Raw genomic sequence first — 72,089 nt, forward strand, 5'->3', positions numbered from 1 at the left:
GCAGCTCCGGTATCGAGCTGGAATGGTATCACTTTGCTGTTAATGTCCAAATCTACAAAAAGTTTATTGTCCTGCTGACGACAAGAGCGACTGTCTCATGCAACGTGAACTGACACTGGTACATAATCACTTGCGACTGGACGGGATTTCCGGCGATGTCGACGCACACTATTTGTGGGACGAACACAGTCATTGTCAGAAAGAGTGGCACTGGGCAGAGTGGAATGAACTACATGAATTTCCATGGGCGAAGTTTCACGAGCCTGAGTATCCTTGGTTCGGTTCCGATTCCGGCGTGAAGCAAAGAGCCTGGAATGGTTGTGAGTGTCCGATCTGAGATTTTTCTGGCAAACACTCTGAACATGTCCTTTTTTATTACAGAAGAAGCAAATAGCCTGGCATGACGGGCAATTCTCACGCGAATGTCTAGTAGCACACAGCGGGCATGATTTTAGCCCTGCATTTGCTTGCCTGCACGGCACACGTGGCTGAGAGCCTGACGGCAGTTGCGCGGCAAGGCGCGAGGGCTGTTTACCGTTCTGTGCAGCTCGCCCAGCGGGCCGGTTAACCTGACACACGGGTGGCGAAAATTCAAATGATCCCTGAGCAAAGTCAAATGTGTCCTGCCGATCCAATATGTCTGTCACTTGTTGAAGGGAGGGATTAACTAGTTTCAAAATCTGTTCCCTTATACGAACATCAGAAACGTTCTGTGCAATTTCATCACGTACCATAGTATGTGAATAAGGGAGTCCACATTGACACTCAAAAGCACAATCCCTAGTAAGGCCTTGCAAAGTGGCAACCCACTCCCGATTAGTTTGACCTGCCGTACGTTTTGTACGAAAGAAGGTATACCTTTTCGCAACGACATTGACTGATTCTTTGAAATATGCATCTAATGCAGACAAAATTTCATCGTAGGACAGAGTTGCTACGTCGCGTTGGGGAAATAATTTGACTATCACATGGTACGTTTGTACCACGACGGAGAAAAGGAGAAAAGGTTGCCGCTCGTTACCTTGAATTCTGTAGGCAGAGAGATGGAATCCAAATTGGCGTGACCACTCCGTCCAGCTTTCCAGTGCAGCATCAAAAGGACGAAAAGTTGGTGCAACTGCGTGTTGTGGCTGTGTGAGCGGTGGAGCGGCGGCTGCCGCATCGTTTTGCATTGCACGTTGACCCTGGACGAGCTGTCCAAGGGCATCCAGTAATGCCTGCGTCTGCTGATTCTGTAAGCGATAAAATTCGGACAGTACATCTGGAGATTGTGGCGAAGCCATTACACAAGTAAATCAGGGCAATATCGATAAGAGCGCGGGGGCCTCGTCGCCAAATGTTGTGGGTTGGGAGGAGAGCCAACACAGTATTCATAGAGGAAGCCGAAAGGCACGCGTTTTAGCTCACGCAGGCTGACGTGAGGTCTGGAACAGGACAAGAAAATTAGACTTTAGAAAAAACGGACGTAGCTGGTGGAATACTTAACTTTTAATCCATAAATGGTGAAAGTCGCTCTTGACTGTACATTAATCGCAAGATCAATAGCAACTGATAATGGCGCCTTGCTAGGTCGTAGCAAATGACGTAGCTGAAGGCTATGCTAACTATCGTCTCGGCAAATGAGAGCGTATTTTGTCAGTGAACCATCGTTAGCAAAGTCGGTTGTACAACTGGGGCGAGTGCTAGGAAGTCTCTCTAGACCTGCCGTGTGGCGGCGCTCGGTCTGCAATCACTGATAGTGGTGACACGCGGGTGCGACGTATACTAACGGACCGCGGCCGATTTAAAGCCTACCACCTAGCAAATGTGGTGTCTGGCGGTGACACCACAGATGTACTTCATTGGGGACATGTTGAAAATGTGTTCCCCGACCGGGACTCGAACCCGCGATCTCCTGCTTACATGGTAGACGCTCTATCCATCTGAGCCACCAAGGGCACAGAGGATAATGCGCCTACAGCGACTTATCCCTTGCACACTCCCCGTGAGACCCACATTCCCAACATGTCCATACCACTACATTCGTAGTGGTCTTAATAGATGTTTGCCCATCATACTCATTACTCGTGGCAGATTAATCTACCAAGTCCCGTACGAGTTTTATTACCTTTGATGTCTTAGTATACACTCTCTGTGGAGTTTTCGTTATGATCTTCTCTGAAAACACTTGATAATCCCGTCTTAGGTCTTCTTGTATGATTTGTCTCTTGGCATGTTATCTGTTTGCGCGAATAGCAGAAGCTAATGCTGTGTTTGTAATTAGACTAATGCCATTTGATTTTAACATGAATTAACGAGGTATAAGGTTATTAATATTTCCTGTCCTAATCATGTTTTCTATTCCTGGGCGAAAACGACGTTGGTGTTACTAATATGGTGATGCCATTGATCGGCAGCCATTCCTGCAGCCTTAAACACACACTGCATGGTCAATAAAGGAACCTATCTCTTTTTCAGAAATTGATTTTCGAAGTCCGAATGCCGGCCGGGGTGGCCGAGCGGTTCTAGGCGCTACAGTCTGGAACCGCGCGACCGCTACGGTCGGTGTGTGATGTCCTTAGGTTAGTTAGGTTTAAGTAGTTCTAAGTTATAGGGGACTGATGACCTTAGGAGTTAAGTCCCACAGTGTTCAGAGCCATTTTTTTGAAGTCCGAATCTTTTGAACAAGCACCGCTCTTCTACACTAATACTAGCGTTGAAACACCTGCATTACCTTCCAGCGTCATGCATTACGATTATAAATTGTGCAGATACAAAGCAAATTCGTTTCCATCATTGAGATAATTCCATCCAATTACCCACCCAAGGAGTTGGAGGAATTATACAAATAAACACTGCGGGGTTGCCCATGCGTTTAATGCGCTGGGTCTCCATACACAATCAACAATGAAACATTCGCAACCACACTCACGATTCCTAAGGCGTTGTGTGCAAATGAAAAATATATGTTTTCCTTCAATGTAGAAACGTGTGTACTGAACAGAATGTTTTGTCGGGTGAGAGGAGGTCGCTGATCACCGCTCGTATATTGCATTTTATGTGTATCTTGTGCCATGTGTGTTACTGTGAGATGATGTAGTTTCAAGGGTTTCACACTGTTTTCCATATCTTGACATATATACATTCAAAAAATCAGGAAGTATGCCAAAGCCATCAGTGATCAAAAGTAAAAAAGGTAATTGTACCCGGTTTTTGAAAAATCATTTAGTGTGAACGTGAGTTAAGCCATGAGCGGAAATTGTAATGTTAATTTTTAAAGATGAGTGACTGAGTTGCTAGCTTGTACACTAGGCTGTTGTTGTTGTTGTTGTTGTGGTCTGCAGTCCAGTTCAGAGACTGATTTGATGCAGCTCTCCATGCTATTCTATCCTGTGTAAGCTGCTTCATCTCCGCGTGACTACTGCAACCTACGTCCTGTCCCAGACGTGTCCTGCTAACCAGTCCCTTCTTTTAGTCAGATTGTGCTACAATTTCCTTTCTCTCCGATTCTTTTCAGTACCTCCTTATTAGTTACGTGATCGATCCATATTGTCTTCAGCATTCTTCTGCACCACCACATTTCGAAAGCTTCTATTCTCTTCTTGTCTAAACTATGTATCGTCCACGTTTCACTTCCGTACATGGCTCCACTTCATACAAATACTTTCAGAAAAGACTTCCTGACACTTAAATCTATACTCGATTGTTAACTAACTTCTCGTCTTCAGAAACGCTTTCCTTAACATTGCCAGTCTACATTTTATATCCTCTCTACTTCGACCATTATCAGTTATTTTGCTCGCCAAATAGCAAAACTACTACTATAAGTGTCTCATTTCCTAATCTAACGCGAGCGGGGTGGCGCAGTGGTTAGACACTGGACTCGCATTCGGGAGGACGACGGTTCAATCCCGCGTCCGGCCATCCTGATTTAGGTTTTCCGTGATTTCCCTAAATCACTCCAGGCAAATGCCGGGATGGTTCCTCTGAAAGGGCACGGCCGACTTCCTTCCCAATCCTTCCCTAATCCGATGAGACCGATGACCACGCTGTCTGGTCTCCTTCCCCAAACCAACCAACCATCCTAATCTAATTCCCTCAACATCACCTGACTTCATTCGACTACATTCCATTATCCTCGTTTTGCTTTTAATGATGTTCATCTTACACCATCCTTTCAGGACACTGTCGATTCCGTTCAACTGCTCTTCCAGGTCCTTTGCTGTCTCTGATAGAACTGCAGTGTCATCGGCAAACCTCAAAGATTTTATTTCTTTTCCATAGATTTATTCCTACTCTTTTGTTTCCTTTACCGCTTGCTCAATATACAGATTGAATAACATCGGGGGGGCCCCTCTACTCTTATAATTGCCATCTGGTTTCTGTACATATTGTAAATAGCCTCTCGCTTCCTGTATTTTACCCCTGCCATCTTCAGAATTTGAAAGAGAGTATTCCAGTCAACATTGTCAAAAGCTTTCTCTAAGTCTACCAATGCTAGAAATGTAGGTTTGCCTTTCCTTAATCTATCTTCTAACATATCATAGGGTCAGTGATGCCTCGCGTGTTCCAACATTTCTACAGAATCCAAACTGATCTTCCCCAAGTTCGGCTTCTACCAGGCTTTCCATTCATCTGTAAAGAATTTCTTATAGTGTTTTGCAGCCATGACTTATTAAACTGATATTTCGGTAATTTTCACACCTGTCGACACCTGATTTCTTTGAGATTGGAATTATTATATTCTTCTTGAAGTCTGAGGGTATTTCGCTTGTGTCATATATCTTACTCACCAGATGGTAGACTTTTGTCATGGTTGGCTCTCCCAAGGCTATCAGTAGCTCTAATGGAATGTTGTCTGTTCCTGGGGCTTTTTTTCTCTCACTTAGGTCTTTCAGTGCTCTGTCAAATTCTACACGCAGTATCATATCTCCCACCTCATCTTCATCTACGTCCTCTTCCATTTCCATAATATTGCCCTCATGTACATCGCTCTTGTATAGACCCTCTATATACTCCTTCCGTATTTCTGCTTTCCCGTCTTTTCGTAGAGCTGGTTTTCCATCTGAGCTTCTGATATTCATACAGGTGGTTCTCTTTGCTCCGAAGGTCTCTTTAACTTCCCCTAATGCTCTCTCTGAAACTCCCTACAGCCTCTGGTTCTTTGAGTTGATCCAGGTCCCATGTCCTTAAATTCCTACATTTTTGCAGTTTGTTCAGTTTTAATCTACAGTTCATAACCAATAAACTGTGATCAGAGTCCACATCTGCCCCTGCAAATGTCTTACAATTTAAAACTTTGTTCCTAAATCTCTGTCCTACCATTATATAATCTATCTGAAATCTTCCCGTGTCTCCAGGCCTTTTCAACGTATAGAACCTTCTTTCACGAATCAAATGTTAGTTATTATTAAGTTATGCTCTGCGCAAAATTCTACCAGGCGGCTTCCTCTTTCATTCCTTACCCCCAGTCCATATTCACCTACTTCTTTTCCTTCTCTTCGTTTCCCTGCTATCGAATTCCAGTTCCCCATGACTAAATTTTCGTCCCTAACTATCTGAATAATTTTTTATCGTATCATTCATTTCTCCAATCTCTTCATTATCTGTGAAGCTAGTTGGCATATGAAATTGTGCTACTGTGGTAGCATGGGCTTCGTGTCTATCTTGGCTACAATAATGTGTTCACTATGATGATCGTAGTAGCTTATCCGCGGTCCTATTTCTTATTTATCATTAAACCTACTCCTGCATTACCCTTATAACTTAACTAATTTCCTCTATATCTAACTTTAACCTATCTATTTCCCTTTTCAAATTTTCTAACATGCGTGCCCGAATAATGGCTCTGACATTCCACGATCCGATCCGTAAAACGCCAGTTTTCTTTCTCCTAATAACGATGTCCTCCTGAGTAGTCCCCGCCCGGAGATCCAATGAGGGGCTATTTTACCTCCGGAAAATTTTACCCAAGGAGACACCATCATCATTTAACCACACAGTAAGGCTGCATTCCCTCGGGAAAAATTACCGTTGTAATTTCACTTGCTAACAGCCGTTCATAGTACCGGCACAGCAAGGCTGTTTTCGTTAATGTTACAAGACCAGATCAATCAGTCATCTAGACAGTCACTCCTGCAACTACTGAAAAGGCTACTGCCCCTCCTCAGGAACCACAAGTTTGTCTGCCCTCTCAACAGATACCCTTCCGTTGTCGTTGCACCTACGGTACGACAATCTGTATCGCTGAGGCACACAAGTCTCTTCACCAACGGCAGTGTCCATGGTTCATAGGTGGGAGGTACACTAAACTCATCTGACATATTTAATAAATGAAATTCGCATTTTTAAACCAGCAAAAGTGTGAGTATGTGTTGGTTAATCAGATTGGTAACGAAGATAATACACACATCAATAAAAGTTTTGCATCACCCAGTTCCCATAACTCCTGAAGATAGACATTGACTCTGGATATTGTATCACAGACACAGTCCCTTTGACTGTTCAGAGATATCAAAATGTTTCAAATGGCTCTGAGCGCTATGCGACTTAACTTCTGAGGTCATCAGTGGCCTAGAACTTAGAACTAGTTAAACCTAACTAACCTAAGGACATCACACACAGCCATGCCCGAGGCAGGATTCGAACCTGCGACCGTAGCGGTCGCTCTTCTCCAGACTGCAGCGCATAGAACCGCACAGCCACTCCGGCCGGCAGAGATATCACTAAACCTGCCCAAAGATGTAAACAACTATGTATGAACATCGCCTATTAGACGGAGGGGGTCCGACAACCAATCAGTTCCAGTCATTCCACGAGGAAGGAGGTACAAGGCTCGTGTTTTCTGTAATTCATCCATGCCTATATGGTCAATACCGCGGTTTGATCGCGTCCGCATTTTTACTTTGTGCCAGGAAGGGCTCTCAACAAGGGAAGTGTCCAGGCATCTCGGAATTAACCATAGCGATGTTGTTCGGACATGTAGGAGGTACAGAGAGGCAGGAACTATCGATGACATGTCTCGCTCAGGCCGCCCAAGGGTTACGACAGCAATGGATAACCGCTACATACGGATTATGGCTCGGAGGAACCCTGACAGCAACGCCACCACGTTGAATAATGCTTTTCCTGCAGCCACAGGACGTCGTGTTACGACTCCAATTGTGCGCAATAGGCTGCATGATGCGCAACTTCACTCCCGATGCCCATGGCGAGGTCCATCTTTGCAACCACGACATCATACAAAGCGGTACAGATGGGCTCAACAACATGCCGAATGGACCGCTCAGGACTGGCATCACGTTCTCGTCACCAATGAGAGTTGCAAATGCCTTCAGTCAGATAATCATCGGAGACGTTTTTGGAGGCAACCCGGTCAGGCTGAACGCCTTAGAAACTCTGTCCAACGAGTGCAGCAATGTGGAGGTTCCCGCTGTTTTGGGGTGGCATTATGTGGGGCCGACGTACGCCGCTGGTGGTCACGGAAGGCTCCGTAACGGCTTTACGATACGCGAATGCCATTCTCCGACCAATAGTGCAACCATATTTGCAGCATATTGGCAAGGCACTCATTTTCATGGACGACAGTTCGTGCCCCCATCGTGCACGATAACTTCGTTCACGACTAGAGTGTCCAGCACGTTCTCCAAACGTGAACCCTATCGAACATGCCTGGGATACATTGAAAATGGCTTTTTATGCACGACGTGACCCATCAACCACTCTGATGGATCTACGCTGAATCGCCGTTGAGGAGTAGGACAATCTGGACCAACAGCGCCTTGATGAACTTGTGGATAGTACGCCGCGAAGTATAGAGGCATGCATCAATGCAAGAGGACGTGCTACTGGATATCAGAGCTCCCTTTGTGTACAGCAATCTGGACCACCACCTCTGAAGATCTCGCTGTGTGGTGGTACAACATGCAATGTTTGGTTTTCATGAGCAATAGAAAGGATGGAAATGATGTTTATGTTGATCCCTATTCCAATTTTCTGTACAGCTTCCGGAACCAAGGTGATGCAAAACTTTTTAAGTTTTTTTTTATGTGTGTGAATGATGGTGCGTAACCTTGGAAAAATCCTATACTTTTCCACACCAAGAGTGCCAAAAATGAGCCCACTGTCACGTCTGGACATATTCCTTTGATGAACTTGTGCTATAACAAGATCTGACTGTAGCTGCATCTGTAGAAATTTTAAAGAGAATGGAAAGAGTTGAGATTACACGACCGTTTTTCCGCACTGACCCGTAATTGATGGAAAACCCAAAAGAAAGAATCAGATCAAATCGGAATATATTCATTTCCATTGATAAATTAAATATGAATCAGTGTAAGTGACCGCCAGTAATTGACTTTGCAGATAACAATTTCCTATGTTGAACTGGTTGTACATCTCAATGAGAAACCTCTATGAAAGCATCCTGGACTTGACAGTGGGTGAGATAATGCACTATTGGTCATAAGACACGGCAGGGAGACGACACCAAAAGAATTCGCGGAAGGCACGGCCGAATATGTAAAAACCCCTGGCGGTCACACTAAACAGAGCTCTGAGGAAAGGCGGTTTGGCGCCGAACACACTAAAAATCAGTATGCCGTCTGTACTTCTAAATTGTGTGTGTGTGGGGGGGGGGGGGGGCAACAGAGACTGTTTTTAGCATACTGCGTGTGGTCTGGGGATGTGTGTTGTTTTGGCAGTGTCCTGGATGAACTCCTGCTGTGGACAGTTCTGCAGGAAGTCGGCATCGCCGAAGCACACAGGCCGTTAAGATAAAACCTCGGAGAGTGGAACTGGCAAAGTAATAGTTTAGGACGCCTTTGAAGATTGTGAAACAGCACCATCGCATGAGGTCTCAAAGTGTGCAACGAAATGTAAAAACGGCTAAAATTGGTTAACCTTAGCAGTTTGGAAGTGGGCTTAAGAAACACAACTATGCTTACAGAGGTCCTCCCTTATCGGGCTGCTCACGAACGTAGACAGAGAGCGGGAGAGAGCAGGACACAGTTTTGTAACGCCAAATGTAACGAATTTTCTAGCCGGTTAACCACCTGAAATGAGAGTAATGGAGGGAAACCCGCACCTTTTAAGACAGCTTTTTACTGGTCAGCACTCGCAATGTTCATCATTTACGAACTTTCAGAATGCCAATCAAAACCACGTGAGACCAGAAAAAGCAGAGAACGAAGTCTTCCCTGTCGGAAGCTGACCGCAAGAAACTATCCTTCAGCTATGGACCATCTCAGGCAGACCTTATTTCAGAAGCGAGAGGCTCTCATCCGGCAAAGCTGAATTTAGATGCAAGTTGTTGGTACGGTACCAATTACTGATTCTGCAGCCAACTCAGGTCACGAGTTTGGTGAGATCCAGTCACAATTACGAGGCAATCTGTAGGGGAAGTCGAGCCATTCTAACGGTGTTCAGTAGTTTCAGTCTTCCCTTTGAAGACTTCTACATCTACATCTACATCCATACCCCGCAAGCCATCTGACGGTTTGTGGCGGAGGGCACCTTGAGTACCTTTATCGGTTCTCCCTTCTATTCCAGTCTCGTATTGTTCATGGAAAGAAGGATTGTCGGTATGCTTCTGTGTGGGCTCTAATCTCTCTGATTTTATCCTCATGGTCTCTTCGCGAGATATACGTAGGAGGGAGCAATATACTGCTTGACTCTTCGGTGAAGGTATGTTCTCGAAACTTTAACAAAAGCTCGTACCGAGCTACTGAGCGTCTCTCCTGCAGAGTCTTCCACTGGAGTTCATCTATCATCTCCGTAACGCATTCGCGATTACTAAATGATCCTGTAACGAAGCGCGCTGCTCTGCGTTGGATCTTCTCTATCTCTTCTATCAACCCTATCTGGTACGGATCCCACACTGCTGAGCAGTATTCAAGCAGTGGGCGAACAAGCGTACTGTAACCTAATTCCTTTGTTTTCGGATTGCATTTCCTTAGGATTCTTCCAATGAATCTCAGTCTGGCATCTGCTTTATCCACGGTCAACTTTATATGATCATTCCATTTTAAATCACTCCTAATGCGTACTCCCTGCACCATGCGTCAATTCGCTGCAGATCCTCCTGCATTTCTGTACAATTTTCCATTGTTACAACCCCTCGACACACCACAGCATCATCTGCAAAAAGCCTCAGTGAACCTCTGATGTCATCCACAAGGTCATTTATGTACATTGTGAATAGCAACGGTCCTATGACACTCCCCTGCGGCACACGTGAAATCACTCTTACTTCGGAAGACTTCTCTCCATTGAGAATGACATGCTGTGTTCTGTTATCTAGGAACTCACATCTACCTGTGAACCCGTGTCTATGGCCCTCTGAGTCTCGTGGACGAATAGCGCGAGCTGGGTTTCACACGACCGTCTGTTTCGAAACCCATGCTAATTCCTACAGAGTAGATTTCTGGTCTCCAGAAAAATCATTATACTCGAACATAATACGTGTTCCAAAATTCTACAACTGATCGACGTTAGAGGTATAGGTCTATAGTTCTGCACATCTGTTCGACGTCCCTTCTTGAAAACGGGGATGACCTGGGCCCTTTTCCAATCCTTTGGAACGCTACGCTCTTCTAGAGACCTACGATACACCGCTGCAAGAAGGGGGGCAAGTTCCTTCGCGTACTCTGTGTAAAATCGAACTGGTATCCCATCAGGTCCAGCGGTCTTTCCTCTTTTGAGCGATTTTAATTGTTTCTCTATCCCTCTGTCGTCTATTTCGATATCTACCATTTTGTCATCTGTGCGACAATCTAGAGAAGGAACTACAGTGCAATCTTCTTCTGTGGAACAGCTTTGGAAAAAGACATTTAGTATTTCGGCCTTTAGTCTGTCGTCCTCTGGTTCAGTACCATTTTGGTCACAGAGTATCTGGACATTTTGTTTTGATCCACCTACCGCTTTGACATAAGACCAAAATCTCTTAGGACTTTCTGCCAAGTCAGTACATAGAATTTTACTTTCGAATTCATTGAGCGCCTCTCGCATAGCCCTCCACACACTACATTTCGCTTCGCGTAATTTTTGTTTGTCTGCAAGGCTATGTTTATGTTTGCTGTGAAGTTCCCTTTGCTTCCGCAGCAGTTTTCTAACTCGGTTGTTGTACCACGGTGGCTCTTTTCCATCTCTTACGATCTTGCTTGGCACATACTCATCTAACACATATTGTACGATGGTTTTGAACTTTGTCCACTGATCCTCAACACTATCTGTACTTGAGACAAAACTTTTGTGTTGAGCCATCAGGTACTCTGTAATCTGCTTTTTGTCACTTTTGCTAAACAGAAAAATCTTCCTACCTTTTTTAATATATCTATTTACGGCTGAACTCATCGATGCAGTAACCGCTTTATGATCGCTGATTCCCTGTTCTGCGTTAACTGATTCAAATAATTCGGGTCTCTTTGTCACGAGATGGTCTAATATGTTATCGCCACGAGTCGGTTCTCTGTCTAACTGCTCAAAGTAGTTTTCAGATAAAGCACTTTAAAAAATTTCACTGGATTCTTTGTCCCTGCCACCCGTTATGAACGTTTGAGTCTCCCAGTCTATATCCGGAAAATTAAAATCTCCACCCAGAACTATAACATGGTGGGGAAATCTACTCTAAATATTTTCCAAATTATCCTTCACGTGCTCAGCCACAACAGCTGCTGAGCCAGGGGGCCTATAGAGACATCCAGTTACCTTGTCTGAGCGTGCTTTGCTTCCAGTTAGATGTTCACTATGCATTGAGTTACGACAATAGATGGTAACTCATACCTTCATCTCTCTCTGTGTCTTTGCACCAACCTTCAGCAATCACGGTATGGCTTCCGTGAATGTTATTGTTTCATTCAGATATGCGTTCATTTGAACCACATTCCTGGTCCCATGTCCAGGTTTGCCCGTGCGTTAACTTGTTGCTATCAATGATTATCAATTTCTTTTGCGTTGTCATGTAATAAACTGAGTTAGTTGAGATCCTTTTTCAATTTCCTAGACAACGAATTCGTTGATTGTTCTTTAAGTGTATCAGCGATTTAATTATGTCAGATACCCAGGAACATTTTAATATATCCAATTAGGGGGATCATATTATTAAACCACTATCATTAAACCACCATCAAATAAACTGAAACCGACCATTTACAATTAGTTTACTACATGAAAATTTCCGGAAGAGCTGGGAGATGCCTAGTGGGTGCTATAATGCGGAACGGAAGTCTCGAATACAAACCAAGAGACATTGGCCAGACTATATTTACATCCACACAGATATTCCGCAAGCCACATGCGGTGCCTGGCGGCGGGTACACTGTACCATTACTTGTCATTTCCTCTCCTGTTCCACTCGCAAACAGAGCAAGGTAAAAGTGACCATCTATGTGCCCCGTATGGGCCCTAATCTCTCGTGTCTTATCATCGTGATCCTTACGAGCAACGTATGTTGGCAGCAGTAGAATCATTCCGCACCCAGCTTCAAATGCCGGTTCTCTGAATTTTCTCAATAGTATTTCTCGAAAAGAACGTCACCTCCCCTCAAAAGCCGGCTGTGGTGGCCGAGCTGTTCTAGGCGCTACAGTCTTGAACCGCGCGACCGCTACGGTCGCAGGTTCGAATCCTGCCTCGGGCATGGATGTGTGTGATGTCCTAATGTTAGTTAGGTTTAAGTAGTTCTAAGTTCTAGGGGACTGATGACCTCAGCAGTTAAGTCCCATAGTGCTCAGAGCCATTTGAACTCCCCTCAAGCGATTCTCATTTGAGTTCCCGAAGCATTTCAGTAACACTTGCGTGTTGTTCGAACCTATCGGTAACAAATGTTGCAGCCCACCTCTGAATTGTTTCGATGTCCATAAGGATCCCCGACACTCGAGTATTCAAAAATAGGTCGCACTAGTATCCTATATGCGGTCTCGTTTACAGATGAACCACGTTTTCCTAAAATTCTCCCAATAAACCGAAGACTACAATTCGCCTTCCCTACCACAGTCCTTACATGCTCGTTCCATTACATATCGCTTTGCAACGTTACGCGCAGATATTACACTACGTGACTGTGTCAAGCATTACACTATTAATACTGTGCCCGAACATTTTAGGTTTATTTTTCCCACTCATCCCCATTAACTTACATTTTCCCTCATTTAGAGCTAGCTGCCACTCATCACAACTATAAATATTCTCTAAGTCATCTTGTAGCTTTCTACAGTCACTCAACTTCCACACCTTACCGTACACCACAGCATCATCAGCAAACAACCGCAGATTGCTGCCACCGTGTCCGTCAGATCATTTATGTGTACCGAAAACAACTGCTGTCCTGTCACAGTTCCCTGTGGCACTCCTGACGATACCGTTGTCTCTGGTGAACTCTCGCCGTCGACAACATAGTGGGTTCTATTAATTAATAAGTCTTCGAGCCAGTCACATATTCGTGTATTATTCCACATTCTCATATTTTCGCTAACAGTCTGCAATTGGGCACCGTGTTAAATGCCTTCCGGATATCTAGAAATATGGAATTTGCCTATTGCCCTCCTTCCACTGTTCGCACTATATCGTGTGAGAGTATGGCAAGTTTCTAAAATTATGATGATTCCTAGATATAAGCTCCTGAATCCCCAGAAAGTTTATTATATTCGAACTGAGAATGTGTTCATGGATTCTGCAGAAAACCGAAGCTACGGATATTGGTCTGTAATTTTGCGGGTCCATTCTTTTGCCTTCCTTAGACACAAATGCAAGTTAAGTAAGAGACCACTGTCGTAGAGTACTCATTGTAAAACCGAACTGTGATTCCATGCGGACCTGGTGACTTATTTGCTTTAAACTCTTTCAGTTGTCTCTCTACGCCAGGTACTTATTACTTACGTCGTCCGTACGGGATCTGTCGGCTAGTCAAATGACGGTGCGTTTGTACGATTCTCCCGTGTGAACGGTTTCTTGAAAGCGAGATTTAAGACTCCGGTTGGCCATCCTCAGCCGCCGCAACAAACTGGTCAACAGGGACTGAATGAAAGCCTTAGACCCGCTTAGCGATTTTACGTAGGTCCAGAATTTCCTCGGGTTCTCTGCCAGATCTTTTGCTAAGGTGTGACGCGTAGATCTTTTCACGAGCGCACGAATCTCTACTAATCCTCCCTTGTCCTCATTTGTGCGTTCTCTTTTGACGAGACGGTGCAGCCTCTGCTTCCTCGGCGTCCTCAGAGTTTCGTTATTAAATCATGATGCGTCTTTTCCAGGCTGCCATCAATCTGCTGAAACTTTCCCCATAATTGCTCTACATTCATCTTACTGGAATTCAGTGACTGTCCACTGTCTAAGTGAGATGTCTGCCTAGCAGAAACCCTCTCCCAGCCATCTTGACGGATTTATTAACTTTTTGCCAGAGTTACTGCTACAGTTGATCTGGATCCACCTTCCACCGTTACACAGAGAGTGATGGTTGGGACTTCAGTTCCACCAATGGTGAAAAACTGAATTGTACCTTTTCGATGCGGCAAGAGGAGTCTGCATTGTCTGCTTTCCGTGACACATGATTCACGATAATATCGATTACAGCATGATATTGCTCCCCAAAGGTCGAAGGTACCCTCCTTTCTCCTCATAACTTCATCTTGGCGTCAAAGCACATTCTCCACTCGTAGACAGAAGCAATTTTAATACCACTTTACAATGTAGGAAGAAATGTACATGCCTCAATAGTTATGTAGCATTTTCGTCACCCGTTGCTGAGGCACACCTCGGCTCCGATGGTCAGCTGCCACCTCGTCCGAATAATAGAATCCAGACGCTTCTTAGTCGCTTTCAGTGTGGAGTCGGGGGATATCATTCCACTTATGATAACCTGGCTCTACTGGAAGCGGCTACACAGCACGATATCCCGCCCGTGCATCACTTAATAGATGTATTACTAGCCATCGAGAAGACCTACGATTCAAGTTGGAGGCAAAATTACATCTACAGAGACTCCGTGCATGGTGAGCGGTGTCGGCTCCCTTTCCTTTTGCAAACTACCGTCCTCGATGCATGAGTCTGTGGCCGCATTATACAGTGCTCCGCTTATCTGGGGTGCCTGGTGGTAAGGTCGTGATCGGGGAGTGGTGAAGTGGGACCGGTGGTGCTTCGGAGGGGCCGGTGGTGCTTGGGAGCTGACGTCCTCCTCTCTGTAAGAAGGGAGTCACGTGGCTCGAATGTGTGATGAGGCACATTGACTTTTGGCATACGGATGTCTGTGAGTACACAACTGCTTTCTAGGGTAAGGCCTTTTCTTAGGGTAGAGCTCAGTCAAGTTCTCCTGGATTGGTTAATTTGCCACGTTGTAATGTATTTGGTAGCTGGTTCGTGTCCACGGAATTAAGCTCCCTTGTTGCTTATTCACTTATTGTGGATTTTGGACCTGAGAATCTCACTTCTTGTCTGAAAGGGTAGATCGACTCTTTACAAGTCAATGTGATTGTTCCGCCCATGTAAGAGTCTCACTGCCGCACCTGTCTTATTCCCCATGCCTTTGAAAATTGTAGAGGAACTGAGTGGAGCTACAAATTTCTGGTTGTTTGGGTTTCTTATCCCACACTCAGCAGTACTTCTGGAATTATATAACAGGAAGGGAAACATGTGTCGTTCTGCTAGGTACCAGCTAATATGGGGAAACGAGCAAACAAGCAAACCAGTCAAGGAGTCCCACAGGAGAAAAAACTGCAGAGAGTTACACAAGCGTATGAGGAAGAGTGGCAGGAAGCGAAGGACAATAAAATGTAGTCGGCGAAATCATCTATCCGACAGTGACGTGCCTCACACCGCTCACTCCGACGAGATTAAGTGTACCTGACGCTCTTACAATTAGGCATTGTCATTCTCCGGTGACAGGACCTCCATTTCTGTGACACTTGTAGTTTGCAAATGACTGTTCGTCATGTTTTAACTCAGTGTATTCTGTATTGTGATGAGAGCTCAGAATGGTTTTAGGTGGGAATCTGTCCAGTACTTTAGCCGAAGACGAGACGTTGTGCCCTGTAAAGCTTGTAAAATGTTGTGTAGTATCTGAGCTCCAAATTAAACTTTCAAGCTGGAAATTTTAGTGTGTTGCAGAGTGGCTATCAGCCAGCGACTGCTAGCTGTTTTTTACTACTTTACTTTTTACTACTTTAGTCCTTTACAATTAATTTCACTTCCTTATCGCCTATTTCAGATATGAGAAAATGTATGATTTTCGTACTTTCGTGTGTGTGGGGTGGCGGAAAGTGGGGGAGTGTGTACGGGTTCGAGTCTTTAGGGCATTTTCGTATTTTGTTTTGAATTTTTATTATTCTGTCACTTTTATCTACACTCGTCTGATAAAATTTTAGCACGGATGCTAAAGATCTTGCTGCCATGCGTGCACACCAAAATGCCATCATCGTCATCATTATCAAAATCATCATCATCATCACCACCACCATCATCAACAGCATCGTCATAATCATTATCCCTGCTCCTGACACAATTACAACGTAATCGTTAAGTTTTTCTTTTCTTCTCTTTTAATTTCCTGTCATAATTTCGCTTTCTTTTCTTTCCTTAGCTTTTGCAGCATGATAGTCAAATATAGTTATCTTTTTCTTAATTTGGTGCTTAATTTGTAACATAAATAGTGATGAAGGCTAATATTCATTTTTATCGAATTTAAGTTAATATGCCATTTAGTATTCCTAAATGGCAAGCCTGATGATATACAAGCAAATATATCACGCAAACGCAACTTGTAAGTTTACGCTTTCCGCATAGTTTCGATAGATATCATGCAAATTATCTGTAAAATGTATAAGTCTCTAATTAACCAGTGTTGTACTCAGGCCTATTTTCGTCCCATTACACAATATTTGAAGCCTCTGGTTGCACCTACAGGGCACTTAACACCATACATAATTGTCATATTTAATGACTGTATATAGATCTGCAATCCTGATCTTCTGTATATAGTCAAGTACCTAATTTGTGGCATAAAACTGATTTCACTGGTACACATCTCGCTGTGAGTTGCAGGTTTCACTTCCTTAGTTTAACTGAAAGGCCATATTAATGAAGTAAGGAAGTTAGACAACTTCAAACTGGAGATATAAAGACTACAGCAACAGATTTCGTGATTTTCATTTCCTTCTTCGACACATTTACGTCCTCTGGCGCCATCTCTTGATACCATTAACACAATTGTCATTTCTCTAGCAACGTTATCTTCAGGACTCGACGCTGCAGCAATGTTATGTACGCGCCCTCAGGCAACTTTCCTCTCTTTCTCTGCTTTAAGGAGCCCCGTTTAATTCCTCACTTTTGTTGCTCGTCCTCAAGATTTTATCACGACAGCTTAAATTAATTTAGCCGCAAGATGAATGAGCGTAACCTCCGCTACTACTAAAGTCTTCTAATCCGACATAAATTAGATTTAAATAATTAAATCTGAAATGTTGGTCGACTGTGAGGGGACGAGATTAATAAACAAGATCTGTATCTCCGACGGGCATGAAGAAAATACCGTTCAGAGTTCTACAAGGGCAACGGAGATTGCCCTGGAGTAAGTAATGGCTCTGTTCCCCTAGGCAATGTTACGTCCGCGGGTAATATGCGTGATCCCCTCTGATGTAAATTAAGAGAGTGCCCCAGACTTAAAATGTATTTTAATAGCTGTGCTCTTCTGCCTTTTTCTTCATACTCTAAGCGAGTTATACTTCCCACACAGGTGTTAATATATTCATCCACAGCACAGAGAAGTTTAAAATTTTCAAACTTTGCGAATATTACTTTTAACCAGTATATCTCCCATGAATAAACTACAATATTAAAAACTACGCAGATTGCTATTATATTCTTACTTTCTTTGTTAGGGATACACACTTACATATAGAACATTTTCGTTGTCAGTCTCTTCATATATTCTGTTTATTCCGTTTTAGTGAGAAAATATCAAAGATGATGGACATGTAGTTCATCCGAAGAATTACGGGAAAGGAAATCGGCTTTGGGCTTTTTGAAGGAACTGTCCCAGTATCCACTAGAGGAAAGATCAATAACCACTTTTCAGCGGCCGGCTGCGCTAGACCTCTCGGTTGAGGATCCACGGCACGAACAGCCCGATCGAAGTGGTCCCACGGATTCTCCATCTGGTTTAAAAGTGGTTAGTTTGGGAGCCAAGGGAGCACGGTAAATTCATCCTTGTGCTCTTCGAACTACGCTCGCACACTGCGAACTTTATGACAAGTTGTATTGTTGTGCCGAGGAGAAACCAAATTCATGTACGGGTATAGATGGTCCCCAAGGATAAATGAATAATTGTGTTGATCCATTGAGCCTTCCAGAATTACGAGGTCACCCAGGGAATGCCTAGAACATTCACCAGACTGTAATGTCCCCTCCTCGGGCCTCGACACTTCAGACGATTGATGCAGAGCCTTACGCGTCATGGTCGTCAGACCGATGGAGCGAAAAATATGACTGAACTGAGCACTCAGTGGACGCACAGTTGTGGTATTGCCGTGCAAGTTACAGCCTTCGTGGACAACGAACAGTAGGCACCTCCTACGGAGGCCTATACAACGCAACGTTCACTGAATGGTGCGTGATGAGACACTGTAGGTAACCCCTTGGTTCATCAGGGAGGTTAACTGTTTAGCAGTTGTGCGAGTATTCGCCAGTACACATCACCATAGCCGTCGTTCACCTCTATCATCTACGGCCCTTGGTGCACCATTGTTGCCTCGGTGCTGAGATTGTATAGTGCAATTCTACCACGGTATTCTTTAACCACGGTGGTACACGAACTTAGCAATCCTTCCACCTTTGCCCCGAAAGTCAGTGATCATGTCGCTTTGGACCTGAGGTGAATCACTCCGCTTCCGCATTACGACAATAGCTACACTGTTTCTCGCGTCCCCTTCGACATGCTTTACTTACCCTCCACTGCTAATGCCGCCACCTGTCGTCTGTGAGTGGCTATTGTACATCGACGTCGAACATACGCGGTGGTCAGAGTTTTGTAACTGTACAGTGTACATTGATCGTCGCATAAGACATAACACCACTTTCATACCCTGAACAATTCAAAATAATCAAATGTTTCACTGCTCGTGGTCGGGTTTCACAGTCACGTATAATTTTTCAAAGGACAGAAATTTGCGGCAATTTATGTGAAGACGTTAACATTGTCAGAAGTCTTATTTCTGACAGTGATTTGTATACATATAGAATGATTTTACTCTTACATGTGCTCAAGTCCGATCTTTTGCAGTACCGCTTGAAAATGATGCAAAAATTGAAATTGCAATTGTGAAATAAATAATTTCTACGTGAACGGGGAACAAGATGTCCTATAAAAAAATGTCGAAATGAGGCTTTCTGAAAACAAAATTATCTTATTGTCTGTTTAGTTCTCATAACTCTTGTTATCTAATCCAACAGCAATAGAGAACTTTTTAAATCTCGTTCAGGAACAAGAGTGGCTGGATGTTTATAGTGCCGATAACATATATGATAAATATAATGCTTTCCCTAACATATTTCGCTTGCTCTTTGAGAACGTTCTAAACAGGATACTAGCAGTAAAAGGCAGCCTGGATGGGTGACTAGTGGAATAATGATATGTAGAAGAAAGTGGGAATTACATCAAAATGTTAGAAAAAGTCACAATCAAGCTACAGTAGCCCATTACAAACAGTACTGTAATTTTTTTAAATGTTATTAGGAAGGCAAAGAGTATGCTTAATTCAAATAGAGTAGCTAATTCACAGAATAAAATTAAAACCATATGGTCACTTGTGAAAGAAGCAGCACAAGGTAGACGATATATAGTCTGTTCATAGTAAAAATATAATATAGTCAGATAAATGTACAGATTTAACAACCCTTTTCTGAGAATTGCTGGTGAATTAAGTAAAAACTTAGTTTCTACAGGAAATCATATAACTCTCTTGGAAAATGTCTGTCCGATATTGATGTCTGAAATACTCCTCTGAGATACTGATAAAAGGGAGATTGAGTCAATAATTAAATCCCTGAAGACTAGACACTCTCATGGATATGATGGAGTGCCTAGCAGCATATTAAGGAGGCACGTTGATGAAAAACACACACTATTTCTAAAATGCACCAAATCCACAGTTTTGGAGATATGGCAATGAAATTCTGTACCACGCTGTACATGAAAGTAACTCATTTACATATAAAATCCTTTGATCATATATATTCAAATATTTTTTAATGAAATTTAAAGTTTTATTTTCAAAAAATAATGTATGTTCCTTTTTCTCACAAAGTATTCAAGAGATTTCTACAAAAATTTCTCTGTTTCATCTCTTTATATGTTGTAAACATCTCTCATGAGGTTTTTGGAATAGGTCAAATAGGAGAATCTTATAAATTTTTCAATTGTTATTCCATAAGTACAATTTTAAATCCATGCAAAATTCCAAGCACTTTGCCCCATATCTCAGCTTGCAATCAGAATTTCAAAATTTTCTCTTGGTTTACAGAAATATGTGTACAAAATTTCATAATTCTGCCATTCATAGAATATGAGGAAAAAGTGCATAAACTTTAAATAACAAACTTTTCAGGAAACGCAATTTAAAGTTCAACCTAACTTTTTCCTTTTTTCATTTCTTCAGAAGGCACTACTTTTGTACTCTGAGTCGTCTTTCCTTTCAAGGCTTTCCTTCTGGTTTCGTGTTATCTGTCTTCTTTCCTTTACCAGGTCTTCAACTGACTTTTCAGCGGCAGAGACGCGCTGTAAATCTATTTTTCTCAGGATGTCTTGAGTAAAATTTCCTGTCTTGAAGCCCATTCTTTCTAATACCTTCATCCTCGCGACGTTCCCATAATTAAATACAATTACTGCATCATACGTTGCAATTCCGACAACTGTAGCAGATGCAAATGTGTTTTTAGGGCATCGTTTCCATATGAGTGAATTTAGAGACACATTTGGATTTTGAGTTTTGCCATCAATACACTTTTTGATAAGTGCAGGATCGCCCAAAGATGATCTATAAAACCAAATAGTATTTATCACGGCCTTCTAGCTGTATCCCGCACACTTTTGGTTGAAACTAATACACAGAATCGTTGTTCACTGATCTGGTATTGAAGTGCTGCTTCAAATCGTGGGCGTGGTAGGAAGGTCACGTCACGTTTTTAATTAATTTTCAGGCACTTCGGATGCGATTTCAACAGTGAAACTTTGGGATCTTATTGTCCATGAGTTGTACTAACAAATAAAAATTAATCGAAAATTGACATTTTTGGTCAATTTCATCAACGTCCCCCTTAAAGTACTATACTGAAGATGTTAGCCCTGTACGTAGCCATATTTATAATTTTTCCTTTAACAATGGTCAGTTTCGTGAACGATTAAAGTACTCAGTAGTAAAGCAGCTTTATAAAAAGAGAGAAAGGGGTAATGCAGACAAGTTTAGACCTTTTTATATGCCATCAGTGTTTCGTAAAGTTATTTTAAAGGCTTTGTGTGTAAGGATAATTGATCATTTTAATAGTATATCACATAATTTGCTATCAAATGTACAGTTCAGCTTTAGAAGTGGTTTAACAACTGAAAATGCTATACTCTCTTTTCTCTGTGAAGTGCTGGATGGATTAAACAAAAAGTTTCGCATGCTAGGCATATTTTTTGATTTAACGAAGGCGTTTGACTGTGTTGATCATAAAATATTGCTCCAGAAGTTGGACCATTATGAAATATGGGGGGTAGTTCACAGTTGGTTAACCTCTTACTTTAACAACAGGTAGCAAACGGTCATTTTTCACAGTGCTGAGAATGGCTGTGATGTGGGGGCTGAGCGGGGTCTGAGTAGGGCACGGTCAAAGGAAGGGAGGGGGGGGGGAGGTGCCACAGGGATAAGTGTTGCGTCACTCCTGTTCCTTATTTATATAAATGACTTGTCTCTAGTGTTATAGGTAATTCTAAAAATTTCTGTTTGCTGATGACACTAGCTTCGTAGTAAATGATGTTCTGCGCAACATTGGCTCTGTTTCAAATAGTGTAGTTCCTGAGATAAGTTCATGGCCTGCAGAAAATAAAATGAGGCTAAATCACAGTAATACTCAATTTTCACAGTTTCTAACACACAATTCAACAAAAGCCGAGGTTTTAATTTCACGGAATGGGCATATGATTAGTGAAATTGAACATTTCAGAGTTCTAGGTGTTCAGGTAGATAGTAAACTGCCGTGAAAAGCCCACGTTCAGGATCTTGTTCAAGGACTTAATGCTGCCATTTTTACTATTCAAACGGTATCTGAAGTAAGAGATCGTTCGACACAAAAATTAGTCTTCTTTGCTTATTTTCATTCGCTTATGTCACGTGGTATATTTTTGGGTAACTTCCCATTCTCAAAGGATATTTTTGGCTCAGAAACAGGAAATTCGGGAAATAAGTGGTGTAAATTCGCGAACCTCTTGTCGATCGCTGTTCACTAGTCTAGGTATTCTGACATTGGTCTCTCATTATATGTATTCTTTACTATCATTTCTTGTTAACAATATCAGTTTATTCCCAAGAATTTGTGGCTTTCACACAGTTAATTCTAGACAGAAAACCAATCTGCATTTGGATCGCACTTCCTTGATTCTTGTGCGGGAAGGTGTGCAATATACTGCTGCATTCATCATTTTCAATAAGCTTCCACAAGAATTCAAATAATTTAGCTCTTTCAAATCGAAACTGAAGAGTTTCCTCATAGGTCACTCCTTCCATCCTGTCAAGGAGTTCCTTGAAAAATTAAGCTGAGCCCTATGTTATAGTGTTGCTTCCGTTTACTTAAGCTTATGGCTTGTCTTTTTTGGGTTCATAAATATTTTATTTTATCTGTTATTACTTTTATGTTGTAATTTCATGTACTGACACGTTCCATAACATTGCAGATTGACTCCTCAATTTGGTCCTAAAGAACTAGACGAGTAAAAAATAAATAAAAAAAATACCGAATCAGTTATGGTTTCTTGAAATGGAACAATATTACCTTTTGCGGCATTCAAAAGCTCTTAAAATATGTGTACATTTATATCACGTTAGAAAATGTTGGCAATGAAATGTTTGGCAAAAATACCAGAGAAAGTTACTGAAGGTAACAGATAAAGTGCCCAGCGTGGGCTATTGTGTTGCAAATGCTGTCAATGGGGCTATAAACACAGGGTGCTTCATTACATGTCAGCAAGAAAAGTAGGGTTCTCATACTAGGCTCCATCGTTATAAATAAAAGAGAAACATACATCTTCCAGTAAGTCGGTTGATGTAAAAGTTAAAGAGGATTAAAGTACAAACCAAACTACGTTCCCCATTGCGTAATATCATTTACCGAACACCTCATTGCCATGTCTTGAAGTGTTAACGAAGCAGAAAGATTGCTACCAGTTACGCGAACCATTCTATACACGAGGTGCGAGAATAAAGTAATGAGACTGATCTGAAAAAAATGTTTCTTACCGTTTTAGTCAAGTTTAGTGTTGTCTCCTTCAAAGTAGTTCCCTTCTGATTGCACACACTATTTCCAGCGCTTCTGCCATTGATGGGAACATTTGTGGTGCTCATCACAGCTTTTTGGACATTTCGTGTTATTTGAAAATGGTGTCCCTTGACCCCCGTTTTGACTCTTGGAAATAGAAAAAAGTTGCACGGAACGGTATCTGGTGAATAAGGTCGCTGTGGTAGTACTGAAATTTGTTTTGAGGTTAAGAATTGCTATACTGACAGAGCAATATGGGACGGCGCATTATCGTGATGCAGAATCCAATTATCAGCTTTGTTGGCACGGACACGAAGAACTCTTTTATGAAGTCTTTCTAAAATTTCTTTGTAGTAATATTGTTTAAATGTTTGTCCAGGAGGCACCCACTGTTTATGAACAATTCCCTTGGAATCAATGAAGCGCACAAGCATTCATTTCACTTTTGACTTTGACATGCGAGCTTTTTTGGTCTGGGTGATCCCTTTGAGCACCACTGCGAACTTCGGCGTTTTGTCTCAGAGTCGTACTGAAGAACCCAACTTTCATCACCAGTGATAACACGGCTCAACAATTCTGGATTTAACGTTAAAAGAAATGGCATACCGTTGGGCAATACTATGCGGTTCCATTTCCGCGAAGAGAGACGCAAACACATGTTAACTAATTACAGCACAACTCAGGAGTGAGCAGTTCCATCGATGTGCCGCTTGGACTAGAAGCCGCTTATAGACCAAGGTCAAAATTGTGCCTACGCAAGCCTGCTGGGTTGCCACATCTTGCAAAGAAAATCTGTCTCATTACTTTACTGTCGCACCTCGTATACACCTAAAAATGGAAACATAGAGAAAGAGAGGGGGGGAGAGGGAGGGGGAAGGGGAGGTTCGGGCACCTGCTAAACTGGTGTCAAAAGTATATGAACTGAGTGGACAAACATACTGCAACAACAAAAACAAAATATGGTACAGAAAACCCGTTGGCAATTAAAACAGCTTCCATTCGTCTTGTAATGGATAAATACCGGTCCTGTATGGTTTTCAAGGGAATATTAGACGGTTCTTCCATCAAAACAGAAGCAAGTTCAGGTAATGATGGTGGGGGTGGATAACGATCATGCACCCTTCTCTTCAAAGCAGATCACAAACGCTCGACGATATTGAGATGTGGTGACTGTGGTGGCGAGGAGAGATGTGACAACTCACCCTCGTGCTCACAAAACCAGTCCTGGACGATGCGTGATTTGTGGACAGGGACGCTGTCGTTTTGCAACAAAGTATTACCATTGGGGAACAAACATTGTATCTTGGAATGGATCTGATCAGCCAAAATGGTCACATAATCCTTTACAAGAATGCAGCGTTGAAGAGTAAACATGCAGTCATGAAATACCACGATATGGCGCCCAAGTCAATACCGAACCCCCGCCATGTATTACTCGTGGAATGTGAAGTTTGAAACAGTGTGCAACAAGACTCACCTGACCAAATGCATTTCTTTCATTGCCCCATAGTCCAGGTTTTATGACTTCGGTATCATATTAAGAATATTTGCGTCATTGATATGTGGTTTTGGAATTCCAACTCGTCATGCAGTTCGCTGCTTTTGGACTTTCCTTCGTGTTGTTTTGATGCTGACGCGATTCACGAATGTGACATTTAGTTCTCCAGTGACTGTTGCAGCGGTCGTTCTCTTATTTTTCGCCACAATCCTCTTCAATGACCGTCTGTTACAATCACTCAACACACACTTTCGTCCGCGTTGTAACTTCCCTGCATGCAGTACAAATCTTCGATGCCGTGCTTCTTGAAATATCAAACATTTCGTCTACCTTGGTTACGAAAGCATCCACTATACAAGCACCAACAATTTGCCAACGCTAGAATTCACTTGGCTCCAACATAATGCTCTCATAACTACACATAACGCTCTTCTGAGCACGACTGACACTCGCAGCGTATTGAGCACATTACATTGGTGCCGTTCGTGATCAAATACAACAGCACAGCATAATCCTTAGCTAGCATCTGCATTTATGTTCAATCGTGCATTTCTTGTGGTGCTTCCATAACGTACTTCAACCCCTGTAATTCAGACAGTAAATGTAAAATGTACGCATTTAACATCATTCACGATACACTCAGAATACCTCAAAACTCACGATAGGTCTGCAGCCACCATGTTGAGTGAAAAAACAATATGTTTGTTTGCAATGCACGACCTATGGCATTGGAAGGTAAGTAATTAGCTAAAACCTAATCTTCTCAAATACAGTCAACAATTCTTATATTCAAAGCTAAAGTCTCGTAATGCACACTGAAAAGAATATCATGTTATATCTGAAGAAAATAGTATATGCACACTTCAGTGTCCAACATTTGTAAACCCAGGTTCCAGGGACAATGTACGAGGTTTCTAAGTCGTCTTCGAGCACGCCCATAGTATCATTCAGACTGATACAAAGAAGTCTGACGATAAAGCCAAATTACAAAACATTTTCTTCGTGTTTCATCGTATACGAAATAGCACTCTGGTGTACATTTTGACCGAGAAACTCTCGTCTGCTCATGGTACCTTCGAATACGGTCCACTAGTATGCTGTCTGTCGACTGAAACACAAAATGAAATTAATGTCCTCTCTGCTTCATAGTGGATGTACCTGTATCTTTCCGGAAACGACACCCAGTCTTTCACCCATTAGAGTTGCTCCAGTATCCGGGACAGCCTGTGTTAAGTTTGGGAACAAAGGAGATTTCCAGGTACACTCATTTTCAGATAAAACAAAACACCCTGAATGATTAGAGATAGGACGTTCATATTCACAGGACATGTACATCAATATGCTCTGCAGAAACGACTAGCGTTTGAACCACGTCGGTCCTTGGGTTCAAGGTCAACATCGATATCATGGCGTAACACCACTTACCGTTAAAATATGCCTACGGCTCTCGTTGTCGCTATAAACCGAATGTAATGAATAAATGTGACTTGAGAAGACGTGCAGGATGCCTCACAGACGTATGCGCGTACCGTCACGTCAAATCAGTGAGTTTGAAAGAGGGCGCATTATCGGAATGAGAGAACATGTTGCATCCGTCTGGGAAAATTCTGCTCGGAAGGCCGTAGAACAGGACGAGACAGGTCAGGTCGGACCACCCATACCATTCCCTGAGATGATTAATACCTGATCCGGATGGCATTGCAGGACAGATCTGCGTTCTCCTCGGCTCTGGCGCAACAGTGGAACAGTTTAACATACTGTACACTACCAGGGGTGGCAATCCGTCACCGTTTATTATGGCATGGGTAACGTGCGCTTCGTCCACTTCTGCGTCTACCTTTGGCGAATGTGCAGAAACCTGCTAGATGGCGATAGTGTATGGAAATACGTCACTGGGGACGAGAATGGCATCGGATAGTGTTTCCGGACGAATCCAGGTTCTGTTTGTTTGAAAATAGTGTTCGACGTCACAGTGACTGCATTCACACAAGACATGTAGTACCAACGTAAGGCCTTATGGTAGGAGTGTTCCTGGGTGCAACCACAAAATCACAGGTGGTGTGTGTCCATGGCACTGTCACCTACGTGGATGACATCCCGCGATCCGTAGCAATACCCTTTCTGCACAACACCCCAGACGCCATTTCTCAGCAAGACAATGCACAACCTCATGTCGCTGCACGAATACGTACCTTCTTTGTCTTGCAGGTTGTCAGCTTTTCACTATAGCCCGCTAGATCGCCAGACTTGTCACGAATCGAAAATGTGTGGGATATGGTGAAAAGGCAGGAGCAGTGCTCAGACCCGATGCCAGCCACCACAGATGAACTTTCGAACAAAGTGAATGGCTACCACAGGACGCTATTCGCGCTTTATACGCGTCGATGCCATCATGCATGGAACAAGTAATCCGGGCCCTTGGCGGACCTAGGTAACAGGACATATGCTGCACCGAGTTCACTGAAGTGCTAATCATTTCTGCTGAACATACTAATGTACATGTGCTGTGGATAAGAACGTCCTATCTCTAGTCGTTCAAGGTGTTCTGTTTTTTCTGAACATGAGCATAGATTTGGAGCTGTGAACGTGTTCTGTGACACGTGCTTGGATGGCTGAGTCTATAAGAGAATTGCCCGACAAATTTTAGGGATCTAAACTCAAATTGTAGGCAACATACTACGTAGCCGAGATTCTAAACTTACGCTAGTGGAATCAGCCCAGAGGTCTCATCCGTGGTATTTGACCAATGTCTTGGTTAAATTCCAAAATTCCAAAACCTTTCCTCACTGTGTTGGAGTGAGGGCACATGACACGGTCGATGGAGGTCTGTTTAACGGATGGGGACATCAACACCATTGAACATCTTGGTATTACTAGCAGGTACGAGGAACGGTTTTCAACTCAACTTTCTCGCTGTCGCTGTGATGATGTTACTTTATCAGGAACTCGCCATAATTTTCTATATGACAACTACAGTTAAAATGTATAGGTAAAACTTCCCGGATTTAGGTGGCTCGACCCCTGGCGGAGATTCTAGATATCGATGACATTCACATTTCTTTACCCAGCAGGGCCTCGAGGAAACCGCTCTAGCATCGCTGTATAAATCCAAAGTCAAGAAATGTCTGTACCTTGCTGAGACGAGGAAAGGAGAACTGACAGTGCCGTTATACTTTAATGGTTTTCCTTTCTTTACTGTGTCATAAGATCTTTCAGGGCGTCTACTTTCATTTTCACTAGTCTGTTTATGTGGCTGACAGTTTCATTAACGGATAAACATGACCTGTGACGGTAGTATGTTCATTTGATACTGTGGTTTACTGTAACAATGAAATTTAACGTTCTTCGACTTTTCACGACGGCGGTGTAGTTGCAACGTTGTAGGTCCACTTCCATAAAACACAGTTAAGTCGCAAATTCTGGCACGGGAGTTCTTTAGCGACAGTATTATCTGCAAGAACGCTCAAGAAGTTAAATTCGTGCTTCCATTTTGAGAATCGAAAGAGCTAAACTATAAAGTAACGCTGAAAAATTTCAGCGAATTAGCCTTCAGTACAAAATTTAAAAAAAATGTCTTTCATGGAAATGATGAAGCTATCATTCAGGTTGCTTTCAAAATGTTTACCATGCACCTCCAAATACAATTTACCGTATAAATCGAAAACAATGCCGTCAATTATATTGATTTACTCATTTTCAAATCCAATGGCAAACATACCTTCAGCATCTTAGAAAAACCAAAGTGTAAAGACAATATAATCCATGTGAAACCACGTCATCTCATAAGATACTACAAAGCGTTCTTTCTTTCGATTGCACAAAGATTTTCACGGCTGCCGTTATTATGAAACGAGAGTATAAAGAAAGTTATTCTGAAGCACTCTGTCAGAACTAACGGGCACAACAGTTCCATAGTCACAAGTATGTATAACAACCTTAAACGTGTGCTGGCGTAAGCTGGCGCCAGCACTCTGACTGGCAAAGAGGCTGCGAGAAGATTGATAGTGGGCACCGGAGCAAGCGAGCCTATCAGGAGAGAGGCAAAAGGCCTAAGACAAACTCACAGGAAACGCGCCTCCAACACCCTCTTGACCGTCAGTATTTAGATCGCCGCCTCGGACCGAAGGGCCCAGTCAGTCATCCAGTGACTCACCAAGTCGAGTCATCTGTTGCAGCCCAGTCACATGCAGTCGCAGACTGTTACAGTCGCAACCAGAGTCTGTCTCAGGCAGCATGTAGCAACCAGAGTAGTGTGCATAGCGGGACTTGAACATTTGTACTTCACCAGCAGTGAGGCTAACGTGGACTACTACAGAAGAGCTTGTACCACAAAATCTGTACTATCTTAAGTAGCTTCCTGCTTATGTTAATAAAGAACCAAGAAGGTGAGTTACAGAAATAGTATACTGGGCACCAAACATCCTCTCCTTGCTTCCCATGGTACAAGCCAACAGAGACAATGAGATGACACAAAAAGCGGTGCATGGTTCATATCTCAAGAAGTATGGTTCATGGTGCACAGTACCAGTTGCAGGCAGTTCCAGAGGAAATAAAAATTTCATTTCCAGTACTTCATATCATTATTCCCCGAATTAAAAAATTAATAATGCTGTCATAATCTACTCATCAAGACTTTTAATTTTACATTAAAGATTTAACACAGTGTACCAAGTATTACAGTTACAAACGGTGTAGCCGCGCAGAGTGGCCGCGCGGCTCGAGGCGCCATGTTACGGATTGTGGGGCCCCTCCCACCAGAGGTTCGAGTCCTCCCTTGGGCATGTGTGTGTATGTGTGTGTGTGTGTGTGTGTATGTGTGCGTGTGTGTTGTTCTTGGCGTAAGTTAGTTTACGTAGTGTGTAAGTTTAGGAACCGATGACCTCAGCAGTTTGGTCCCTTAGGATTTCACACACATTTGAACGTTTTAACAAACGCTGTAAATATTTTGAGCCAGTATAACTCATGGCGTACCACTTACCCAGATTAAATTCATCAGATATTTGAGAATGAGTGCACTTAACAATGTCCAACAAACTTTATACAGAATTTGAAACAGCAACGAATATTTTTCTCGTTGACATTCGCCACAAAATTATGAAAAGAAAAATGCTTATTGCTGTTACATTTTAGCTGTTCATGCAGTAAACCTTCAGCATATGGCACGACGTTTTAATTCATTACTTCCTTACTGCTAGTTCCATTCACAACACATTACGCAGACAGTATCCGTATACGCCACTGAACTTACCTGTAAAATGATATCATTGTACGACTCATAGTTCAAGATATATGACGTCAGAAACTTTGAGCTTCATTTGAAACTAGCTTTTGCTTACAAAGGAGTGCAAATTACCAGTACTATTCCCATAGAGTGTTTGATAATTAGAGCACTCAGCGACTCCCGACATACTTCAAACGTAATTTAAAATCTTTGCTAAACGACAAATATTTAGCACATTAACTCATTTGCAATGTAAGCAGACGTATTTAGATGTTTTACACATGAGCGTTCGACTCTTTAAGGAATAGAGGATTTATTGCTATATGCTCAATAATAAATTTAAATACGTGAGCATGACATATCATGGCATACCATCTGCGCAAATTTAAAGAGTTTTACGTAAAATATAATTAAAAGTTTCCTTCAAAACAGAAAACACTTTAGCGTAGAGAGTGATCTCTTCTCTTTCTCCCAGCTTTCCTCACCAGCTCGGTAGCATAGCAAATATTCATCTTAGACCATTCCCATTTTAGCACAAGCCAATCATGAGCTGGAGCGTGGCATTCCAAGCTGGGAGGCTGCCCCTTGCTCTGCATACACAGATTTGACCAACCCGAGACTTTAAAGTTAATTGGGAATAAAGGAAAAAAGATCCAGCTTCGCAGCCTCTTTCCCACGCATTTACACATTGTCTTTTGCAAAAAGCATGATCTGGATGGAACCACAGCCCTCCATACAAAGATCGTTATCTCAACTGTTGCGTCCATTTTGAACTTTCCAAAGAACGGCCATAAACTCGCTAACAGCCTCGTGCCTTCGCAAATGAGTTTTTCATCTGAGTCTGGACGTCTGGGTGCCAGTGACCTGTCCCATGGAAATTTGCAGAAACACACAGTTGTCTCATCGGCTTCCTGCCTAACAAGGGCCCATCCTCTGCTTTATTGGCAATCTTCAATGCTCTGCTCATTGCAGCGGCGACTCTTCAGCGCTAGTCAGCCTAACTGGACGCGGCCGCCGACCGACCGGTGCCATCCAACATGTCTGCACAATGAGACTGCGGAACTTGGAAGTCTGTAAATTTTTTTACCTAGGATCCGCAGAAAAAACGCTCCCCTCGGCCCTCAGCCACCATACGCTTTTACTGCAGTCATTTAAATCAGCAGCCTCTTCCTTTGATCACAGGTTACCACTATTCCTTCACTAGAGCACACAAGCAAGAGCATTAACTACTGCCAACAATTTCATCACATGAATGAAGTCAGATCGTATCCAGGTATCGCAACCAAGTAATAAAGATCATCTCCTCTAAGAATATTACGTGACATGACACTTTATCAGAAGTGAGAGTGCTCTGCAATATCTCACAACTTCCCAGTTCCTCTCAAATTTATTCTTGGGGATTGTTCACATTTTCAAAAATTAGTGTGACACGGAACAGAATAAATTGTGACACTGTAGTTGGGTCATTATCAAAGACATAAACATAAATAAATCTTTGTTCACCATAAACCCCAGCACAATGTTATACCCTGTCTTTAATATATTCAATCAGGGCTCATACATACACTCGCAGCTGCATGCCTACAAAATTAAAGTGAGAAATAACAATGTGATGGGCATACCATAGGGTCATATTCTTGTAGACCCAGACTTAAATGACAATTACTAAACGGTTACAGGGTCATGCAGACATTTATCTACTCGTTGTTGTTGTTGTGGTCTTCAGTCCTGAGACTGGTTTGATGCAGCTCTCCATGCTACTCTATCCTGTGCAAGCTTCTTCATCTCCCATTACCTACTGCAACCTACATCCTTCTGAATCTGCTTAGTGTATTGATCTCTTGGTCTCCCTCTACGATTTTTACCCTCCACGCTGCCCTCCAAAGCTAAATTTGTGATCCCTTGATGCCTCAAAACATGCCTTACCAACCGATCCCTTCTTCTAGTCAAGTTGTGCCACAAACTTCTATTCTCCCCAATCCTATTCAACACCTCCTCATTAGTTATGTGATCTACCCATCTAATCTTCAGCATTCTTCTGTAGCACCACATTTAGAAAGCTTATATTCTCTTCTTGTCCAAACCGGTTATCGTCCATGTTTCACTTCCATACATGGCTACACTCCATACAAATACTTTCAGAATTTATCTACTCATTCATCCTGAAATTGGGGCCAGAGAGGGTTATTTCCCTAACCAGAATATAATAATGTTGTCTTGAGGATTCTCTGCCCCATGGAAAATTACTGCCACTACTCAATTATACACATGGCTGCATTCATTCCTTGATAGAACATCGATCACAAACGCTCTTACAATCACCCTACATAAAAGATTCCTAGGTTTCATTTTGCATGTCCTTTCTGTGCATCTTATTTCTCTAAAATGTGTCAGTCTGTCCCTTAAGTACAAAGATATAAGTGTCAACACAACAAAACAACATATGATTGACATAAAACAAGTAAATTTTTAAACAAAACGAAAATGTACTACATGAGTTCATTAAAGAAAAAATAAAACTTGTTAGTAAAACATAGCAAATACGTGTAACCTTGTAAAAATGAAAAGAGCAATGCACATATAAAACATATGTAAAAGATACATAAAACAAAGAAAACGAAGCTTCCTGCAGCTCCCTTCTCCATTTAGGGGGTCCGTTTTCTTTTTTTAATTTACAATTGTCACATGAAAACACTGCACTACACCTGTCATGTAACAGGTTAGATGTGGCAGCTATATGGGATGAGTTTGCCAAGATGTGTTACCCCTTTTTCTTGGCATGCACAGTACAGGCAGCACCCCCAGTGTGGCAGGACCTTGTCTGTGGCAGCAATCAGTGGCGTCTCGATTACCGACCGTCTTGGATGATGTGGTAGTTGGCAATGCATTGTCCCAGTCGAAGACGTTCATGGGATGACCTGAGCCGCATGTGGACACAGGTTTGAGGTGAATCACCTCTCGCCATCGCCATCTATTGTGTCTCGAGACATGTACAGTAAGTACCTCCATTCAGCACTTCGTAGGCAGCCTCGTCATGGTGGCATGCGCTCGCCCTTCTGTTGAGCAGTAGGTCCCTTGGGACCTTGGAGTCGGAAGCGGCAGCGAAAGTGCTTGTATGCCACCAGGGCACCAGCCCTTTATTGACAGCTCGTGGCACAAAGGGGCTTGTCCGCATCTGCCTCCATTCACGTAGCCCGATGTCGATGTCGACCAGCTGCCCTGCGGTCGCTATGTGAGCCACCGCCACCTGGAGGGAGCTGTGTCACCTCCATCTCACAGGGCTGTCGGACGACCTTGACTGTCCTGTCTGCTTGGCGCCCTGTCTGCCCAGCTGCTATGGCCGCTCCAGTGTCAGCGACCTCTCCAACTGTCGCCATCAACTCAACTAGCATAGTCTGCACAATGCTTACGTGGGGACTTAGTGCTGTGTTTTTACAAATATGTTTACAGCATAAATACAGACAGAATTATAATGAAATTGTAAAGGATTGCTTTACATGATTACTCCAAGAATAAAAAAAAAATGAAATGGTTTACAGAGCTCTTTTGACAAAAATACAATCTTATTCTGTTGTATAAATATTATTTGATTTCATTTGAGCAATAATTTTAAATGATTAATTTTCTGTGTCTAAATCTTTATAATCTTAAGTAATGGTGAGGTATTCTTTGACAAAAATGTAATCTTATTCTTTTTCACAGACACTGAATATTATTACAGCAATAATTTTAAATGAATAATTTTCTGTGTCTAAATTTTTGTAATCTTAAGTAGTGGTGAGGGGTTCTTCGATAAAAATATAATATTATTCCATTTCACAAACATTGGATATTATTACAGAAATAATTTTAAATGATTGATTTTCTGTGTCTAAATCTTTATAAAATTAAGTAGTGATGAGGTACTGTGTGATAGTGTAGTGTTAATTTCCCACAATCTTTCAAGCACTCGAAGTACTAAGCCGGCTTAGACTACACATCCACCTCAGTCATTCTCATTATATCTAAGTCTACTACGTATTCAAGCAACCCAATTACTATAAAAGTTATGCAAACTACAATACTCCCATTTTGTTGTCGTTAAGGTGTCACTAACGCTGGTGTATGGCGTGAATCTCGATGAGTGCCAACGTCATCGGTCTGCTCGCTGTTCTATGAGGAAAAACAACCACTGCAAGATTCTCTTTTTGATGAAACTGACACAAATTTTCTCAGGTTGGTGTACAAATTTTCCACTCCAGCTCATAAAACAAACATAAAAAGCACAAGGTATCATCGATATTTGACTGCAAAGCTACATTTCCTTAGTTCTTCTCTTTCTCACAAATTGATGGTGTGCCTCGCTCACTCTGCAACAACCTACCAAAGTAACTAGCACATTCCGTGCTCACGCCACATAGTACAAACTATCACCCAAGGTCTACCACTCGGGCACTTGCGAACTAATCGAGAAAGCCCACACGAATACCATCACACAATAGTGCGGAAAACCACATTCGGAAACCACAAGCGAATAATCACAGTAAACAACAATCGCATAAGAGCGATAGCTCATCTGTGTAACCATACTCGAATAAAATGTCCCATTCGCGAGAAACATGGCACCAAAGGCGACATCCACGGACAAAAACCAACACAAATATATCGCGCCACTGGCGATGACAATAATCAGCCCACAGTGAAGACACATTGCATTGGGCAATGGTCACAAACCACGGCGAAACACGCAAGAAAGTCAACACACCTCTCGCGTGGACAGCACACAACCATCCTGCAAAATACCTCCATGGGTCTCGCAACCTAACCTCTACGATGCCCCTCTCACACACTATACCACGAATTATACATCGGATCGTACAAGGGCGTTTACTGCAATGCACACACAATAAACAGAAGAAATATGATTGTAGCTGAACTCCAAGATGTTACGAGAATTACGTCCCCAATAATCGTGCACTTGTTTCGGACTCGAAGACATAAAATTACACCGTTGTTGTGACACCTGATTCTGTTGTTCCATGCAAACTGCAAAACTGCTATGTGAACATATTAACTCGCGCGAAATAGGACTAAAATAAACAACGAAGTTTCCGTCGTGAAATCGGCACATTTCTACTCTCAGCAACTGTAGTTAGTCAGCTCTGGGATGACCATCTGTACATCTATAAACTTGATACATGTTACGAAGAAATACTTGTACAGTGAGATTCTAACAATGCCTAAGTCTTACGACTAACAGTAATGAGAGAAGTTCCTGTGCTAATTACCATGGTGGACTTACAAAAAAAATCTAAAGAAATGATTGTTGTCTTTGACACTATTATAACTAAACAAAAGTGACCGATGACCTCAGCAGTTTGGTCCCATAGTCCCTACCATAAATAAAAAAATAAAAAAAACTCATGCTACCATGCTTATGTTCGGCTGCCACCGACCATTAAACTATCTGTGACTTTGACCAACGTTTCTTCAAGATCGTCGTATCTACGCGTAATACCATTGATGAGGCTGGGTCCGAGGTCTGTTGCAGATGCATTTTGTGCCTCTTCTGCCGATTTCACTAGTTATTGACACTGGTTGACATTTCCTCGCGCTCCTCATCCTAGGTATGGTTTCCTCGACTTGACGTCCATTCCGTTTCCTCCGTCATTGATACGAGCACATCTTCCATTATCACTGAAACCCAATCCATTGTTTCGCCATCCGTTGTTTTGTGGTCCGTAGCCTTCATTCCTCCTTCCATTCCACACTCTGTTGCGTAGTACATAATTATTGCGGTTCTCACTCCAGTCTCTTCGTTGTTCAAATTCATTACTCCCGAAATTTCCCGACCGTGAATGATTTCCGTAAGGCGTTCCATTTCATGCATTTCCATTCCAGTTATTATAACTGTTATGTTGTGGACGCGACATAGGGCCTGCGACGTACCTGTCATAGAGTTTCCTCTGTGTTCTATGACGTTCTCTGCTCGGAATGCGTACACTAATTCGTAAAGAGTATTATGGAAAGTATTGAGCTCCACATTACACCTGCCAGCTAATACTTGTGGAGATGCTGACGGAAGTTTGGTGCAACAGTAACGTATGGTTTCACTGGTAGAGCATGGTACGTCAAGATACTGGATCTTGTCAATCATTGCATCAAGGAACTTGACTGGGCTTTTGTAGCCTGAACTCTCGAAATATTTGCCAACAATCATATCGTACTTTATGCGCTCTTGCGTCTCCTTGGACGAATAGGTATCTAGGAAGTTGTCCTTGAACTCTTAGTAATTTCTACACGCCGGTGATATTCCACGTTTTCTAAGCAACTGCCCCTTGCAAGTGACCGCAAATAAAGTCTAATTTGTATTTTAGAGGCCAATTTGGAGGTAAAGAGGGGTCAAATTGTGATATCCAAGTGCGTTTGTGAGTAAAGCTACCCTCATCTTGGAAAATTTCGAATTTTTGGACTTCTAAGAAGTTTTGAAAATCAAATGGCGTTTCGTCGACACCTTCCGTCTTGAGGAAAATATCAGTCCTTTGGATGTCCTTGTTCGACGTCCCCTCATTTTTGCTGCCTCCACAGCTTCGAGAAAATGTAACGTTCATCAAACCATGTCCTCTGCTCGCTGCTAACGGTATGCAGCTATCCGTCTCGTCCTATTTTGTTTCTGGTTCTGTTGCGTTCGCATTTGGCCGCATTTGAATTTGTTTCCAGCGCCCCATCCAAACTCTGCTCCATGCTCGTGTTGATAGCTTCCTGTTGAGATTTGAACGAGACAAGAGTCCGACCCTCTTCAGTCTCGCTCACTGGAGTCGCAGTTGTTACGTACGAACCAGTCCCTAATTTGCGGAGCTCACATTCTAATTTATCGGTGGCCGCTGTCGCATGAAGGTCCGTGGCTTGATTTTCGTGTCGATGCGCCGCTCCGCGTCATTTTGACGCTTTTCCACGCTTTCGACCTTCTTATTCAAATTGATCACCGCCTCTCGTCCTTGCTGTTCTGTGCGTTCACTCGTTTTCGATGCTTCAGCTGTTACTTGTCTTGCGAAACTTGCTACTGTCTTGGCGCTCTCTGCAGTCTTCTTAGCATCATGTGCAATCTTTAAACCTTTCATTGCTTTGGTGTTTAATTTATGTAGGTTTTCCCTGACTTGATTCACCCATAACTTGTGTTCCTCTCGCATCTGATTTACCTGAGCACCGATATTTTTTATCTTCGTTTTCGTCTCATTATTATCTCTTTCTAACTCATTAATTTTCTCCTCCATTCCTATTACTCCATTACTCTTTTCCTCCATTCCTTTTAGTCTATCAAGTTTCTTCTCCAATCCCATTTAAAATGCCACCAGGTTGAAGTCCTCTTCCTTTTCTTCAGTATAGTGATCGACCGAACTCATACATGATTTATGCGGTGTTGTATCTGCATCATTGCGTTCTGATAGCTCACTGTCTTCACTGTCTTCTCTATTCGGGTTTCTAATAATCATGTCTGCTTCAATACGTTGTGGTACGCTCACATATTTTATCACACGCGATCTGACACTATGTGTCCCCTCAAGAAAAGCCATGTCGCTTTCGTCTCCCTGATTTCCTTGTTGCACGACATCGTTGTTGCTAGCACCGTTCAACAGCAACGCCTCCCTACGTTCAAACTGTGCCTCGACCGTTTCATTGTGCTCTTCCTCCGTGACGTACACTTTATTTTCCCGCTCCCAGTCTACTTGTCTCCGTGCCTTACTTCTCGTTATCATACAAATTCTCTATCCACAACAAACTTTAATTATTCGTGCAACACGTAGAAAACCGCATTATATAACTCTCAAGATATACGTAGTACAATATAATGACGTCAAAACAAATTTGGCAACGCAGTATGCAATCCGAGTCTAAGACAATTGATATTCAAAATCAAAAACAACCAAATACAAAAAAGTACAATCGTAGACACCAGATAATTAATACGACAACGCCGTTAGCAACGACGGGAAAACGATCGACATGTGATACAGAAGTCACTGACACAAATACACTGTAAATAAAACAAATAAACACATAAACAACACAATCAGAGAATTAAGTATCTACAACATACTAATGAACCATATTTTTCTTTTTTTTATTTCATCATGATGTGGACCTGTTTGGCAAGGACGCTAAATGACATCGTCACCTAGATCCTGGCAGCGGTTCACCAGTTGCAAACTTAAAATTTTCAATTGTAATCAGAACACTGGGAGGAGTTGTGGTCTAAGTAACAATAGATTAACATCACAAGACAAAAATGTGGCTAAAGAAAAGGCACACAAACATTTTTATTTGACAAACGCTTTCACTAATATGCGGTCTATGGTGAACAAAATGATCAGCTGGGCATCGACACACGACACTAACCAGAACACTAATCGTTTTCCTGACATCATACACGCGAATCCGCCGTATGGCCCAAAAACTACGCTACAATCAAGCATCTACACTCTACTATTCCATAAAGAAAAAGATTATTCCAAAGAAGAGGGTGCTGAGAAGCATATATTTGAGCCAATTTACAATCCCGCTGGTCAGGGCGGCACACCACGATGCGCTCGGTTACTGGGGTCATGGACGTCAGCAATCTGTTATTAATGGCGCGCTCCCGAAAAAATACAGGTACGTGGTCTCGCGTTTGGCTAATGCGGAACACAGGAACTTCCCTATGAGCCTCTGAAACCCCAGTGGATTGCAGTGTGCAAGTGGACCCGTTTGCTGGTCAGCCAAACCAATTTGACTCCGTGACACGACTATGTGTGGCGGGATATGTCAGAAGTTTAGACGGCCGACTCAAATAAATACACTCACTCATCACTCGTTGTGTGTGATGCTAGCAGCATTTCGTCTGACGGTTCAGATGGTGACTGGCACAGGCTGTAAGTGGCACACCAGCAAAGGACACAAGTCTCACTGTTTAGGTAAAGACTTGCAGCTTTTTAGTAGCGAAGCACCAGTACAAGAGTGATCTCTTCTCTTTCTCTCAGTTTTCCTCGCCAGCTCAGTAGCTTAGCACATATACATCTTAGACTACACCCACTTTAGCACAAGCCAATCACGAGCTGGAGCGTGGCATTACAAGCTGAGAGACTGCCCCTTGTGCCTTCACAAATATGTTTTGTAACAGAGTCACACCTTATCAGAAGTGAGAGTGCCCTGCAGTCTCTCAGGTGTTCTGGCAATGAATCGTAGTCTTTGGTTTGCTCTACCCACAACATTATCTACGCGATCGTTCCAATTGTGGTTATTTGCAGTTGTAATCCCTAAGTATTTAGTTGTATTTACAGCCCTCAGATTTGAATGACTTACCGCGTAATCGAAATTTAGCGGATTCCTTTTAGTACTCATGTGAGGAACTTCACACTTTTCTTTATTCAGTATCAACTGCCACTTTTCGCGCCATACAGATATCTTATGTAAATCATTTTTGAATTCGTTTTGGTCGGCTGATGACTTTACAACACGGCAAATGAAAGCATCATCTGCAAACAATCTAAGACGGCTACTCAGATTGTCTCCCGTGCCGTTAATCTAATCAGGAACAATAGAGGGCCTATAACACTTACCTCGGGATTGCCGGATATTGCTTCTGCATTACTCGATGACTTTCCCTCTGTTACAACGAACTGTGACCTTTCTGATAGGAAATCACGAATCCAGTCCCACAACTGCGGTGTTATTCCATAGGCACGCAGTTTGGTTGTCGAAAGCCTTCTGGAAATCTAAAAATATTGAATCAATTAGACATCCCCTGTCGATAGCACTCATTACTTCATGAGTATAAAGAGCTAGTTGTGTTTCGCAAGAACGATATCTTCTGAATCCCTTCTGACTATGTGTCAATAAATAGTTTTCTTCGAGGTACTTCACGATGTTAGAATACAGAATACGTTCCAAATCCCTGCTACAAATCGTTAGAAGTGAAAAGCCAAGTTAATTAATTTAAACAAATCCGCTTCAGTTGTACTAATGGTTATTCAAACGACGATCGGTATCGGGATGTTAAAATACCGTCTCCAGGTTATAAAACTATAACATACAATGGAGGGGTGGGAAGAAATACAATGCATCATGTGTAAAAATTAGTTATGAACAGATTCACTCACCTCTCAAGCTAGTGTTGTCATAATTATTTCCAGTTAAATAGTATAGTTTATAGGCAAACTGAGGGGGTGGCTATGGGCTCCCTTTTAGCGAGCATAGTCGCCAAAATTTTCGTTAGCCATATAGAGAATCAGTTCTTCTTCAGAAGGTTCTGTGTTACCGGCGCTTTGTTGGCGATTTATTTCTCTTGTACAATGGTCCCAGTGAACACGTTCAACAATATAAATCTACTTCAAACAAATTCTTCAGGGTATCAGACCGCATCGTCATAATTTAAAATGCGCCAACGTTTCGGCCAGCGTTGCAGCTAGCCTTCATCAGGGCCTTACGTTAACTGCTAAATGAACACACTTGGTTCCTTAAATAGCTGCACGAGAAAACCGTGTCGTTACTTGATTGGCTGTGAAAGGAGGAGGAGGAGGGTGAAAGGTATGCTTTATTGGTGTTTCCTTTATTATCTGTCATTGGCTGAAATAGCTGTTTTCTATTGGTCTTTATATTAATCCACCCCATTGGAGGAGACGGACGAATAGCGAACAGGTGATGGCTGTGACGTCATACTGTTTCCATGCTGTCCAGAAGCCGGCTGCGGCGTGCCATTGCTTTGTGTGCTCGCGACCACTACTGCGGCTCTCCGCGTGTCCGGATGGGCCGCCACGGCTCTGCCGCCGCTCCATAGCCCTGCTATTGCAGGCAGCCAAGACCTCGGAAGCTTGTACCGTCCTCTCTATTCATGTTGGCGGGTCTTTTGGCTATTTCTATCGCCTCTCTAATCTTTCTTTTGAAAGTGAGAGGCTGTTTCGCCAAGACGCGGGCTTCTTGAAAAAATATTGGTTCCCCGCACTCGTCTCGGTGTTCCGCCACTGCTGACTTAGTGTGTTGTTTCAGGTGGATATATCTTTCATGTTCCGAGAGCCTTGTGCTAATTGGACGTCCCGTCTCACCTATGTAGACTAATCCACACGCACAACCAATTTCATACACGCTAGGTCAACTGCATCCTTGGTAGAACCGAGCGTGTCTGATATTTTGTTTCTGCTTCGGAAAATTGGTTTGATGCTGGCTTTTCGTAGAATTTTGCCAATACGTTCGGTGACCCCTTGTACATATGGTAACACAGCAATGGTCTGTGCCTCCTTCTCCTCTTCCCTATTAGTCTTCTCCCTTGTCGACATGGTGCTGTCTATCATCTGCTTCCCATAGCCATTAGTTCCGAAGATGGACCTGAGGCTTTCAAGTTCTGTCTTCAGATGTTCTTCGTCGCTTATCCTGTACGCTCTCTTCGTCAGCGTGTGCAGGGCGGACTTCTTCTGCGTGGGGTGATGGTGGGAGGAGGCGTGAAGGTACCTGTCCGTATTGGTTGGTTTCCGGTACACTTTGTGGCCAAGTTTACCATCAGGTTTTCGATAAACTTCCACGTCGAGAAAAGGCACCACCCCATTCTTCTCTGTTTCCATTGTAAACCGAATTTTCCTATGCTGTTGGTTAAGGTGCTTGTGGAAGTTCTGTAACTCCTCTTCTCCGTGGGGCCAGATGACGAAAGTATCATCGACATAGCGAAGCCAACAATTTGGACGTAATGGTGCGGACTGGAGGGCTGTTTCCTCAAATGCCTCCATGAAAATTTCTGCTGCGATAGGCGATAGGGGTGAGCCCATAGCTACACCGTCAGTTTGTTCATAAAATTAACCTCTCCACCTGAAATAGGTGGTCGTCAGACAGTGGCGCACAAGCTCACATATATCAGGTGCCACGCGTTCTTCTAGGATGTTCACAGTATCTGACACTGGGACATTCGTGAATAGGGATTTGACGTCGAAACTAACCATCAGATCTTGGTCCGTAACACGCATTTCCTTTAGGAGAGACACGAAGTGAGCGGAATCCTTAACGTAGGACTCGGTTTGATGCACTAGGTGTCGGAGCCTAGGTGCCAGTTCTTTTGCTAGGTAGTAGGTCGGCGAATTTATACTGTTTACTATGGGCCTTAAGGGGAAGTCGGTTTTGCGTACCTTCGGTACACCATATATCCTTGGTGCCTGTGTCACTTGCGGGATGAATCTTCTGGCCTTGTCGAAGTTGATTCTAGAGTGCTTGAGCAGTGCCTGCGTCGTTTTGATTACCTTGGCCGTCGGATCTCCCTGAAGTTTCTTGTAGATAGGTTCTGCGAGAATATCTTCCATTCGTTTGTTGTAATCAGTTGTGTCCAAGACTACAGTGGCGTTGCCCTTATCTGCCTGTACCACTACTAAGTGGGGGTTGTCCCTGAGTTCCTTGATGGCATGGTATTCCTCAGCGTTGATGTTTTGCTTCGGTGGCTTTACTTTATTCAGAACTCTGACCGTTTCCTGCCGGATCTTCTCCGCCTCGGCCTGTGGCACATGACGTACTGAAGCCTCTACGGATTCTATGATATCTTCTTTTGGAACTCGCTTAGGTGCGACTGCGAAATTCATCCCCTTGGCCAGAATTGCTGTGGTTGCTTCGCTCAAGGGGTGGCTGGAGAGGTTGACCACTGTCCGTCGCCTGTCCAGCGTCAATGTTTCGTCCGTGGCTTTCTGTTGTAGTTTGTCGTACTTTCTCATCTGGCGGTTAGTAATACTATTGCTGGTCCTTGATGCTTGCTGAAAGGTTAACCTGTCGACTTTATCCCAGTCTTCCATCTGAAGTTTTCCGGCCCCACGCAGAAGAAGTCCGCCCTGCACACGCTAACGAAGAGAGCGTACTGGATAAGCGACGAAGAACATCTGAAGACAGAACTTGAACGCCTCAGGTCCATCTTCGGAACTAATGGCTATGGGAAGCATATGATAGACAGCACCATGTCGACAAGGTTGGCTCTGAGCACTATGGGACTCACATGTCGACAAGGGAGAAGACTAATAGGGAAGAGGAGAAGGAGGCACAGAGCATTGCTGTGTTACCATATGTACAAGGGGTCACCGAACGTATTGGCAAAATTCTACGAAAAGCCGACATCAAACCAATTTTCCGAAGCAGAAACAAAATATCAGACATCCTCGGTTCTACCAAGGATGCAGTTGACAAACTACACACAGCTGGCGTGTATGAAATTGGTTGTGCGTGTGGATTAGTCTACATAGGTGAGACGGGACGTCCGATTAGCATAAGGCTCTCGGAACATGAAAGATATATCCGCCTGAAACAACACACTAAGTCAGCAGTGGTGGAACACCGAGACGAGTGCGGGAAACCAATATTTTTTCAAGAAGCCCGCGTCTTGGCGAAACAGCCTCTCACTTTCAAAAGAAAGATTAGAGAGGCGACAGAAATAGCCAAAAGACCCGCCAACATGAATAGAGAGGACGGGTACAAGCTTCCGAGGTCTTGGCTGCCTGCAATATCGGGTCTACGGAGCGGCAGCAGAGCCGTGGCGGCCCATGCAGACACGCGGAGAGCCGCAGTAGTGGTCGCGAGCACACAAAGCAATGGCACGCCGCAGCCGGCTTCTGGACAGCATGGAAACAGTGTGACGTCACAGCCATCGCCTGTTCGCTATTCGTCCGTCTCCTCCAATGGGGTGGATTAATATAAAGACCAATAGAAAACAGCTATTTCAGCCAATGACAGATAATAAAGGAAACACCAATAAAGCATACGTTTCACCCCTCCTCCTCCTCCTTTCACAGTCAATCAAGTAACGACACGGTTTTCTCGTGCAGCTATTTAAGGAACCAAGTGTGTTCATTTAGCAGTTAACGGAAGGCCCTGATGAAGGCTAGCTGCAACGCTGGCCGAAACGTTGGCGCATTTTAAATTATGACGATGCGGTCTGATACCCTGAAGAATTTTATTGAAGAAGACAACGGCCGCGGAGGCCTACGCTTACAATATAAATCTAAGTAACATACAGCCTAATATACAATTTACACTCGAACATCGCGACAACTTTCCTTACCGTATGTAGATCAACTTGTTACCTTACAAGACAGTAAAGCTATGTACGGTATTTACGGGAAGGAAACAACTACTAGTAGTGTTATTCACAGTCCATCGAAGAACCACCCAGAAAATGTAAGACGGCGGCATTACAGGCTATATTGCAGTGAGCCAACCAAGTACTGCTCAGCACGCAAGTATATGAAAAACAACTGAAACTTATTAGATACATACTACATACTAATAGATATTCTATCCATATAGTAGAAATTCTGAGCCAACAGACAGTGTTAATGGCATAAAAATAATAATCACGGGATCACTCTCACACCACGTTTGTCGTAAAATACCTTACATAGAAACTATTCCTGACAAACTGGGCAAATGGGCCTACAGTACATACGGTGCGAAACGTGAAGTCACAAATAACACACGCACACTGTCAAGTGTCTATCACATTACTCGTAATAACTGCCAAGGCCTTTATCATCGACAAACAGGACGTGCTTTCACAATTCGATTCAAAGAATACTAGAATTTAAGTAATTCGAGATCTGCGTCAACTAATCACCTGAAAGAACACAAGCATTCTATCCCTGACGTAAGTAATAAATGAAGTCTCCTTCATCTACACCCGAAAGGTAAGTCCTTAATTTACTGGAAGAAATTGAAATTTTACGCATTTTGAACCAGAATGTATACACTAAATCAGCAAATCACGTTCTATTGAATAACGGAGAGTTTTTTAAATCATATGTCATAGGTTCAGACCTATTTCTCTAAACTTCCAGTCGTTTATTAATTGTTAAGCCTTAATCATCTTTGCACATTCGTATTATTTTGTCTAATAAAGGGCACTCAGCCCGATGATATCGATTTGTCATTTAGCCGCTCACATCACTACTTACATTGTAGGTCTTATGATAGTTTTATATTTTTTATATATTTCATTTTATGTCACTTGAGCTCATAATGCGTCCTACACATGTGATGAGTCACTTGGTAGAGTTTATCTTACAATTACTTTTTATCACGAGTTTTACTGTCTTATCCTCCGTTCACTTTTTGGCTTATGTGTCATTGCGTTATTACCCAATGGGATTCATATTTTTACAAGCCGGTTAGGTTTAGGCTTATTTTTCTCCCATTCGTTTACTTGTTTCACCTGTTAAACACCTTCCCATTTCATTACGTTTTCTACAATGTAAGGCACTCAGCCAGATTATGTTCTTTTGTTATTTCACTGCTTACATTACTGCACTCTTATTTTAGATTTGTGATGGTTTTTATAGAAGGTGGTCCATTGATAGTGACCGGACCAAATATCTCACGAAATAAGCATCAAATGGTGGTATCACGTGATGTTTGCTTCGTGATACATCACCCTATTAAAAAGGACCGTTTACCAGTTGCGGTAAATGTCGAAATCGTGTTGATGTATGGCTATTGTGATCAAAATGCCCAACAGGCGTGAGCTATGTATGCTGCTCGGTATCCTGGACGACATCATCCAAGTGTCCCGACCGTTCGCCGGATAGTTACGTTATTTAAGGAAACAGGAAATGTTCAGTCACATGCGAAACGTCAACCACGATCTGCAACAAATGATGATCCCCAAGTAGTGTAGGGAAGCAGCCTACTCACGCTGTAGTAAATTCACATCAGTTTCCGTTGTGTGCCAGCCAGTCTGCTGTAACTAGCTCTGACGTCATAAATGTTGCGCAATACCTTAAAAATCAAGCAAATGAACTAAAACTTTTCTAGCATGTCAGAAATAATACTAAATTAATGTGTGTTAAATATCAGTTCGATAACTTCAGCCATTTCCGAGATTTGGACGTTTTTCTGGAAAAATCATTGGCGCAACAGAACAGAGCTAGAGACTTCAAAATTTATATTTAGATTCATCTTTCATAATGATTTAATAAAAACAGTACTTTGGATTTCACATATTAAGATTTTAGTGGAAATTCATGATTTTCTGGTTTTCGTCTCAAAACTGAAGGAAGCAAGATAGATTAAGTAGGCTAGTAAATAAGGCTAGGATGTTTAGATTTAAATAGGTTGGAGGTCCGCTATGATTATGAAAATGTGTAAAGTTTCTTTTTAATACCTATAGAATTATAGCGATAGCGGATCTCAAAAGGGACAGTTCAGAGCTCATCTGCTGCGTGCAGTGCAATTAAATTAATTCTCTCGCCTAAAGTATTTAACTTAGCCACGTCAAAATTTTATTATCAATACTTACCTGCGTGCTGAATGCACGTTTAAATTAAGAGCTTCCTCGGCCATCAGCAAAAGAAGCTATAAATTATTATGTAACTTGAAGTGGTGCGTTACTAGCCCAGCGGCTAGTCGGGATAGTGGATTTGATCAGGCGTTCCCTCAGCCGTCCGCACCGCGGCTTTATATATAAGAACACTGCGCGGGGAAGCAAGGCCCCAGTTCTCTCCAGACGCTGAATGACACGCCATCTGTGTCGGTAGTCGCGTCGCATCAGTGTATCTGCTACAAACAGCCTCGGGTGCCGTATTAAGTTACTAGAGATATGCGGAACCATGAAAACATTTCATGTGAAGTGTTAATTCTGGAATGATTTTCATTATCTAGCTTCAGTTTGCGTATTGTCGTAATTTTTCACGTGCCGTCGCGGGACAGACATTCTACCAAATATTTAGCGTGGCGTTTGATGAAATATTTTCATCAAATTTTGGCGAGCATTCTTTTTTTACATTTAATTCGGACATTTATAGTTGCATCAGCGCATTAGACTCTGAACTGCTCTGTTAGTTAGGTTGTAGGGATACTTGTGGTTTTTATCAGTGAATTTCAGAATATACTCAACTATTTTGGAAAACCGTTTTTGATTCGAAATCCCGGACAATCTCCTAATTCCTCAGAGCTATAAGCTGCAGCTATAAGAACATTCTCAGGTAAAGTGGGCACTAGGATATCTATTTACTGGCTCCAAGTTTTATTAAATCACTTTCTGGGGGTCACGGAGTAAATAGAGAGCCAGTGTTGAGAACGGCAAAAGACAGCAATAACAACATTCTAAAAGCTAGAAACTGATTCAACACGCAAGCGTTTATACAGCAATAGATTAATTATTATTACAAACTCATTCCGCCGCCCCACATATGGTGCATCGGCCGGGAAGTCAACTAAGTGAAAGTGATTTTTAACTATTCGGATTCGCGAGTGAAATGCGACACGCAACTGAGTATAAAACAGTGAATGTGTTACGTGTGCATGTGGACGACGCAATTGGATTAACAACACATCTGGATTGACGGAGCTGGCACTGAGTCTAGCGGTGCTGCCGGCATCGCGAGAAGCCAGTCTCGCCGCACCGCAGTCGTCCGCTGGAGTAGCCGGCGCAGAGCCTGCAATTGCAGGCCACGCAAACACACTGCAGCCGTCGGAGAGCCGTCTGCAGTTCAACGTGCCACGTCGCATCAGGAATCCTGGTACGCCGAGCCGGCAACGCCATACGTCGTGCAGAAGGAACTAAGTTAAGTGGAAAGCTGTTAAAAATTTTACTAACCTGCACTAAAAGACTGTCGGCGATGGAACCGCCAAAAGAAACTGAAGTTAAACTTATATCAGAACCCATGTCTGTTGAAGTAACTGTAAATCCAGACAACGGTTCAAGTGTAAATATGCATGAAAGTAGTAATGTTAAAGTGAAAAATGAAGTATTGTCTCCTGACAGTAGTGTGGGAAGGGGCAATGATTCAATAATAGAGACCCCTGTAGTAAAGCGGAAAGTAGAAATTGTAAATTTATTGGATGATAGTTTCTCTGATGAATTAAAAATGAAACAGTCATCAGAGATGGTAGAGTTTAAGAAGGAGCAGTTGGATATGACTAATCAATCAGAAGTTTCATGTAGTTTTGATGATTCTGGTATTGGAGCTAGTTTTTCGTCACCTGAGTGTGATAAAAAGCCAGCTCGTGAGCAACCCAAAGGTGCTGGGGCTGTGGATCTAAATGTTATATTACAAGCAATAGCTGCCAGTAATGCACAAATGACAGCTGAATTAAAGTCTGAAATAAGTGAACAGGTCAAAAGCAGTAATGCTGAAATGTCAGCTAGTAATGCTAGAATGAATGCTGAATTAAAGTCTGAAATAAGTGAGGTCATGAGCAGTAATGCTGAATTAAAGTATGAGATTATGGCCAGCCAAACTAATTTTAATAAACGATTGGAGGTAATGGACGATACCTTCAAGGCTGGTTGCAATAAGTTGAAAGAGGATCTAGACAGTTTGAATTGTAAAATTGATTACAATCATGAGGATATTAAGAAAAAGGTTGCTCAACAATTTTCTGAAATGTATAAGACAATAAAATCCGAAGTTGCTGAGGTTCGCAAAGACTTCCAAATGGAAGATGCGAAGCTGGAGCACAAGTTAACAGAAAAGATCGAGGCGGAGTCTGAACTGTGCTCAGATAGATTTAAAGATGTTAATATAAAAGTAAACATATGTCAAGCAGAAGTAGAAGCAATCAAAACTGACACTACTCATATTGTGCAAAGAGTAGATAATGTTGAAATGAAAGTAGAAAATATAAGTACTAACATTGCTAACATTGAGAGTAAAGTAGCTTCAGTAACTTCTGGTAATGGTAATGTACAACAAGTTGTAGCTGCAAACGCCGCTTTTATCGGGTGTCGGCAGTTCTTGCGGTTCGATCCAGATAAAAATATCCACCCGCTAGATTTCTGGAACGATTTTGAAGATGTGATTCCACCAACTTGGTCTGAACGAGAGAAAATCTCGTTTGTTAGAAGTCATTTAGCAGGTGACGCCATGCGTTGGTCAGCTGATGTTATGTTAAAATGTAAAACATTAGCGGAATTTAAAACAGCTTTTATTAATGAGTATTGGTCTAGCAATAAGCAAAATGAAGTGTTGAGAGAATTTTGGAGTGGGAAACGCTTCAATGCAGGCAAGGAATCTATTAAAGAGTTTGCTAGGTCATGGATTTCACGTTTGTCACATTTGGCGGAAAAGCTAAAACCAGAAATGATTATACCAGGTCTGGAAGCTAAACTGCCATGGTACTGGCAAACTAGAATTATATCAGCCCCTAGAGACAATCTGGATCGTTTCATTGAGTATTTGGAACGTGTAGAACGTGTTGCTGCCAATGAGGAGCAAGCACGTAATAACCGAAATGCTAATAACAATAGTAGTACTTTTAGGAACGAGCAAAATGGCAATGTAAACATCAGAACAGTAGGTGTTCGTAATCCTAAGAGAGGTAGGAATTGGGGAAATAATTATCAGAACCAACAATGGCGTCCAAGGGATAATAATTTTGTTCCAAACAGAAATATGCATGTAAACAACAGTACGGAAAGTAAGGCTATGCCAGCTAACTATAATGAAACTAAAGGAAACAGTAGTATGCCGAGGCAGGAAAACTAGTTCCCGTCTATGAGGACACTGGCGCTCACCAGGCGGTTACTTTTCCTAAGCCAGTGGTTAAGGGAATTGGTAAGACAGATCAGAATACTCAAACTGAACAGATGGATGAAATGTCGGTAGCACCTAAGGATACAACAGAAATATTAGATCACTCACAGTATTTGATAGATACCGTGTTAGAGACGCTTTCTAAGTGGGAAGAGAAAGAGAAGGCGCAGCAGTGTAACAGTAGGGATGAGCTACAAAATACTGAACTGTCAGGTGAAGAAGCAGAAGAAATTCATGCTTATATTTACGATGAGGATGATGTGCTCTTATCTAAAGTGCCTGTGCAGGATGTTGATAATGTACTAATAGATTTAGGACAGGAGATAAGTGGGAATGTAGAGGGTAGGCAGTTTGGGGTCGATGAACCCAGTAGCTGTGACCAGTTGTCACTTGAGAAGGAAACCGACGATAATGGTGAAAGTGGTTTAGCTGTAACTAATGTTATGCCCGGTCTGGAGGCGCAGAATCGCTCAGACTACAGTAATTTGGGTCATGTTCAGCAAACTAAATGTAATGAAGTCGTGCGGTGTTTCGATTTAAAATTAATAGACCGAGTGGAAAAGGCAGCTGAAAATGTAATTCAGGAAACCCCTACACACTGTGACCTAAATGTAATGAAGACAGATGTTGATCACTTTAGTTGGAGACAAATCCAAAAGGAACTATTAGATGAATTTGAGAAACCACCTGTACAACCTAGAATAAGCCACCCTATAATAATTGTGAATATGTTGGGTATCAATGTACGTTGTCTCTTAGACAGTGGAAGTGAGGTGAGTGTAATATCTCAGTCCTTCTTTGATGCATTACCTGGTAAAGATAAGCTTACAGTAATGAGGGTATCAGGACTAAGAATAATTGGTGCTACTGGCAAGGTTTCAAAAACGGTAAAGCAAGAAGCTTTACTGCCCTTTAACATAAATGGTAATTTAATTGATCATCCATGTTTAATTGTAAACAATCTCAGTATTGAGGTTTTAATTGGCATAGATTTCTTGTTAAAATATCAGAGTGTTGTTGACTTTGAAAGAAGCCAGTTAAAAATGGTCTTGCCAATAACCGGAGTAATTATAGTACCTTTTAGTGATAAACATGTAGTAACTGATCATGAAACTTGGGAGCTGCCTATACGAGTTCTGAAAAATAGGAGGTTTTGGGACGAAGGTATTAATCTTAATAACAATAAGCTGAATACAGAAGAAGAAGAAGAAGCAATTATTTTAGACAAAATAGAAACTAAATTGCAGGAAATCGATAGGATTTCAGCCAATCAAAAGGAAGAACTGAGACAGGTTCTAAAAAGGCATCACAAAGTATTTTCGGATCGACCTGGCATAGTCAAGGGTTATGAATGTAAATTACAAGTGAAACCCGGCCAAGTGTTTTCAGGAAGCCATACCAAATACATGTAGCAAGGAAGGAGGCGGTTCGAAAGGAGATACAGAGAATGCTGGAGTGGGGTGTGATTGAGAAAGCGGTCAGTGAATACAATAATCCTCTTGTTGTTGTACCAAAAAGAGACGGGAGTGTCAGATTGGTCTTGGACGCTCGTTGGTTGAATGAAATAGTGGTTAGGGAAAGTGATAGACCGCAGAACATGGACGAGTTACTGCAAAAATTCCGGGGAGTAAAATTCTTAACGTCTATGGACATCACGTGTGGGTATTGGAATTTGCCACTGGCGGAAAGTTCAAGGAAGTACACAGCTTTCTTGTACGAAGGAGTTTGTTACCAATACCGTGTGGTACCTTTCGGACTTAATATCTCTGTTTGTGCCTTCGTACGTGTGATGTGCCATGTTTTAGGACCTGCTTTAAGCAATAAAATAACAGTTTACGTAGATGATCTGTTAATAGCAACTCCTACCTGGGAAGAACACATAGCTTTATTAGAGGAAGTGTTAGAGGCTATTGAGAGAGGTGGCATGAAACTAAAGATTGAAAAGACAGAGTGCGTTAAAGAGGAAATAGGTTTCTTGGGATATAGGATAAGTGGAAAAGGTATTCTGCCTGACCCAGGCAAGCTAGCAGTCATTGAAAAATTTGAGACTCCCAGAAACAAGAAGCAATTGAGATCAATGTTCGGTCTTTTCGGCTTCTATAGACGTTTTGTTAGTGATCAGGCTTTTAATGCTCCCTGTCTTCACCTCCTGCTGAAAAAGAATACCCCTTGGGTTTGGACAGCAGAATGTCAACAGGCGTTTGAGGTACTTAAACAGTCTTTAATTAATAGTCCAATTTTGCATCATCCTGACTTTGAGAAACCATTCTGTATGTCTGTTGATGCTAGTGGATATGGTATAGCTGTGGCGATATTCCAGGTAGAAATAGAGAACGAACAAGAAGTGCACAAGACTATAGCTTTCGCAAGTCGATCTTTACAGGCAGCAGAGAGAAATTATGGCATCTCAGAACTAGAAGCGTTGGCAATTGTATCTGGGGTACAGAAGTTTGAGCAGTATCTATTAGGTCACAAGATAATAGTTTATAGTGACCATAAGGCATTGACCTTTTTAAAGACCTGTAAATTGAGGAATGCTCGTTTGGTAAGATGGTCATTATATCTCCAGCAGTTTGACCTTGAGGTTAGATATATTCAAGGGAAAGACAATCTGGTAGCTGATGGGTTATCTAGAAGTGCGGAGCTCTGTGATGACACGGGAATTACAGCAACAGACCCAAATGAAATTCGAATGTTTGCATTGCACGAAGTAAAGGAAGAAAGTGCATTGAAGAGGGTGATTAAGAACTTGAGACGTGAGCAGAATGCAGATGACCAACTGAAATTAGTGAAGAGCTATTTAGGAAATGCGAGCTATCCTAAGGTTTCGCAATACTATTGTCTGCATAAAGGTATTCTGTTTAGAAGGAAGAAGGTAGGTGTTTCTGAGTGGAAGCTGTGCTTTCCCTCACAACATGTAAACTTACTAATCGACTATGTACACCTGAGGTATGGGCACTACGGTGCAAAGAAGTGCATTGCAAAATTACAAGAGAAGGTTGTATTTGACAACATGTACCGCCGTGTGGCCAAGCGTCTAGCATCGTGTGTAGTGTGCCAGAAAGTCCGTGCTGCCAACACCAGAATACAAGGGGATATGCATTCAGTAGAGCCAACTGAAACCCTAGAATTACTGGCTTGTGATTTGTTTGGCCCTCTTCCTGTTTCGAGAGGTGGTTGCACCCATGTTTTTGTTGTGGTGGATGGATTCAGTAAATATGTTAAGCTATACCCAATTAAAAGAGCAAATGCAAAAACATTGGTTGAAAAGTTGGAAAAAGATTTCTTCGTGAACGTTGGCGTTCCGAAGAATTTGCTGTCAGACAATGGGCCTCAATTTACTTCTGATAGATTTAAGGAATGTCTAGATAAGGCCGGCGTGAAACATCTGAAAATATCTGCGTATTTCCCTCAAGGAAATATGAGTGAACGTATTATGAGGGAATTGAATAGGCTTTGCAGAACTTATTGTGCTCGGAAACACTCAAGTTGGGCAGAGCACATTAAGTATTTTGAGAATGTAATTAACAACTTAAGACATGATGCAACTGGGTTTGCACCTTGCGAATTGATGTTAGGCCAAGAACCGCATAATGTGATTGCAGATATGGTAGAATTCCCTATTCTAACGCAAATATCCACAGACGAGAAGAAACTAAAGGCCAGGGCTAATATGAGAAAAAGAGCGTTGGACAGGAAGAAGCATCATGACGCAAAAGCTGTACCTACTAGCTTTGAAATAGGTCAATTAGTCCTTGTCAAAACCAAAGAAAAATCAAAGAAAGTAAATGCAGAAACAAAGAAATTCATGTTTGTATACCAAGGACCTTTCAGGATAATAGGAAAACCACATGCCAATGCATATAGGCTGGAGTACCCAAAAAGTAAGAAGCTATTAGGTCTCAGGAACGTGATCGACCTAAAGAAATTTATAGGTAGTGAATGAATGCTGTAGGGAGGAGGTTGTTCTTTAACCTCTACACAGTGTGGCAGCTGTGCAGTCCCAGCTGTGTGAGATCTTTTTTCCCATTTCAGGTCTCACTCATTCTTCATCTTTCCTATCCCCAAAAAATTTCGACCTCTACTTTCCAACACAAAATTTTCCGGTATGATTATCACGTCAATAATAAACCAATGAATGCTGTAGGGAGGAGGTTGTTCTGTAACCTCTACACAGTGTGGCAGCTGTGCAGTCCCAGCTGTGTGAGATCTTCTTTCCATTTCAGGTCTCACTCACTCTTCATCTTTCCTATCCGCTAAAATTTTCCACCTTTTCTTTCCAAATAATAAAATTTTCCGTTATAACTCTTCTTTACAGCATTAAACTAATGAATGCTGTAGGGAAGAGGTTGTTCTGTAGCCTCTACACAGTGTGGCAGCTGTGTAGTCCCAGCTGTGTGAGATCTTCTTTCCCATTTCAGGTCTCACTCAATCTTCATCTTTCCTATCTACAAAAATTTCGACATCTTCTTCCAACACATAAAATTTTCTGGTATGGTTATCTTTACAGCATTTAACCAATGAATGCTGTAGGGAGGAGGTTGTTCTGTAACCTCTACACAGTGTGGCAGCTGTGCAGTCCCAGCTGTGTGAGATCTTCTTTCCCTTTCAGGTCTCACTCATTCTTCATCTTTCCTATCTACAAAAATTTCGACCCCTTCTTTCACACATTAAATTTTCCGGTATGGTTATCAATACAGCATTAAACCAATGAATGCTGTAGGGAGGAGGTTGTTCTGTAACCTCTACACAGTGTGGCAGCTGTGCAGTCCCAGCTGTGTGAGATCTTCTTTCCCATTTCAGATCTCACTCACTCTTCATCTTTTCTATCCACCTAAAATTTCTAACTCTTCTTTACAGCATTAAACCAATGAATGCTGTAGGGAGGAGGTTGTTCTTTAACCTCTACACAGTGTGGCAGCTGTGCAGTCCCAGCTGTGTGAGATCTTCTTTCCATTTGCAGGTCTCACTCACTCTTCATCTTTCCCATCCACAAAAATTTCGACCTCTTCTTTCCAGACATGAAAATTTTCTGTCATGGCTATCAAGCCATGAGTTATTTAACCATTCTATCTACCGATTAGTAAAGAAAAATACCTAATGTGACAAACCTAATAGTGACAAACAATAGAGAAGTATGACGTAATTAAGATATAAAATGTATTTGAGTAACAATTATGTATAGTACCCTGGTAATATAGTAAGTACAAAGTGTTGTTTTATTGGAAATGGTCCACCAACAGTAATTTAAAAAGATATATGAATTCATGTACAAGCAGGATCTGAAGTGGTAGTGAAACCTAGTGTATGCATTAGAGCTAACTAATAAATAGTAAGAAGAGATTGCTTAGTGGTATGAAAAATATGCAGATAAGTTGTAAGGATAAACTCACCTGGTGTAGCAAGGAAAGGCAGTGTAATAGAATTGAGCAGTGTTTGTGGTTGAGACGTGAAGGACACGTCCCTGAAGTATTTATAAGGTTGGAGCTGGCCATTATTTTTGGTGTAGTGTGTGACAGGATACACCTACACGTATTGAGGTTATGAGTTGGAAGCGTGAATGCGACCATAGGTACCCTTATGTTAGATGAGACAGAGCAGCTCATGGTGTCCTATAGGTTTAAGAAAATTAGCATTACGCTCGTCCATATTTACTTGATGCACTTTAGTGGTAGGTCTGAGAGAGACTACCTGAGGTTTCAGCGTCCGATCGAGTGTAAATGGATTGCCACGTGAGCAAACTGATCAGCTGCAATACACTAAAGATATGAAATAAATGTGCTATCCTATGCTTTAAATATTAATAGAGTGAGTGTTAAATAAGTACATACACTAGCAAAATAAATAAATAACATACTGACAGACGTAAAACATTATTTTAGCTCCGCATAAATACACTTCAAAGTAAGTAAGTACCTAATTGCAGATGTGGAACTGACAACAGCAGAGGACCAATAAGTGGATTTAGTAGTCAACTAAACGTAGTGTGTTTTGAACACTCACAACTGTACTATTACCAAAAGTTACTCACATGAACTAAGAAGCTGAGAAAACAACCACTAATCATACTCATACTATCTCTAAGAATAAGGTAATCAAAGATGAGTCAGTTAAGTGCTTAAAATACAAATGTATTCAGGAATGTACCGAGCATTGGTTCAGCGTTCCGGCCCAGAAATAAGAAATTCAGATTAAATATGATTTATGATTGTATGCCTTAGGAGCATAAATTTTCTCCAGTACGTGACTAACGGCGTTTTGAGCCATTTGTTTAACGATTTTATGACAGTTAAGTAACCGCGAGAGTAATATTGAAAAAGTTCTGTTAACTTTGTTCCAGCAAAATAAGAAAGGATAAAATGTATATATCCCCAATTTCATTGTGACCCACCCTTAGAGATTAAGTGAACAGAGTCTGAGGCACTCTTTTTGTTTGTTCTACAGGACAAACCAGATAATGGCAGCCTGGTAGCTGCGTGGAAGCGTGGAGTGACTTGGACACAACTCACAGTGACCCCTCCCCTTTCCCCCGTGTAATTTAGAGAGAACGTGAAGGACGCACACCATAGCAACTTCCCCTTCTCTACCCTTGTGAATGGAAGTGTAGGACGCCAGCCAAAGCGGCTACAACCACGTGTGTAAAAATTATTTGTGAACTTTTCTTTCAGGTTTATAAAAGACTGCTAAGAGATAATCATCTGTTTATGTATCATGTTATTTTCTTTGAATTTGTGTATGTAAAAATTTATTTAATGTAGCTAAGATTTTCATAATTTTTCAATTTGTATGTGTTTGTTTGTCTAAGGCAATATGTATGCCAAAATATTTCATGACTTTGTTTTAAAAATTTGAGTAATGACATTGTTTAAAAAGGCAGTGAACATGCCTACAATTTAAATAATTAATTTAGGTAATCAGTTTTCTTTAATGTTTCTACGGTTTATATTTCAATTTTGATGTTTCATAGGAAGTTAAACTGTACTCTTGCTTCCCTTTTTGTAATTAAATTTTTTTTTTCATTCATTAACATTCATAAACAAAAAATTTAAGTAGAGGGTGATGTAGGGAAGCAGCCTACTCACGCTGTAGTAAATTCACATCAGTTTCCGTTGTGTGCCAGCCAGTCTGCTGTAACTAGCTCTGACGTCATAAATGTTGCGCAATACCTTAAAAATCAAGCAAATGAACTAAAACTTTTCTAGCATGTCAGAAATAATACTAAATTAATGTGTGTTAAATATCAGTTCGATAACTTCAGCCATTTCCGAGATTTGGACGTTTTTCTGGAAAAATCATTGGCGCAACAGAACAGAGCTAGAGACTTCAAAATTTATATTTAGATTCATCTTTCATAATGATTTAATAAAAACAGTACATTGGATTTCACATATTAAGATTTTAGTGGAAATTCATGATTTTCTGGTTTTCGTCTCAAAACTGAAGGAAGCAAGATAGATTAAGTAGGCTAGTAAATAAGGCTAGGATGTTTAGATTTAAATAGGTTGGAGGTCCGCTATGATTATGAAAATGTGTAAAGTTTCTTTTTAATACCTATAGAATTATAGCGATAGCGGATCTCAAAAGGGACAGTTCAGAGCTCATCTGCTGCGTGCAGTGCAATTAAATTAATTCTCTCGCCTAAAGTATTTAACTTAGCCACGTCAAAATTTTATTATCAATACTTACCTGCGTGCTGAATGCACGTTTAAATTAAGAGCTTCCTCGGCCATCAGCAAAAGAAGCTATAAATTATTATGTAACTTGAAGTGGTGCGTTACTAGCCCAGCGGCTAGTCGGGATAGTGGATTTGATCAGGCGTTCCCTCAGCCGTCCGCACCGCGGCTTTATATATAAGAACACTGCGCGAGGAAGCAAGGCCCCAGTTCTCTCCAGACGCTGAATGACACGCCATCTGTGTCGGTAGTCGCGTCGCATCAGTGTATCTGCTACAAACAGCCTCGGGTGCCGTATTAAGTTACTAGAGATATGCGGAACCATGAAAACATTTCATGTGAAGTGTTAATTCTGGAATGATTTTCATTATCTAGCTTCAGTTTGCGTATTGTCGTAATTTTTCACGTGCCGTCGCGGGACAGACATTCTACCAAATATTTAGCGTGGCGTTTGATGAAATATTTTCATCAAATTTTGGCGAGCATTCTTTTTTTACATTTAATTCGGACATTTATAGTTGCATCAGCGCATTAGACTCTGAACTGCTCTGTTAGTTAGGTTGTAGGGATACTTGTGGTTTTTATCAGTGAATTTCAGAATATACTCAACTATTTTGGAAAACCGTTTTCACTGTTTCTTGTCCCTCGCTCATTCGGTTTATCTAGGTACCATTGCCTAAAACGTCCCGTATTGTTACAAATCTTAGAGTTATTTAGCCTAACGGCGTAACACAGGTTGTTGATTTTTATTACACTTTTAAAATAAGTACTGTAAGCGCTCGGACCGGTCAGTTCAGATTTTTCTGCATCTTTTCCAATAATGGCGTCAATTCACTTCCTTGTACTGCGCTGGCGCCTGCGCCGCACCACGCCTCCAGACCTCCGGCGTGTCCCACCACTCAGTCGTGATTAGCGTTCAGACTATGCGGCAGAGCGGCCTGAGCTAGCGAGGCGATCGCATCGCTGCCGTTGCGCGCTACTCGGCCGTTGAGAGCTTGTGAAGAGCCTTCTGTGCTGTGGGCACCGCGGGAAGCTAATTGTCGTGTGTTGTTTTCACAACGCCTGCAGATTGTCGTGTTCTGCGACCCGCAGCATGGAAAAGAAGTATGCGCAGAGGAGACCTGCCGTTACGAAGGGTCTTCGGTTGTGCAACTCACTGAGTCTGCCGACCAAGCAAGGAAGTCCCGAGAAAATGAGTCGCGGCCTGACACTCCTTCGTACGTCAAGTGCAAAGGCGGGTGGACAGCGCTGTTCGACACCATGACGAATTCCGCTAGGAACGAGGTGGTCTACGAGTCTGTCGACAGAGACTCGCTAATCTGCGTTTGGGCTGCAAACGTGTCCGACCACAGGGCGATCAAAGTCGCAGTGGCTGACCACATTGCCGAAACGCCGCCGGCGCGTGAGAAGGCACCTTCCGTAGGAAGCATGAAGACGAACAAGGCACTCCTCAGGGGGTTACCCTGGTGCCCTGGTGCTGTGACGAGGCAGCGGTCTGGAAAGGGCTGCTGCGAGCCGGGTTGGGTAATGCAACCGCAAGGTTGCACAACCGGACCAACAAGAAGAGGGCGCCGCTCTATGCCGTCACCGTGCAAACAGCCGAAGGCGAGAGCGACATCTTCGATTTGCGGGAGTTGCTGGTCTTCCCGGTTACGACGGAGGCTCTCCCGACCGCCATGGACCCCCCAGCCCCAGTGCTTCATGTGCCAGGGCGAGGGCCATGTCGCGAAGCATTGCCGCAAGCGGCGCGCTTTCTCAAGCCGCAACCGTGCCGAAGGCGGCGAGGCGGCCGTGGCCGCACCGACGCAGCGGGAGAAGAGAAGACGACGTGGGAAACGACGTAGGGCGCAGACCAGCCCGGCGCAGCTGAGGGATGAAGCAGTAGCAGCTCCACCTGCCAAGGGGCAGGGACGATCGCTCGGAAATGGGCAGTCGAGATGCAGCTCGCACTCCCGAGAAAAACTGTGGCCTCGAACTCGGCACCGTCGTGAAGGAGGCCACTGCAGCCCTCAAAGCCGTCATGGCGGCAGAGAGGACTGCCTTCGCAGCCGCCGTGGCTGCAGAGATGGAAGAGGCCTTGAGGCAACTGCGTGCAGTCTTCGCCTCCCTGCAGCAGTACCTGCGAACACTCCTACGACCTCGCAGAAGGACGTTCGCGTGCCTGTCCCAGCGGCTGCCCCAGCAGCACAGCGGGTGAAAGGCGCAAAGAAGACAACCACCGCCCCAGAGGCACCGGCGGCGGCGCTGACCGCTGCGTGAGCAGCCCTCGCAAGGGACCGAGAAGACAAAAAAGGCAGCCCTCATCGCACGTATGCAAGCGAATGGCGTGCATTTCTCCGACGCTGTAGCGGCGCAGTTCTCTGGGCAAATGGAGCTGCTCGAGGATGAGGTGCAGAAGGGATGCGCCGTGCAGTAGAGGAGGACGCCGAACGGCGGCCGGCCGCCGCCGTTCTGCACCAGCGTGATGAAACTGTGCCAAGTCACTGTCGACACGGCTCAGTAGGCGTAATAGCAACGCATGCGTTGCCGCACTGAATTCCTTTGTTACAGGCACGAAGCCACTACAACGGGCCCAGGAGAATCCACACGAGCCTAGCCGCAGCACCCGGACCAATCCAGCTTTGACGAACACGCAGCAACATAGGTAACGATGCACGATGCCTCACACTAACCTTACCTCACCTTGCATTCTCTGTAGCAGCTAGCAAGCCGCTACTGCCCTTACTACCCGTCCTACTGTCGCAGAGGTTTTTTCCCCTTGGCGCTTGCCTTGGCCCTTTTTTTTCTATGCCCTTACAACCGCTACCCTTCCATCGTTTCCGACCACTTCTATCTCCTGATGGACCATGTAAATGAGTAATCCTACGTAGACGCATGGATAACATCACAGCCCGCATCCTGTGACTCCTGATTCAAAAACTAACATGTTGTACGTAGGTGACAGTAGAACTTTTGGTTTGGTTATCACGTTGGTGTGGCCGTGGAGGACGCCATCCACTATTTAAATAAAAAAAGACTATGCGGCTGCCCGATGGCGGAGAGTGTAATAACAGTTTGGTCTCGGTTTCTTTATCCTTCGTGCTACTCGCCCGGGCGTTATATTTCTGGGTCAGATTGATTATTATGCCCTCTTCTTTTTTTTGGTTCCACCAAGATGTAGTGATTTTGAGCTTTTGCACTGGCTGGGCCGACCGCATGTTATGCGTTAACGAATACGATAAGTGAGTCGTCTTGTTCAGTAGCCTGCTCTTCTGCTTTGCACTGATATTATACTTCTCCCCTCCTCTCCTTTGTATGTTACATTTTTATACATCTGAAGTTGGGATTTTAACATCCCGAAACTGGTCGTAGTTTGAATAATTATTAGTACAACTGAAGAGGATCCCTTTAAATGAATTAGCCATGCCTCTCAGTTGTGAATATCCTGTACACCAAATCTTCTGAAATGCAAAGATGTAGGGTCGTAGATGTTTATGGGAAAAAGAGACACCTCTTATAGGAAAAAAAAACAAAGAAATAGTTTCGTGAATGTTTATCTCTCGTATGAGAGTCAAACTGTAGAGAAAAAGCAGAAAGGATGAAGGTGCAAAGAATATGCAGAAAGGCGATATAAAGGAAATAAACTAATAAACTTAACGTAATACAGAAACGGAAAGAGAAGTGGAAGGAAATACATTGGAAATATGATACCGAGGGAAAAATTTCACAGTGCACCGAAAGATAAGGAACTTGGAGTAGATATTTCTTCAGAATAATTTTTGATATCCTTGGGAGAACATACTACAACAAAATTCTTCCATCTGGTATGCCCTATTTATGAGAAAGGCGAAATATCCCCAAACATCACGAAGAACGTGACGATTCCAATTCTCAAGAAAGCAACTACTGCGTGGAATGAATATTACCGAACCCTCACGCTAAGAAAACGTCGATGTAAAATACTGAGACGAATCATGTACATCCGAACAGAAAAACTGGTGGAAGCCGAACTAGGGGAAGACGCGTTTGGTGTCCGGTGAAATGTAGGAACACTCGAAGCAACTACACCCGGGGTAAAGAAAGGCCAACCTACATGTGTAGCGTTTGTAGATTTAGAAAAAGCATTTGACAGTATTTGAAATTTTGAAGGTAGCAAGAATAAAACAAAGGAAGCGCAAGGATGTTTACAGACGATACAGAATCCAAACTATAGTCTTAAAAATTCAAGGAAATGAAAGAGAACCAGTGGATCAGAAAGAAGTGAGACATGATTCTAGACTAGCCCAGAAGTTACCGATCTATATGCAGAGCAAGCTGTAAAGGCAACGATAACGTAAATACCTCAAAAACAGCGATGGACTTGGATGATCCATTGAACGAAATAGTAGTGTCTTGATAACAGGTTGCAATATAAAAATATGCAAAAATGTAGCAGAGTTAAACCAAACCGTGCAGAGGAAATTAGAAAATGAGATACTGAAAGTAGTAGATTAGTGTTGTTACTTGAACAGAAAAAGAATTTACGATGGCCGAAGTGTAAAAAATCTGGACTCCGTCCGAACAGGCCCGAAAGGCCCAACGGGACCAACCGCTATGTCATCCTCAGCCGCTAGGCGTCACTGCATGCGTGTATGAGGGATGCATATGGTTAGCACACCGGTCTCCCGGTCATTGTCAGGTTTTGTGAGCGGAGTCGGTATTTTTCAATCAAGTAGCTCCTCAAGTGGCCTCACAAGAGCTGAGTGCACCTCTAGAAGAGTTTTTCTGAAGAACAGAAGTTTGTTGATGTCGAATATAACTATGATACTTTATTTGCTTCTCAAAATCGCATTATTCTGAAGCATAGTCTTGTACGGGAGTGAAACTAGACGAAAAAGCTCTAGGCACTATGGATGAGGTGATTAGTCCCCTAGAACTTAGAACTACTTAAACTTAACTAACCTAAGGACATCACACACATCCATGCCCGAGGCAGGATTCGAACCTGTGGCCGTAGCGGTCGCGCGGTTCCAGACAGTAGCGCCTAGAACCGGCTGGACGAAAAGGGAACTGAAGCTTTTGAAATGTGGTAGTATATACGAATGCGGAAGATGATATCAACAAATGGATAAGTTACTGAATCGAGAGGAGGTACTAAATCTAAATGTGTGAAAAACAAATTTATGGCACAATTTGGTTACAAGTTTCAGAGGACAGGGTAGCTTGAAGAGGTCCCTCACAGTAGTGTTCACACTGCGGACCACAACAACGTGTGATGCAGTTCATGGGTTCATTTCGCACTACGGAAACAGGAAATGCCTAAGCAACATTTTAAAGGTCGGGGAAGAACGTAACATTGCTAGGAACTGTTATCAAATTTGGGTCACAAATTGAAAGTGAATCAAATTTTGTAACCAGAACTGTAAAATACTTCTTCACATGTTGGTCTGATTCCATGTTCACCATCTTTACAACGTATTCGAAAGACTGTTGTCAGAAAATTTTCCCATTCGATGGTCTTCCCTGTTTCTACCTTATTATCTCTCGATGTCTGATGTTCGGTGAAGATGTTCCATAATCCGAAATTAATTGTCCCTGCGTTATTTCTTCCTCTATTCTGTCTAATACTTTCTCATTTCGTATTTTACTTGTACTTTTAATTTTTCACATCTCCCCAATGACAAATTTTAAATACTCTCTCTGTACTGTTGTTCACTTGAGAGTAGACGAAATGCTGTTCTCCGGCCATACACAAACGTTATCACACATAACCAAACCGATATTTGATTCCAGTCGAGTTTATACAAAATTTTCTGGTTTCTAGTTGAGTGAAGTCGTTGGGAAGGCGCGATAGTTAGATGAGACGTACTCCGATAAGCTCCTGATGAAACAACTTATCGGGGAAGACAATGTGATGATAACTGGCTGAGTTCTTAACTTGAACGTAAGTTCTTCTCCTAGCCCATCGATTCTCCGTCATTCTCATTTCACTCAGTTCGTGCAAAGTTGTTCGTACCAGTGGAAATGTATTACGTGTATTTCGCACTTCCTTACTCTGTTTAGAAGTGTATTTTGTGTGTCTTGCATATCTGCACTTAGTCACAATTGCCTTATTATTGTCCTGTTTTTGTGTCCTCTTGTTCGAATTTTACTCCATGACATCCGTCTCACACAGTCAAGAGTTGTTCTACGCTCCCCTTGCTGTGAGCGAGCAGCAGGTAGTTAACAGGTCTCAGCAACGCGCCGCAGCTATCGGGAATCTTGCAGCGAGGCACTCCGAGCCGCAGCACTAATGGAGGACTGTTGTAGGACGTGCGGCGTACAAGAGACGGATACTCCGCGGCGAGGCTGTGCACCACACAGGCTAGGTTCCCCTAGCGCACAGGGTGAGTGGGAGGCATGGAGGGGGGGGGGGTGGCATTACTGCGAAGCTCGTACTAAACCACTCCATGACACACCCGTAATGTCAGCTGTATCGTAAAAATCCAACGGCACATCGCTAGCCTCCAATGAAACTCCTCGTTTTGCTAAGGAAGTACCATCTACCAACGACATTAAGATGACTTTCAATACCATTTCCTTTCATTATTTTATCGACATCTTTCAAGGGCAAAGAATATCGCCACACTACTGTGAATCCGACAGCGAAGTTTGTAGTACACTGAAGAGCCAAAGAAACTGGTACATCTGCTTAATATCGCGTAGGGCCCCCACGAGCACGCAGAAGCGCTGAAACAAAATATGGCATGGACTCGACTAATGTCTGCAGTAGTGCTGGAGGGAATTGACACCATGAATCCTGTAGCGCTGTCCACAAATCCATGAGCATGAGGCATGAGGGGGTTGAGATCTCTTGTGAAGAGCATGTTGCAAGGCATTCCAGATATGCTCAGTAATGTTCATGTCTGGGGAGCTTGGTGGCCAGCGAAAGTGTTTAAACACTCTGAAAAGTGTTCCTGGAGCCGCTCTGTACTGGGCGTATGGGGTGTCGCATTGTCCTGCGGGAATTGCCCATGTCTGTCGGAATGAACAATGGACATGAATGAATGCAGGTGCTCAGGCTGTTTAAGTACGTGTCATCTGTCACAGTCGTATCTAGTATCAGGGGTCCCACATCACTCCAACTTTACACGCCCCATACCATTACACAGCCTCCACCAGCCTTAACAGTCCCCTGTTGACATGTAGGATCCACGGATTCGTGAGGTCGTCTCCACACTCGTACACGTGCATCGGCTCGACACAATTTGGAACGAGAGTCGTCCTATCAGGCACCATGTTTCCAGCCATCAACAGTCCAATGTCGGTGTTGACGGGCCCACACGAGGCGTAAAGGTTTGTGTCGTGCAGTCATCAAGGGTGCACGAGTAGGTCTTCGACTTCGAAAGATGTCGATGATGTTTCGTTGAACGGTTCGCACACTGACACTTGTTGATGGTCCAGCAGTGAAATCTGCAGCAAATTGCTGAATGTTTGCACCTCTGTCACGTTGAACGATTCTCTTCAGTCATTGTTAGTCCCGTTCTTGCAGGATCTTTTTCCGGCCGCAGCGATGTCGGAGATTTGATGTTTTACCGGACTCCTGATATTCAAGGCATACTCGTGAAATGGTCATACGGGAAAATACCCACTTCATCGTTACCTCGCAGATGCTGTGTCCCATCGCTCGCGCGCCGACTATAACACCACGTTCAAACTCACTTAAATCTTGATAACCCGCCATTGTAGCAGTAGTAACCGAGCTAACAACTGCGCCAGACACTTGTTGTCTTATATAGGCGTTGCCGACCGCAGCGCCGTATTTCCCTGTTTACATATCTCTGTATTTGTATACCCTTGCCTATAGCAGTTTCTTTGGGGCTTTAATATATATCGGTAATGGGTTGTGTACACTGTTACTAATAAAGGTCTTCGTTTATAATCTGCCATTTTGCTTGCAACAAGAGTCAGGATTGGCATATGACGTCATTGCTGTCAAGCCAAGTTAAGATGTATCGATGGCTAAAATACAGTGGTGTGGAAAAGTTATGGATGAAGCTAACTTTTGCCTGATGTGTCACTGCCAAGTAACATATAGCTCAATGAAACAAAGACAATACAAAGCAAGATCTGCTGTAGTGTTGTATAGAAGGTAACTGAAAGATATACCCACTGAGACAAAGAGTAATGACGTATTCAAGGAGAAACACTGAAGTCACTGTGATTTATGATGGTGCCCTGGACATTAAAAACGGTGGTTAATGGTTCTTAATAAGAGCTGTGATCACCACGGTCATCAGTGAATGCTCTGCAGCACTTTACCATCCTGGCTAAAAGACGGGTAAGGAGCTCTTACGGCAGGGCGCGCCATTCCTCCACCAGCACGGTTGACAGCTACAGGAAGATCATTGGTCCACATTGACGTGCTTCAGTAAGTCTTCCTAATGTATCCCACACGCGTGTGATGTGATTTAAGTGGGATGAACGGGCAAGCCTGTCCATTCACCCAATAGCTTCTCATTCTAGAAACTCCCCCATCTGCGCTGTTCTACATCTACGTCCATACTCCGCAAGCCACCTGACGGTGTGTGGCGGAGGGTACCTTCAGTACCTCTATCGGTTCTCCCTTCTATTCCAGTCTCGTATTGTTCGTGGAAAGAAGGACTGTCGGTATGCCTCTGTGTGGGCTCTAATCTCTCTGGTTTTATCCTCATGGTCTCTTCGCGAGATATACGTAGGAGGGAGCAATATACTGCTTGACTCTTCGGTGAAGGTATGTTCTCGAAACTTCAATAAAAGCCCGTACCGAGCTACTGAGCGTCTCTCCTGCAGAGACTTCCACTGGAGTTTATCTATCATCTCCGTAACGCTTTCGCGATTACTAAATGATCCTGTAACGAAGCGCGCTGCTCTCCGTTGGATCTTCTCTATCTCTTCTATCAACCCTATCTGGTACGGATCCCACACTGCTGAGCAGTATTCAAGCAGTGGGCGAACAAGCGTACTGTAACCTACTTCCTTTGTTTTCGGATTGCATTTCCTTAGGATTCTTCCAATGAATCTCAGTCTGGCATCAGCTTTACCGACGATCAACATTATATGATCATTCCATTTTAAATCACTCCTAATGCGTACTCCCAGGTAATTTATGGTATTAACTGCTTCCAGTTGCTGACCTGCTATTTTGTAGCTAAATGATAAATGATCTATCTTTCTGTATATTCGCAGCACATTACACTTGTCTACATTGAGATTCAATTGCCATTCCCTGCACCATGCTTCAATTCGCTGCAGATCCTCCTGCATTTCAATACAATTTTCCATTGTTACAACCTCTCGGTACACCACAGCATCATCTGCAAAAAGCCTCAGTGAACTTCCGATGTCATCCACCAGGTCATTTAAGTATATTGTGAATAGCAACGGTCCTATGACACTCCCCTGCGGCACACCTGAAATCACTCTTACTTCGGAAGACTTCTCTCCATTGAGAATAACATGCTGCGTCCTGTTATCTAGGAACTCCTCAATCCAATCACACAATTGGTCTGATAGTCCATATGCTCTTACTTTGTTCATTAAACGACTGTGGGGAACTGTATCGAACGCCTTGCGGAAGTCAAGAAACACGGCATCTACCTGTGAACCCGTGTCTATGGCCCTCTGAGTCTCGTGGACGAATAGCGCGAGCTGGGTTTCACATGACCGTCTTTTTCGAAACCCATGCTGATTCCTACAGAGTAGATTTCTAGTCTCCAGAAAAGTCATTATACTCGAACACAATACGTGTTCCAAAATTCTGCAACTGATCGACGTTAGAGATATAGGTCTATAGTTCTGCACATCTGTTCGACGTCCCTTCTTGAAAACGGGGATGACCTGTGCCCTTTTCCAATCCTTTGGAACGCTACGCTCTTCTAGAGACCTACGGTACACCGCTGCAAGAAGGGGGGCAAGTTCCTACGGTCGTGCATCGTCATCCATAAAAATTAAGTCAGGGCCGAATGTTCACCCAAAAAGACGCTCTTGGGGAAGGAGTACATTGTCTCAGCAACAATGACCGGTGAGTGTACTGTGTTCAAAGATTTGGAGGTCAGTACATTCTTGCAACATTATGCCTGCCCACAGTATAACACCTGGACCACCAAAAACTATGATGATCGACAATCTTATCACGCCCAGAATCAGTATTCAAAGGGAAACTGTTCTCATTCGAGAAGAGCTTGCGATCCCACTCCTCTCTGGTCCAGGCTCTACGCTCTCGGAACCATCGCAAACGGTGCAACCGAAGTGCGGATATCAACAAGACACAAAGTGCTGGTCGTCGGGCAAAGAGACAACCCCCTATGCAGTCGTGTGCCACTGCGGAGTATGAGATGGCATGCCTTGCAGTCCTGTTAGATGTGGTTGAAATCGCATACACAGTTTTTACGCGGGTCACTTCTCGCCTGTTTGCTGCTACAGGTATCGTGGTCGACCATCTCGTCTCCGTCGGGCGGCAGTGTCTGTGGTTCGAAACGTTCTCCTTGCCTGTGAAACAACGTTGTGAGCAATACCAAATTCATGGTCTACACTCGTCATGCTTCATCTTTCTTTCAGTTTCCAGATGATTCTTCCCGAATGTTGTCTCCGAGCCGATTTGTAATAAAGAGCGCCACCACAGTGCGCCATAGCCGTTCGCTGACTGACAAACAAACAACTGCCTCCTATTGCGGCAACTGTCTCTGTTGTCGCGCCATCTGACGTCCAGCTTTCTTTGCACAACAGCGAGACCTCTGGCAACATGCACCCGAACATCATTTCTGCAGAATTTTTATTACGTTACGTTACTTCATCTGTCTCCTCCTTAACCACTTCAAGTAAACAGTAAACTTACAGCAGTTTCTCTCATTTTAAGGTTTCTCTGAAGCAACGTAATCTTCTGCATTGATAACTTTTTGAGAATACCAAACGTGTATCAGAATCACGTATGTGTTTAAGGCTTGACTTCACCATCCTCCTTCAGCTGCACTGAATCGCTTCATTCCATGAAGGCTGCATCATTAAATTCGCTACACAAGGAATAATTCAACCTATAAACTTATCTACATTCGTACAGACCCAGCCCATGTAGCATACAAGCTACATGAGGACAAGTATTTTATATGTATTTTATTTATAAACTGACGACTGAAATATATAAATATATTGATGTAAGCACCACAAAATATTATTGTCTTATCAAATACGAAATACATCAGAAATATTTTCATAATCCTGCTATTTTTATGGGCTTGCAATTTTTCTGTGAAACCGTGATCTGTTTTCCATGTACTGCACTGCACCACTTTGAAACCCTTACATCGAGGCAACCCACACCCGAAACGACTTTTCTAGGATTTATTCATCATCTGAAGTATACGCGACATCCTTGGTGTTAATAATGGCATTGGATCTGGTATTCTGGGGCGATTCCTCATTGAAACTGCACCATCTTTGTAACCATTCCTTTTCTTGCTGTTCTGTCTCTTCTACCTCTTGCATTCTCTGCTGTGAATGTGGAAGTTTAGATCGTTGCAAAATGTAGACAGTTCTTCACCGAAAAAAGGTGTCGCCGCGTTTTTGTGAGGCAAGAAACTATCACTTATTTGATTTCATAGGTTATATTAGTACACTATAGCATATCTTAATTTCTCGAAGCGATGATGACACTGTAATAAAGAGCGTTCTTCAATCGGACACTGAAACCTACTGGCAGCTTGCAGAAAACTAAGTGATGCACGGAAACCACATGGTGTAATGTTCGCACTACAATCAGGCACAGCTAGTGTAGTTAACTGCCTGGGGTAGAAAATAGTAAATGATTACTAAAGCATACATACTACGAAAGACTGAGGAAGATATACAACACGTGGCCTATAACATCACAGTATCGTGCATCAACTTGCACAGAAGTCCAGTGGAATCTGTTTTACATCCAGAAAGAGAAATCACGTAAATACAGAACAGTTGAGAGATTTATACCAAATAAATTAATAACAGACGGAAATGATCCCAGATAGTAAACAAAACAGGACGGAACACTGTTGAAATTATTATTCCAAACTAAATAAATTTTTAATATAACACGTTTTTAAATCGTATAGAAAGTATAAAATAATTTATTCTAGCCCTGTACTGATTCCTAACACCACGCAGATATTCTTGGATATTTGTGCTTGCGAAATTTTAGTAACTATGATAATATTTGTGTTAAATCCAGCCTAGGCGTCAAATATAGGGTTCTAGGAAACCTGCTTGCTCGGATCCCTAGACAACATTCAAACAAATCGTATTAATGAGTTTTATTACAAAATGAAAAAAATACAATACTTTGTGTCACAGAGACGTGTCGCAAGCAAAGGGCGACAGACAAATTAAGAAATCTCGTCAGTATAACAAATCCCAAGTCCGTGTTACATAGACATTACACGTAAGTGCTATTCTAGAAGCTGCTGTAGAACTGGTCCTCTTAGCATAGGGGCCGCTGCTGTCGAGTTGTCGCCCTGGAAAGGGGTCGGTCAGCGTGCAATTGGCTGATGTCGTCTCACAGCCCTCTCTTCTTTATCGTTACCGACTGGCGTGCCGGTGCTTGACTTTCTGCCGTAATATTTTGTAAGATTAATAAAGAAAAATGTGACGTACTTGCAATATACAGGGTAAGTCACTAACTGTTGCCACCTAGAATAACTCCGAAAGTATGATAGTAGCTGTAAAGTTTGAGGGGCAAATGTTGCATGGGACAATGGAGGCCATAATATGACGTTGGTTTTTTGTTTCTAGGTGGGGTCGCTTCAGAGATATGAAGGTCAACATTGTTTTTTTAAATGGAATGCTCTATAGTTTGGTACTTATTTACTAAAAGGACTATCGAGACAAATCCAGTGATGTATAACAGTAAGGTCTTTGAAGGTCAGCAAAGGTCACAATGGTGGCTTGAACATCCATTTACAGCAGGTATTGGAAATGATTACCATTTATATCAATGCAGTGTTACAATCTTCTTATCATGGACTGAGTGGTATTCCTTAGCACTTCGGCACTTACCGAAGCACATCCTCTGACAATTCCCTCTCGTATGTCGTTCAAATAGTAAATATTCACCGAATACGGCGTATCCATCTAACCTCCAATTGACATGTAAAAACCTTTCGACGGTTTTGCAATACAACACTAACAGGAACGGTAAGACTAGCATCGTCGAATCAAGCGAATGTCAATGATGTATTCCTTCGAAGAACAAGTCGATATGCTTCTCATTTACGGAGAATGCCAACGAAATTCAGTGAGAGCTAGAGACTCATACGCTGAAATATTTCCTCAACGTACTCATCCTACACGTCGTACATTTAAATACGTATATGATAAATTGAGGACAACTGGGTCTTTAGCGTATCGGGAACATATCCAGCAAAGGAAAGTTACTAATGAGGAAATAGAAATTGGTACTCTTGCCACTGTGGTTCGAGATCCTTGTGTTAGTTCGCGTCAAATCACAAGGGAATCTGGCATGAGCCAGAATAGTGCTTCTCGTGTTCTGCATCGCTATATATATCATCCTTATCATATCAGTCTCCACCAAGAATTAACTGGTACGGACTGCATGCGTCGCACTGAATTCTGCCGATGGGCTCAACTTCAGATTCAGAGGGATGACACATTTATCAGTTTGATATTATTTACTGGCGAGGCTACATTCACGGACCATGTTAATTGGCATAACATGCATTAATGGGCAACTGAAAATCCCTGTTGGCTGTGGCAAGTTGCACAACAAAAAACTGTGGTCGGTGAATGTATGGTATGGAATTCTGGAGGATATAATTATAGGCCCATATTTCATCGAATAAAATCTTAATGGTAGGAAGTACACCACATTCCTGCAAGAAACATTAGGTCTGTTATTGGAAGAAATACCTTTAGGAACGAGGAACAGCACTGTACGTGTCTGGCACGTTTTTCGCTCATGAGTTGCAGAGACAATTCCCAAATCGTTGGATTGGACGCGGAGGAGATGTGCCGTAGCCGCCTCGTTCGCCAGACTTGACGTCTCTGGATTTTTTCTTGTGGGGATTCGTAAAAGACATTGTTTATAAAGACGTGCCAACTACCCGTGAAGATATGCGAGAGTCAATTGTCAGAGCATGTGCTTCGATAAGTGCCGATGTGATAAGGAATACCACTCAATCCATGCTAAGGAGATCGCAGCACTGCATTGATATCAATGGTCATCATTTCGAACCTCTTCTGTAAATGGACGTTCATGCCACCTTTGTGACCTTCGTTGACCTTCAATGACGTTACTGTTACACATCACTGGGTTCGTCTCGATAGCCGCTATCAGAAAATAAGTACCAAACTATAGCATCCCATTAAAAAAAAGAAGTTCACCTTCACATCTCTGAAGCGACCCTACGTAGGAACAAAGAACCAACGTCATATTATGGACCCGTTGTCCCACGCAACTTTAGTCTCACAAACGTTTGTGCTCCTATCATAGTTTCGGAGTTATTCTTGGCGTCAGTAGTTTGACTCACAACGTATAATTGATGCAGGAATGATTCACCGCCTCTTGTCTGCTCCATACACACCACGGTTTTTGTAATAAATCTGGCAAGAATCGTCATGGCTATTAAAAATTTAAACTCACAAATTTTCATAGTATCTTCAAGGAATTAGAAATCTCTATTGGACAACGAGAAATTATTTTAGACTTTTTAGTCCGATTTAAAACAATGTTGTATTAAAAACTTACTTTCAAAAAAATGGTTTAA

Source organism: Schistocerca piceifrons, chromosome 2 (assembly GCF_021461385.2).
Source record: "Schistocerca piceifrons isolate TAMUIC-IGC-003096 chromosome 2, iqSchPice1.1, whole genome shotgun sequence".
Classification (NCBI taxonomy): domain Eukaryota; kingdom Metazoa; phylum Arthropoda; class Insecta; order Orthoptera; family Acrididae; genus Schistocerca; species Schistocerca piceifrons.